Source organism: Lichenostomus cassidix, chromosome 1 (assembly GCF_008360975.1).
Source record: "Lichenostomus cassidix isolate B80296 chromosome 1, HeHo_3.0, whole genome shotgun sequence".
NCBI lineage: Eukaryota > Metazoa > Chordata > Aves > Passeriformes > Meliphagidae > Lichenostomus > Lichenostomus cassidix.
The window spans coordinates 4,838,354-4,909,710 of NC_139479.1; the positions used below are offsets into that span (position 1 = coordinate 4,838,354).

Consider the following 71,357-nt stretch of genomic DNA (forward strand, 5'->3'; position numbering starts at 1 on the left):
TTTCTCAAGGAATTACATGCTTTTCTTCATGCTCTCTGCTCGTTTGACATCCTCGAGCTGGGAATAATGAGAGGTCAGCAAACATCTTTGATTCAGTCCCATCTTTCTCTCCCATCTTAGCTCCCTGGCTGTTCCCTCCTGTGATGAGCCAAAGTCCTTGTCATTCCAGCCATTTTTTCTGAGTCAGATGGGACTGCACTCACTCTCTCTGCCATCTGAGGTCTCACAGGGTGAGCAGTAGCCACTCAATTCACCAGGCACAGCACCAGGTGCCCTCAATTGCTCTGCCAGGCAGCAGCCTCTGCCCCAGGGCCAAGCCCTTCCTTCATCCAGCTGGTGCCCAGCTCCTAGTCTTTGAATAAGGTCTCCTTTTGACTCTTCAGCCTCTGCTTAGCCTTGTCTCCTCCAGGAGAGAAGCCAACCTTTCTGTGATCACTGGGCCCTGCCACCCTTGTGCCATTGAATGTCCTACAACACCAGTATAGATAATTTCTTCCTTGGGTAACCTCCCTACTCTGCAGTCTTGGTGCTCACCCATCCTCAGGCTTTTCTCTCAAAATCTTGAGGAAAACCTCAGCTCTCTCCCTTCCTACACATCCCTTTCTCCATCCTTTCTCAGAGTCACACCAGCCTTTCTGCCTCTCTTTCATGAGCTATCCTCCTAATCCCTGTATTCTTTTCTCCCCTGCTCATGTTTCTAATCCTCCCTAAGTCTCCCAGGCCTCACTCTGCTCTCTTTATAAATCTCACTTACCATCTTCTTGTCCAGTTTCCTCTGTTCAGCCTTCTGGCCATCTCTTTACAACAGAAGGTTCACAATTTGAGTGGGTTTTCCACAAAAGGAGGGAGAACCACACCCCATAACCCAGATATCTACTCATTCATGAAGTTACATACCACCCAGGCAGTGATGTGATGTGCTGACAGTGTCTTTGAAATTATTCACATATTTCTGAAACACTGGACACACATACAAGATCAGGCAGCAAAACTCACCCAAACTGTACACAAAGGGAGTGCTTTTCCCTTTACTCAGATGTTTTTTCAGCTTAGGAAGGAAATACCATGTCTGAATGATCACAGGACAGGCTGCAGGTAGGTGTTCTGTGGTTTTTGTTGTTCACAGGAGCACATAGATTTGCATTAAGGGCAGACACAAAGGTAGACTGAGTAGACAGATTAGGTACAATCACATCAGGTGATGTAGCAATGCCCCCTTTTTTACCCAGTTCATTATCCATTTAAATTAAGATTTGACTAAAAAAACAGAAAACCACCAGCAGTTCTCCTTTGCCTCAGCAGTGTGAGGCCAGAATACAACCAGCCCCTACCCTCTCTAAAACAAGGGTGCCCAGAGGTGAATGACAGAAAAGCTGAAGAAATTTCTTGGCTGATCTTTATCAATCAGCCCAGCATCTGAATTGGCATAGCTAATTCCACCCACCACAGGTTTGTTTTGAAAGCAAGATGATGCCATTCCTTGTTGTGGATGCAATGTTTAGGCATGTTACAGGATTGCCTAAGCCCAGCAGGAAAGGGAATAACATTGCTAAGGGCAGGTGATATCATTCCTGACTGAGAGCAAGGACATGCCTTTCCCAGCACCCATGGGGAGTAGAAACATTGACAGTCATAAGCAGGGAGGGAAAGAGGAATTGCATGGTGGTCCTGATTCAAGAGTTTCCAACACACACTGAGTCTCCTAAAAGACCTTGATTAAGGTTTAGATCAAGTGTAGCCACCTTGGTTTAGGGCCAGCACCAAATCATGGCCATAATAATGGGCAAATACAAGGTGGAAACTGTCCTAAAGCTCACCAGGCTGCCAAACAAGGATGCAGTTGTCTGCCACAGAGATGGGGATGGGAAGGAGCAACTGACTGCCAAACTGTCACAATTTATTTTTGTACAGTGCTCTGATTAGTAACAGAATGCAATTAGGTATTCAGTGTGTCAAAGACACAAAATCCTTTAAGGCAAACAAGACTTTTTTCCCCAGCTGAAACACAATTATTGTATCAAGGGTGCATCACCCAGTTCCTCAAAGAATGTGACCAAATGGCAACCAGTCACCTGGATTTAGGGTTTCCATAGCACACCAGGAAGGGGAAGAAGGTAGAGTTGATCCCATAAGTTTCACAGGCTGAAATCCAACAGGTGACCCAGAGGTTTTCCAACCAACAGTAGATGAGAAGTCATTTTGAAAAAAAGGGAAAGGAAAGAGAAAGAGAGAGAGAGAGAAGAAAAATCCTATTTCCTTTGAAAGCATCTGTATTTGGGAACAAATAGGACGCAAACACCTAAATCGGGCATTTACACCTGAGTTGGCTGCTTCTGGAAAGAGGGGAGAAGTGGGCATTTCTGGGACACTGTTTGTCTCATCCTCATGTAGAGGTCTGAAAGAGACTGGATGACTCACACCATGGAAAATCCTGCTGCTCCTCACTGACGATAACTGGAGCCCAGAGTGATTGGAGCAAACCCCACCTGCAGTGTCCCCAAATGCCTGGGTAAGCCACTCCCCATAAGAAGCTGAATCACATTGGTTTGATTAAAAAGAAATCATACAGGCTGAGGGAATTGTCTTCAGGGTCACCTTTTACTGCATCCAGGCTTTCCCTGGAAAACATTTGCTGCTGGCAGATCTGTGTCTCCTTGGTTTGGGAGGAGGCTGGGCAGAGTCACAGGTTCTGCTGGGAAAGGATGAAGACTCTGACCTTGGTGACAGTAACACAAGTCCCCCCCTTCACAAAGGAGTGGAAAAAACCCCTTCATGCTTCAGAAGTTTCTAATTGAGACTTGTAGCAGTCATTTAAGGAAATCCCTCAGTGCTGCTGAATAACCTTTCAGGAGGAAAGCAGTGGCTGGCTGAGCTTTCTGACGTGCCCTGCTACGTCACTGGGAGAGCAGCCGGATTCACTGATTCTCCAGAACCCTGGAGGTTCAGGAACTCCTTTCACTGCTTCCTCTCCCAGAGCTGGGGCAGGGCAGGACAAAGCCCATGCAAAGGAAACAGCCCATAAGGGAGGAGAGGGAGCCTTCATTTCTTAGTGCTTTTGAACACAACCATCTGGGCTCTCCCTCCCCTGTCATAATCCCTAGGGACTTCAGTCTCTGGATGGAAATGCAGGCCAGCTGCAAGAGGGCAGGAAGGAGAGCACAGCAGATGAAACTGTGCTGCTCAAAAGGAAGTGTGATGGTGTGCTTCAGACAGCAACTGTCCTGCCATTTCCCTCACTTAGTGGTGCTGGCTCCTTAGGAGGGTGGGTGGGTGGATGTGGGGCTGGCTCCTTAGGAGGGTGGGTGGGTGGATGTGGGGCTGGGCTCCAGCTGAGGGCCTTGGGAAGCAGCTTTTGGGTACTCTTGGGAGAATACAAAGGAGGAAGGTCTTGTTTAACTGCTCAGCCAGGTGTTGGTTGGTACCACAGAGAGGCTTTCAAATGTCTGGACTCAACAGTTCCCAGAACCTGTTTTAGCCAGGACTTTCCCCACTATAATCTACTCTATCCTGGTCTTCATTCATTTGATAATATTATTTGAGCACCTTGACTGAACACCTCTGGTGAACAGAGTTCTCACTGGCTAGGCAAGCATTGTATCATTCAACCTTGGCAATTTCCAGCCTGGGAAGGAGCTGCCCAGGGAGGTTTGCAGTCCCTGGCCTTGGAGGTGTCCAAGGAATGACTGAATGTGACACTCATGGTGACCAAGCACAGGTTGGACTTGATGATCTCAGAGGTCCTTTCCAACCTTAAGGATTCTGTGATCTGTGGCAAAGATGGCTTTTAAAAGAAAGATAACCTTTCTGGTTTATCTGGAGCTTGAATTCATGTGTTGCTGTTGTTCTTGTTGCCATAACAAAAGAGAGTTTATGGTTTTCTAATGTGCTGTTCTCGGTGAGCCTTTTGCCAGAATAATCCTGTGAGGTGTGAATCCCACAAACCTCAAACCTTTTTATTTATTTTAATAGCAAGGTGTTTACCACAATGAGTTGTCCGTGTTTCTGTCTCCTTTATTATGTTGCTGTGCCTTCCCTTTCATGGGAGCAACCCTTGCAAATTCTTTTCTTGTATGAAAGAATCATCATCAAGCATTCTGAAAGCAGCAAATTGTATCACCTCTAGGCAGCCTGGAACCCTCACACCTGTGAGATTTCTTTTTTTTTATAGGCCTGTGTGACACACAGTGCAACCTTGAGCCCAGTACCTCTGCTTCATGACGCCAGTCTCAATCACAGGCCTGAATTATCAGGTGTTTGGCACCAAGTATTCAATGCATAATCTTGAAAAATTAGTTTAAGTTTGCACAACTTAACTAATACAAACAGTTTTTAATCAAGACTGTAGGGAAAATGCGAATAACGAAAGCAAAATGTTTCACCTATTCTTTGACAGTTTTCAGAATTTCTAAAGGATTGTTTATTCAGTACTTAGAGCATAAGAATTCCTATTTACCTTTTAAATGTGTGAATAAAATTTTTCAAAGGTTCATTCCCCTGTGTGAATGAAGATTTTTCTCCATCAGAAACCCCTTGGTTTCTGATGACCAAGCAAAAAAAGTAGGGGAAAGTGTTCAGACCACATTGTGTTTTCAATTGTCCTGCAACACACTAAACCAGAATTGCTGGATGCTGTACATCAATATCCCATTTGTCCCAAATAAAACATTTTTCTTTGGGGGCAAAAAGGAAGTGAAGAACTCATTTCCTGGGATGCTTGAGAAGCAGATGTGCTCTCTTATCTAGTGGCTCAGCAGTCACATCATTTATCTGGGGTGCAGGAGATCTGATATTTTCCCTTTCTCCATGCAAAAGAGTTTGACCCTGCACCTTGTGGCCTTTAGATGACTGTCCTGAGCATATGAGATGACAGTCAGGAGCAAAGGGAGCAACTAGGGCACAGCTCAGTTTCTCCTGCTGACGTTTCACTTTGCATGACAACTTAAAACCTCCACTTAATCAAAGATGAGGGTTCCCATCCCGTCTGCCATGGGGTACTTCTGTCACGAGGGTAGGATTTCATCCCTGCCCTTCTGAGCATGGAATTCAGCCCCAATTCAAGATTGCTCTCCACCCCACTCAGCTTTCAGGCTTTTAGCTGCAAAAATATTTGGGTTTTTACTCAAACTGCATGAGCACAACTCAGACCTGAGTCACGCAGTTGGGCTTCAATTTGAGGGTGTAAATGCCTGGTTTAGTACTGGAGATTTGCCCTAATATTCACTTTGTGTTGACACAGCTACACCTTTTACCAGCCTGGAGTTCCCCCAGAGACTTCCCACACAGCACTACAATATAGAATCATAAAATGATAGAATTGTTTGGGTTGGAAAAGACCTTTAAGATCATTGAATTCAACCTTTAACCCAGCACTGCCAAGGCCAGAACTTAACCAGGTCCCTAAGCACCACATCTACCCATCTTTTAAATACCTTCAGAGATGGTGACTCCACCACTACCCTGGGCAGCCCCTTCCAATGCCTGTAAACCCTTTTCATGACCAAATTTTTCACAATATCCAATCTAAGCTTGGGATACTCAGAAGAACAAACGCAGAATCTGAATTTTTGAAGCTTTCTGTACACATCCAGTAAGAGCTAGCAATGTAGCTCGTGCTGTTGGATGATGCATCAGTTGTTCTTGACTTTCAGTCCAGTTCCACTAAATGTTTGTATTTTTACTGTAAGTTTTACATATCCATATCGCTGGCAACAACAGATAGTTTGAAAAGCAGCAGGTTAGCTGGGCTTGTTGGGAAAGTTTTCCAAATGTTTCAAGGCTTCATGGAGTCCGAAGAGGCAGAATCTCTGTGTTTTGGGGTCAGATTAGTCTGCTGGTTGCTAGCAAGCTACCAAATTGCCCAGAATAGGCTTTGTGTGCTACAGTACTATACCTGCTGTCTCACAATCACTGTGATTTACAAAAGGTCCTAAGACCCAAGAAAAAAGCCACTGGTGAGCCAAAGCCAAGAGCCTCACTGCGCCATCTGCTCTGGGAACTGACATTTTTACCTGGCTTGAGAAAAACCCACCAAGGAGGAGATGGAAAACACTGCCAGCAGTACAACCTGAAATAAAACAAACCCTGCAAACTCTCAGTGAAAATGCAGTGGGAGCTGCTCTGATCCCTTTGCACCTTCTGTAGGACTGTGTTGGAGCTGGAGAGCTTTATCTGAGCATCTGAGCTGTGGCTGGGAGAACACAGCCTGCCGAGGAGCTGAGTAAGCCCTGGGTTCAGTAAAAAGGAATGACGTGAGCCTTTCTGTGCCAAAGCTACAACAAACACAGGGTCAGAAGCTGGTGAAGAAGCTGTCAGGGCCATTTAAAGTGGTCTGCTGATACACACCTTAAGCATAATACATAGCTGAAAATTTTTGCCCACTTAAGAATTTCGAGTGACCACACCCAGGAATGTGTTAATACTGTTGTAATTAGGGGTGGGACAACTGGTTCAGATAAAATAAAAAACAACCTGAAACTACACCCAAAACTTTAATGATCCTCTCTCATCCTGCCCTGTGTTGTTTCACCTTTAATCTCTTTTTTTCTCCTCCACACACCTTTCCAGCTTGGAACAAAGAGGAAGCAGAAATACTGACAATAGCAGAGCAAGCTCCTCTCACTTCAGTAACCAAAACCAGCAAGTATTGCAAATCTCCTAAGAAGTCAAGACCTAAATTTCCAGCCTGTTTTACACAAATTATCTGTGCTTTATAAAATCTCTCCTGGACACAATTTTTTTTAGCTTCCCTCCAGGTTTCAACCAAAGAAAGGTAATTACCATTCTCTGGTTTTATTTATGAGCACCTGATGTTTGCAGTTAAATGATCTCATGTTTCTGATGACGGGGTGCAACAGCCTGGAAAACACCTTGCTTCCCAAGACCCTTCCCTGCCCCACTTCCTCACGTGGGGGAATACAGATCAAGACAGGATGTGGGGCTGGAAGACCTGAATATTTCCATTTTTTTCTTCTCTTGGTTCTGTACTTAAGGTTAAGCTGGTTATTGGGTGTAGAATAAGGAAAGAAAGCCCTCCTGCCACCCTGCAGTCAGACTGGAGAGAGGAGAGGGCTCTTTCCTTTTCCTGTAGCATGGAGCATCATCCACCTTCCAGGATTCCCCCTGGGACTGAAGACTTGCTGTCTTTTTCCTGCATTTCTGGAAGCTCAGAGCATTTTTGGTCCCTGAGCTGAGGTGTTTTCATCTGCCAGAGCATGGGTTTGTGGAGGAGAGATGTGAGGAGGGAAGGGCTGTCTGGGGACTTTTTAATGGTCCCCATGGCCAATAACTTCTTATGCATTTGTGTACAAATCATGTCTGATCTTTCCAGGCAACTCTGTGAAACCTAGCCATGAAAAGAAAAAGAAATGGTGGCAGAAAAATTAAGATGGTGTTGAGATTTGACTAAAGGAATCCTATTTTAATGATTTATAATGTAGCCCTGAAATGTTTATTTTTTCCCCATTTGTTTCTTAAACCATTTGTTTGCTTTACCTTGACATTATTAGGAATGGTCCAGGTTCCTCTTTACATTTTGTTAATGGTCAGCCTGCAAAAAAACCTGCAAGGAAGCTTGAGACAACTCCCAAGGGCTTCAACAGCAGCAACAAAGGAGTTGAATTCTTTCCACTTGGGCCAGGTTAGTTTGTCCTTTTGCCCCAGCTGTTTCTGCTACTTGAGTTACATTTGGCTGTGTTAATTAAAGAATAGTAAACTTTAACCTGACTGAAAACGACTTCCCTTTCAGTTAGGTGGCATTTCTTTAACAGCGAAGTGTCCTCAGCTTCCTATGTTTTTTTCATGGTCTGTACTCTTTAAACAAATAAATTCAGTGCAGCAAAGCCCATGCAGGAAGCAAGCCATTTACTAACAAGGAAACTACTGTGAAATCATGAGCACATTTTGAGTTAAAGGAAACTTTCTGGATTTGGTCAGGAACTAGTGAAAAAGTAGAGTTAGAAAAGTAAATCTTTGACGAAAATTTCCTCCCTTGTTTCCCATCTCAACCATAGATACAAATCTCAGTAAGAATCACCTTCCAGATTCCAATAGAATATCTATTAAGAAAACAGATTTATATTTGAAAAAAAAAATGTAGAAAAACTCCATATACAGTTGACAAGTTTCAGACACTAAAAATATGAACTCCTGTGTCATGGGGTGTCACATGTGAGGGCTGTAAATGGGGTGGGGGCAATAGCACAGTCACTGACCCCAGCTCTTCACCCCCACCTGAGTTGGTTCTGTTGGGGTTGATCCCCATATAGGCCACTTACTTAAGAGCTGCACTCAATGATCCTTGTGAGTCCCTTCCAACTCAGAATATTCTGTGATTCTGTGATCTGATACCCCAATTTTGAATGCAAAGAGCAGCCAGGAAACACAAGTGGAACCCAACCCATGGCCACACTGCCTACATTCCTGGCTCTTCCCCACACCGCCCTGAAAGCCTCCATCCTCTGAGGTCTGAGAGCACCTGGCTTTTGGCAGGGAGGGCTCCCAGAGTGAGAGGGCTCCTGAGTTCCCCAGGCACCGAGTCAGCTCCTCCAGCAGGCACCGTGCTGCACACAGTTACCAGGACTCTTAAATTCCCACCTCTCACTGCACATTCTCTCCCCTTTTATTTTTCCTCCCTCTCTCACACGCCGTGACCTTGGTGGCAAAATGAGCACGCTTAATCAAAAAGGGAAGGAAAAACAAGTGCAGCCTTGTGCCACCACCTGTAAGCTGCCCTGAATTCATTACCTGCACGGTGCCAGACAGTGACGTTCCCAGCCACCGTGAGCGAAGTACAAACACTACCTCACACCAAAGGCATGTGCGTAGGAACAAAAAAACAACAACAGGATTCCTGTACACATTACTTCAGTCCTGTAGACTTTTTTTTTTTTAAGTTTTTTTGCCTCAACATGGGCATTAGAGGCACACTTGGTTTATTTCATTATTTCCTCACATATGTGTGAAGTTTGTCGGCAGGTTCAGGCTCTTTCTAATGCTCTTTGCACACTTTAAAACAGCTGGACAGATCTGCAAAATCGTAAGCAAGGCTCCTTGGTTTAAAAGCTAGGAAATATTAGAAGATGGCAAACACCAGATCATCTCCTTGCCTTCCAGCTTCTGAGCTCAAGAGGTGCATGCTCTCAAATTGCTAAACTTCCCAGTCATGGTCACAAGGGCTGCAAACTTGAGTAGCTTTTGTTTTAATCCTGCAGTTCCCTCCTCCTGGGTGGCAGAGCTGCAGGTGGCTCTTGCTCTGTGAAGAAATTGCATAGAAGTTTTAAACACAGGTAGCTTTTAAAACACCAACCAAGGCAGTGGTTGTAAAGTGTTTGGCCAGGTTTCAGGAAGATTATTTTCTCAGCTTATCTAATGGAATGTGTGCATGAAGGCAGCTACTGCTTTTCCAGAGGCAGAGGCATTTAGCAGCAGAATGGCATTGAGGAACAGCCACTTTCCAGCGCCCCTGTCCTCATTTGCCCTTTGCATGGAGTTTCAGCTTTCTGTTGTTTAAAAAGCCAGAGGTGCAGGTTTTCTGGATGTATATTTTCTGGACTGCATTTAAGCTGTTCATACTGGGGTATCTGGTGACAATCCCCATTGCAAAACAGGCCACCAACAACAACTCAGAAGCAGAAAAGTTTGTGTTGTGCTCAAGTTTGGACAGTCCTTTGTGCAGATGGGCCACATCTGAGTGACCCAGGCAGCTCATCTGCTCCATTCTCAGCATCCTCAAGGGCTGCCTGGGAGGTAGCCAATAATATCCCACCTATGAAGAGCTCAGATTTATAGCCTGGACTAAATCAGCCTGGGATGAGGGATTTGGTATCACATTTCCATTCCTGGGGCACCCAGGCACTGTGCTTGCTACTGTTTAGTTTTTGGTGGTTTCAGGTTCAGAGCAGTAATAAATTTAAAGGAAAAAGGTCACAGTTTAATTATAAAAATACCCCTTTTTTTGCTGCACAGTTCTCGCTTTTTTTCTCTTCCCAACATATCAGTCATTCAGCGATCGTATTTTACCACGTCTCTCTGCTATTTCCCAAGCCAAGGTTTGGTCAATGAAACATTAGATCATAATGAAACAGCAGCAGTTATGTGCTCAGAAATGCAAGAAGCCCTTTTTTACTATGGTTTTGCTCTTATCCGATTTCAAAGGTTCACTGGAAGGCTTGTGAAACTAACCCACTCAAAGTGTGAATCAAACGCTTGCTCTGTGCTCATAAGCTGTGCTGGAGAAGGAAATCTGTCTGTCCTCTGTGCTGAGTCAAGCTATTAACCCACCCAAAACATATGTACAGGGAATTTACAGAGCACCCACTTCTTACCACGTCTGGCCTTGCTCCTGCCAGTCTGACACAGATCCTGCCTTCCACCCCCTCTCGTCTGCACCTCCCATTTGGCTTTTTCCAGCTTCCCTTTGCACTCTTGCTCTGGTGGGGTGGGAAATTCTGCAGGTCAATGCCCACAAACTTCCAAAGTTTAAGTGCTGGCCTCCTGCACCTTCTCAAATCTCAGAGGTTTTTCAGTCTCTCTACAAAACTCATGATTCGAGTCACTGCAATCAACCCACCTTTTTCCCAGTGTCTGGCAAAGGTGAGCCCACCACTCAAATATTCTCTCAGCCTGAGACACTCTGATCTGCCTATAACAGAGTCAGAATCTTCCTCTGGGACTTCAACTTTACAGCTGTTTTCCAAGGCCATAGGTTGGGAGCAATAATAGGATTTGTGGCCTGCAAAGCACTCATCTGGTTGCTGTTGCCTTGATAGAAATTAGAAAAAAACCCCCAAACCTAATAATTATAAGTGGTCATCAAACCTCCACACTTTCTACACATGTATATTTAAAAAACAAAAAACCAAACCAAAACCAGCAACACTTGTTTTGTCCCAAATTATCAGTTGTGCAAAAAGTGCTTTGTTATTACCAGTGCTTTCCTGAAAGGTCAGCATTCAGGGTATGATTTTCTATGTTTGATTGAAAATCCCCAAAGCATACAAAATATTATTTTCAAGAGTTTTTCACAGGGAAAAAAATAAAACCCTAACATTATTTTTTCTTTTTTTTTTTTTTTTAGCATCAGATGAGTTCTACACACTGTCACATCACAGTAATAAAGTTGGGTCTTGGGGTGAAATTCTTTGCTGTAGGGAAAGCACGGCCACATCTCCTGTTTGTTTCCTACAAAGGGACACTCTGTACTGGGAGTAGACCACCACATCTGTGGTTCCAGCTACGTATGAAACTTGAGCAACGAGCAGTCAGAGCTGAACAAAATGTTTTTTGAACATGATAAATAATAAAAGGGGAGATGGGAGAGATAAGTATCATTTACATGTTTAAATACTTACAAACTTGACTCTGGTTGACAAATTATGTTTAAAAAATGAGGGAGGAAAAAACATTTGGGAAAAGCATCTGTATTTTAAAAGTTAGGCAGTGTGTTAAGTTTAGAATAGAGCTGTTTCATACTGTGTACATGTGAAATAGGAAAGATTTAGGGAAAAACTTTGTCCTGAAGAGGAAGCACAGTCTTTGGTCTGAGCTTGCCTTTTGCTGACTCAGAAAAAAGTAGTGTTGTGTGGAGGGTTCACACTGGAGGAAAATAAAAACAGCCCCTGAAACATTTCACACCAGAGTTTTGCTCTTGTTTCTTTTTTCTTTATTGCAGTTCAGCTACCAGATGAAGGAAGCATTACTTACATGTTATTTATACTTTTGTAATTAATGGGTATGAGCATTATTAGTGACCTCTTGCATCATCATCATCACCACCACATGCTTTCATATTCAAAGTGTATCCGAGGGCCCAAGCAGGCAAAGGGAACAAGTTGTTTGTTGTAGCAACAGCTCTTTCATTTTTGCCGGGAAAACTCCTTGTGGCCTCCAGACACTTTATAAACGGGAGGAACCGCTTTGGACAAGGGGAAGATGCTGATTCAGTTTCCTCCCCCCAGAGAATGAGAGGGTGAAAATATCCCGTGGTCATATGAGGAAAAAGCACTAAATTAAACATATTAAATATTCGTTCAATTAGGCTTGAAGGAAGGTAGCTTAGTATTCGAGGATAATGAGAGTTATTTACAAGGGATTGTCAGTTATATAAATATTCCCAGGCTGTTATCTGACCATTCCCCATTAATCACTCGGCACTTTAACTGTTGCAGCTACCCCACTCTAGGGCTGTAGCCCTGAACACACACTCAGCTCCTGGCTGCTTAATCCCTGTGTTCATGCCAGCCTCAGCGTTTCCTTAGTACTTTTTCCTGCTGCTCCCATTGCCTCAGCGCTCCACACCCTCTCTCTCAGATTTGGCGACGACTGTCTGCTCCTGCTGCTGCCCGGCTATTCTCCCTCTTCTTGTCCTTATGGGGAGAATCCAGCCCCGACTGAAACACACACGAAAGCCCCAGACAACGATGGTAATTTGTTTAAACCTCTTCATTACTTAATGCAAAACATAAAGCAGATCATCTGATGCTAAGAGGTTCCAGCTTCCCCTCCTTCCGACACCAGCTTGGGACTTGATGGGAAAGGAGGGAGCTCATGCTAGAGATTACTGTCAGAGATTGTGGCTTTGCCCAAAAAAAGGAGAAGGAGAAGGTTTGAAAACCTCCCCTTCTCACCCCTACATTTATATTTTTTACAGAAGAGCAGGTCTGGGAAGGTGAGGGGGTGGCACACAGCACTTTCCCAATTGTCAGACAGTGCGAAAATGCAGCCAAACTCCTCATCCAGCAGTGACCCATTTACCTTCAGGCAGAGACGGAGATCTCATTAGATACTGTGAAGCATCCCAAAACTTTTTAATTTTTTTTTTCCTTCTCTCACAGCCTGGGTGTTCATAAGGCTTAACTTGTGAAAGCTCTATACTCACCTGCTCCTCTGGCTGCTCTGGGTTTGCACCTTGCAGTGCTTCTTTCTACCAGAAAAATCAGTAGTTTTGAGGAAATCTGTCACACCAAAGTGGGCTGACAGGCCATTGAGATGTTGGAAGGTGCTTGTTAAAGCTTTAAAGAGCATACAGTTGTTTCCAACAAATCTAACAACAGCAACAACAACAACAAAAAAAGCCCCAGGCTTCTAGACCACTGAGGCTGGCGAAAAATAGATTTTTGTGAGGCCCTTTTTGTTAATATAATTTACCTTCCCTTCTTTAAAACTCTATTTGTTTGTTCTTTTGTTTTCTTGAAAAATGATTTTTGCTGCTAACAGATAATTTACTTTTAAGTGCACAAACATGCTGAGAGAACTGTGGCAGTGGGGTCTGAAACGACAGCAAAGCTCTGCTTGGGGAAAAAAGGAGGGAGTATCCGATCCAGGGAAAACAAGGTAATACACCCATAGTTGGGAGATGAATCATGAAAACAAGAGACAATTAACCCTTGAGGCTTATTTTAGCTACAAAATAAAGCTTTTCTGTGGGAGAAAAACAGACAAATCAGGGGTTGGGCTGCAGGATGGGCAAGCTGGAAGAGAGAGCTTGGCCATCCCCAGGGTCTGGGTGGCAGCTCTGTCCTGTTTGGGAGCTGCTTTCTGTAATCCTGGATCCTAAGGCTGTTTTCCCAAACATTCCCTGCTCTCTTGACAGCACAGCTGGATTCACCAAGCAATGAACCTGAAATTTAAAAGGAGAAAAGAGTTAAAGGCAGTGCTGATCTGCCCAGTTCATGTCTTTGTTTGGAAGAATGTGCTGCTCTATGGGTGTTAGCATGCTCACAGTTTTTAATTCCTGTTCCTTTATAACATGAAAAATAAAGGATCTCTTTCACAGAAGACTGTTGCAGCCAACTCAGACCAAGGATATCCATCCAACTCCAACCGAGTTCCTGAGCTGAGAAATGTTGTTCTCCAGCTATACAACAATTCATCTGATACCAATAAAGTGCTGCTATATAGTTTGGGATTTAGCAACCATGAATTCCTCATGCTAATGTACAAGTGTGTGTGTAAGGAGAGTATTCTTTCATTTTTTCTTTTCAAAGGAAGTCTGCGAGCATCAGAAATTGTCTTCTGAGACAATTTAGGTTGAACAACGTAGACACAGATCCAGGTAACAGACTGGTGGCCACTGAGAAGTTAAAAAAGTTAAAAGTTTCAGGGTTTTCAATGGAAATACAAAAAGTTTCAGGGGAAAAAAAAAAAAAGTGCAGGTTATTGTACCTGGAAGCTTTATCCACCTACCTCAACTATTCCAATTATAAGCAAACTTCAGAGAGGGGCTAACCTTGGCAGAGCAGCTGTTATTTTGAATTCTGATACAGCTGCTCTCTCCCAGTCACGCAGACCTGCAAAGATGCTGGCTGATCTCCTCCCATGAGAATTAATGCTGTCAGCTGACTGTGATCATAAAAATGCAATGAAAAGCAAAGCTTTGGGTATTTCTTTTTTGTTTCCCATGCAGAGGGAAAGTACCCCAGAGACAGCAGGCTAAAATTTCTTCTTTGGCTTATATCCCAGCAGAACTACCTACTGAAATCCTCCACAGCTACCCTGCCCTAGCAGAGTCTGTGCTGGTGACAGTGGCTTCTTCAGGTGTCACCAGAAGCCTGATTTATCCAGCAGTACCTTGGTTCTCACCACTGGCTAGGTGGCCAAAGGAAGTAAGGTTCTAATTTTAGTCTGAGACAGAAAAACAATGACGGAAATACACCCGTTTTCACTTGTCACCCAAATGGTCTCTATAGAATCTTAATTTTCATATCAAAAGCCCCTTTTTAGAAAAGAACCGTGGAGAATCACAGCATGTTTTCCAGTCATGGAGGCTGGAGAATATTCATTCACTTGGGAGTACATTCACAAAACATTTAGCTGCATTTTTATGGGCTTTTTCTCCAGTCCTGAGATTTTCAGGAATATTTCTCCCTAACTCCTCATGAGCTTGAGAGCCAAGGCCAGGTCCACCTTCTGCCTGACCCAGGACTAGTGGCACAGCAAAAAGCAAGAGTATGGATCTTATGGAAACAATGAAAGTAAAGCAATAAACTTCCCATAATCCAGGTTCTTTTCAGAAACATACAGACATTCATTTTTTATGGGTATTACAGCTTCATCACAGGTCCCTGCAAAGCCCTGAGAGGATCCTCTGCCATGTGGAGTTTGAGGATGATTCTAGAGATCCCCCTCCAAGAAGTTCCAGATGTTCCCCTTGTGGGACAACTGCTCCAGAGCATCAGTCCTACCCACAGCATTGCCCACCACACCTAAGGCAGGTCTGACATATTGGAGAAAAGACAATTTTGCTTCTTTTAAACTGAATTTGGTTTCACCACCCTTCTCCAGACTTGAAGTGTCAAAATAATTTTCTCCACTTTTCTAATTTCATTGCCATGTTTGTGCTGAAGGACAAAGAGGACTGAAAAAAAAAACCAGCTGGATTTTATTCTGGGCCTTTTATTCAGAGTAAGTTTTTCAACACAAAACAAACAAAAAAGGCCTGCTTGAGTCTTGCTCTGTGTATTATGTACAACAACTCCCACTCCTTCTCCCTCTGGACATTAAGTGCTTTGAGGCAAAGGCTGGTTTGTTCTCCGTGTTGGAGCAGCACGTGGCTTATCTAAAACTTACAATTTTAAACATACAAATCCACAGCACCTGAGGCAAGCAAACTGCAATCCATGCCCACATGAGCGCGGGCAACTGGCAACTCCGTAGTAAAACCAGCCAGGCTGATTGGAAACTGGCCAGATGGCAGCTACTGCAAGCTAAAAGGATTAATTATTTGAGGATCATGCCTGGAGAGCAGGCGTGATGAATGCAATATATAATTCCTTGTCACGACTGTATGTCAGCACTGGGAAATAAGGAACAGCCTGTACCCTGGGATACAGTCACAGTCATCTTTACTCTCTCTGAGGGTATGAGACCCAGAAGATGAAGAGGGTCTCACTTTTTAGCCTGAAACTGTACGTTTGAATAGCTATGGTCTATCAACCTGCAATGTCAAACATTGATATCAAACATCCTTATTTATTTTATCTATTTCACAACTGTAGCATTAATTTACCATTTTATTGGGACTGTGTATTTAACCATGTCATGACTCAAATTTCTCCAAGGCTGCTCTGTTTTTCCCCCCTTATAGCTTAGCACCTAAGACCCTGTAGCTGCTTTTTCTGCCTGGGTATTTCACAAGATAGGCCCCACTGCTGCTGGCCAAAGAAAACTGCCAGCCAACCTCTGAGAGTTCCTAAAATTGTCCGGCCTAATTAAGTGCAGTTTGTGTAAGTGGAAAAATCCACCGAGGAGTTTGCTGCCAAATATCCCCCGCAGGGCTCATCTGGGGTTACCTCTCGGCTGTGGTTCACAGTGGGGTCTCGGCCGCCCTCTCCCACCTCCGGCCCGCAGGAGCTTGGAGGGCCGCGATCCTCCCGGCCTGCCAAGTGGGGAAATTCCTCTGCACGCAGCAAAAACACCTCCCTGGCTTTTCATCTCCGCATCCTCCTCGGTGTGGAGACAAAGGCAGAGCTCGGCCGCGGCCTGTTCCTCCCGCCGGGCAGTGCGGCCCTGGCTGCGCTCCCGTCCGAGCGGCACCGGCGACAGCCTGTTTTTGACAGCTCTGCATAAGCACAGTTATTTCTAGCACAGTTTCCCTGAGCTGTGCCAACAGACTTTTTTCTTTTTTTTTAACAAATATATTTTCAGACCCCATCTAGCCCAAGAGTGCTATATTCTCCACCTAGACAAGGGTGTAGTGTTACAGGCCCTGGATGAGGCTGTGGGGAGGAGGAAGGATGACCTGAGTTCTCGTAAAGCACTTTTACCATAATCTCTGGGGCTTTACCCTCTGACCTGGGCTTAACCACACATGGTGAGAACACAGAGAGGGTTCCAGCCACTTTTGCCCTGCTGCCTGCAGCTCTCCCCATGCAGAGCACCACTTTGCTGCTCAGGTGCCATGATGGGAGCACAAGCTGTGTCTGAGGGAGATGTTTGCTGAGCAGGACTGTGCACAAATGCTTGTCGAGCCTGTCCCCCTTTCATCAAACTGCCACAACTCACAGCAGTGCCCTGGCAAGGCTGGATGGAGCTCAAAAGAAAGAAATGAAGCTCTCCTACCAGCTGATTGTGCTTGCCTTTCCCAGTTGCCATCCCTTTCCCAAACTCCTTGGCTGCCATTGTTCTGGATTCCAGGTCTGATGCTCTTCTTGTGGGCTTGGTAAGGACCTCCACCCACACTCACATAAACACTCTTTGGGGGTCTTTCTCAAGTACATCCCTGAGTGGAATAAAATGTGCTTCTTCAGTAAAACCTTCTCCTTTAGGCTGGACTTCAATGATCCTTGTGGGTCCCTTCAAACTCAGTATATTTTGTGATCTCACAATTTTTTTGATTCTTCTTTTGGTGACAAGGGACACATGAATGGAACTCTATCATTGTATCAGTTGTAGGAATTCCACAGAAAAAATGGGATCTAGCTTTGTCTGCTGGATTGAAGGGGTTTATGACTGGTTTTTTTGGGATCTGAGTGTGGGAGAAAGGAGCCCAGATCTCCAGGATGCTTTTGCATTGCAGGGAGCTTTCCCACAGCTCTTCCCTCAGCTGTTCCAGCCCCCTCTTCATTTATTTGTGTGACTTCTTTAGCTTTAATCTGCCACTTTGCTCTTGTGGAGCTGGAGCTCACACATAAATAAGGCAAATGAAACAGGAAAAGTCCTCTAATGCCTCTCTTCACTGTTTCTCCTCAGAGGCAAACTATTTTAGAAGCTTGTCTGTGCCCATTGCTGTTTTCTCACCTGAAACCATAATCTTCTCTTTGTGCTTTTGTGCTTTCCGTCACTTCCATAGCAACCAGTTGTGATGGCTCCGAGGATTATCGCTTCAGGAAGGAAATAAGCAGTGATGGAAGAAAGAAAGGACTTTTTTTTCTGCTCTGATCCTGCTTTTATGATGAGTGCAGATAAAATAGTTTTCTTAGCTGATCTCCAGACAGTCCACAAGCTGAAAGGGTAGCCACAAAGTTGGGTTGGTTTCCTCCTTTTCTGTGATTCATTTTGTTTGGGGCTTCTGGCTAAGCCAAAACATTATGAGAAACACGTTCACCAAGAGCCTGCTCACCTTGCTTGGCTGACCTGTCCAGCTCAATCAGTTCATGCAATCAAGTTGACTTTCCTCAGAAAGGATCACTAGGCTGGCAATAATGCAGCACAAAATATTTGTGCAAATTCCTCAGTAATAAAAACATTCTGAGGAAAGGACCTGGATAATACACGCTCACTGGTCACACAGTGGAGGCTGGGAAAACAAACAGAAAAGTTTCCTGAGCTTTTGGCTGGGCCTAACTGATAGAAGAGTCATTTAGGTAACAGTATTAACTTGGGAGAGAGACTTTTAGAGATCACGAGGAACATCTTATTTCTCTCCAGTTTCTCAGTCGGATCAAGCAACCCAAATATCTGGAGCCATAAGAAACAACATCGAGGGTACTGCAGGGAAAAAGGGGTAGTGTGAGCCCATCAGGCAAAATCTGCCAGGAGGGTACAGAGCAGTACAACTCCCTCAAAGTGCTGCAGGAGGATTTGGGGCAGCTGAAACACAGTTAATGGTGTGAGTGATCAGGTCCTGGGGAAACAACACTGGGGAGAGAGAGAAACCCTTCCCTGGAGGAGAAGGATGGGAAAGGGGGCAGAGCAATGGAAATCTGCAAGTCACCGGTGAGCTGTGTTACTCTCTGAGCTTGTAGGGGTAATGTTACCAGATCCAGAGTCAAACAGGGACAAAACCTCCTGTCTCTCAACTGCTCTCCCTTTGCCACAGGCATGGCTCTTCAGGGTCTGCCACACCTGGGTCTTCACAGTCATTTGTGCCCTGCCTTTGCAATGCCAGGCATCAATACCCAGCAGGAGACCAGCACAGAGGGTTTCTGTCCTGAAAGGCCCCTGTAATTTGCATGATTGTTTTCCCAGAAGTGACAGTGTGTTCTGGAGAAATGCGCGTTATTTGAGGTGCTCAACGCGGTGATTCTTTGTCATCACAGGTGCACCAACAAACGAAATGGAAAACAAGCTCATTCCTTCAACAGGGTACTGTTACTGCTAAGTCTGACTAATCACCCCCTGACAGCAGCAGGAATCTGCTGGGGAAGGAGCTCCGAGGTGGGAATGGCAGAGCCCAGATCCTCTCCTCAGGAAACCCTTGGGGAGCCATGCTCTGCCTGCTCCAGGGGGACCATGCCAGGCCCTCCAAGCCTGCTGCCCAATCCCAAAGAATCCAGCTCCTGTGTATTTCATCCCATCAATAAATACTTCGTGAAGGGCAGAAAATAGCCACGCACTGGATCTGTATTCTGGTTGAGGGCTAAGGAGGAAGCTTAATTTTTTTTGTCTGTTCTTGGGTGGAGGTGGTTTGTTGTGAGAACTTCCTTCTGGTGCCAGGCAATGGCATGCCCAGGGAGAGCATTAAGGCTGTCTCCCTCTCCCCCAGCACCCTGTTTTCCTGGGGAAAGCCCCTGTCTGCCTATTGTGGAGCACCTGTACCCTGCTGCATTCCCTGGGAACCCTGAGGAGCTGGGGACATGCTGGCACCTGGCTCTGGGCTGCCCAGAAGTCTTATCCCGCTGTTCTCCTGTGTCCACCCACGAGCAAAAGCAGTGGGAAGGAGTCACAGGTACACTGCTCCATCACAGCCATGAGCTGACAGCCCTAAGCCAAGTGGCTGAAAGACAAAGACTGCTGTGGTGGGGAGCGAGAGGAGTGGAGCATGGTGGGTTGATGCCTGCAGCACCACTCGCAATTCCATTGTGACTCCTGGGATTGGCCGGAAGGTTCCAGCACCAGTGCATTCAGCAGAGATTATGAGGTGCCACCATCCCAGTAGGTATCTGTGGGTTTGGGGCAGAGCTGCTAAGTTGGGTCCAGCCACAGGTATGGCTCCAGACAGGCAATGTCACACCATCCCCATCTCCTAAAATACTGCCACACCAAGCTGACAGCACCAGACTGGAAAAGGTAAGGTGAAGGTTTGTGCAGGTGACCTTGAAAAGCTGGAGAGAAAGCTATTTGCATTTGTACTTTAGGAAATCTCTCCAAGGAGCCTAATGAAAGCTCTAATCACAAACCACCTTCAAGTGTGCAGGAATGACAAAGGGGAGCTCAGAACCACGAGCAGGGTAATGCACTGAACTAATGCATATTCACCACCTCTCACGTGGAGGTTGCATCAATCAGACCCACTTCATTCTTCAGAGTCTGATCCAAGACAGGCCATGCATAATCTTTTTTCCTTTTCATTCACGTCTGTGCTGGAGAAAGGTGGTTCCAGTTGTGTTTACAGGCTGTACTGCTAAGATTGTTTAGCCGATGACTTGATGTGGTGTGTTAGAAAGGATTAGTTTCTGTGTGGGCATGTGAATAGGTGTGCGGAAAATGAAATTTTTTCTTGCTGAAAACTTCTGGGGCAAAACTAGTCTAGGATATAGTTAGCAAAAAACCCCAAAGGGACATTTTTCAGAATGTTACTCTTAAGCCTCTACACATCAGGGACATAACTGTCCTCTACATGATGGCCTTTTCCACCATTTTGACAATGTAAAATGTCCTCCAGGGAATAAGCAACATTTTGTTTCCTTTTTGCTAAACATTTCCTTTTCTCTTAGATGAAAAGAAAAGGAAGAAAGACAAAGTGAGAGAGTAAGATTTAAAAAAAAAAGAGACAACAAAAATTTTCTAGGATTTGTAAGGAGGACAACATGCAAACCCAGGACTGCAGGGTTATATAAAAGTGAGGCTGGAATAGAGATAGGTCACATGGTCCCATAAAGCAGGACCAGATGGACAGAAACCTGCAGGTCTGAAACAGTCCAAATCTGTGCTGAAAACTCCCCCAAGCCTTCCCTCCCCATAAAAGCTTGCATTTCCCATTCACCTTTCCCTGTTCCTTTGGCTACAAGATGGCAGAGACCTACAGAGCACAGGTGGAGGAACACAGAAAGCTTGTGGTGCATGCAGACAAAAGAAGCAAAAGAAAACACAAAAAAGGGCTGGTGATGTATGAAGGCAATAACTAAAGCCTTTCACATAAGCTTCTTCCTTAATTACTGCATTTAGCACCACTGCTGTAATCAAGAACACCAAGCTGTGACTGTTCAGTCAGTTGTGACAGACTCAGAGCAGGATAACCTCATCCCCACTCCTCACTGCCTTCCCTGAAGCCTTTCCAAGAGCATCCTTCATCCTCCAACCCTGCAGCCTAGAAAATAAGTCAAGGGTGGATACTGAGCTGTACCGGGATGCTCTGCATGCTGAAATGACTACTGTCAATATGCCACATTATATCAAATACCTACAAGCCACAAAAATCCCCCAAAGCTAAAACTGACCTGGCAACATCAACTCTGGCTTTATTTCCGTGTTACAATTCTTTGGGAAGCAGTTTTGCATAAAAGGTACCCTCCTGCTCTCCTCTCTGCTGTTGTACATGCAGCTACCTCTACCCAGCTGTGACATCTCTGTGCTTGCCTCTCTCTGATCTAAGATAACTTTGAAAAATTACCTGATTAAAAAAAAAGTATTTGTGGTTTATTTTTGGGAGGGTTTCTTTGTAAGCTAAGATAATTTAGAGGGGTTTTTTCCCTACATGCTGACCAAAAGCATTGGGCTGGTGTCCCATAGGGCTCTGGGAGTTACTTTTTGGAAGCAGGAGTGGTGGTGAACTGCTGGCAAAGAGAGGGCATGGGCTGCACAGGAGGGATGAGAGTGTGAATTCATATTCTGTCCCTTAGTGAAGTGAAACATTGACCCATCAGGGGCATGGCTGTCCTCTTCATGGAGGCCTTTTCCACCACTTTGACAATGTCAAATGTCCTCCAGGGAGCAAGTAACATTCCCATTCCCTTTAAATTGAGTGCCTTGTCTGCAGAGGTATCTCATCCTGCAAGAACATGGATCAGATAGTAGCTCTTGTTATAACATGAAGTTCTTGGGCTGTGGAACAGCTCCAAGTTCATGTCATTTGGGAAACCCCATTATTATTATTATTATTACACTCCTTTTTAATTTCCTGACTTCCTCATGGCTCCTCTTCCAGCCTGAACTTTGCATCCTTTTTTCTCTTTCCCATCGCTTAGTCGTAACTAACGAAAGGGAGAGAAGGTAAATGTTAAAGTTAATTTCAATAGAGCATCAAAATTCCTTACCAACAGTTGTCATTTTATGACTTCCACTCAAATTTAACAGTGTCACCCTCAAATATCATCGCAGATGCACCACATTCATGCCAAGGCTTAAGGGATTTGTTCAGAATGAAAATGAGGTGGGGAAATTGCATCTGTGCAGGTAATGGCTCCATTCTGCCCCCTCCAAAGTCCACAGGCACCTTCCCACCCATCCCAGTTGAAGCTGGAGCACTCCTGGGAGAGCAGCGTGAGGTGATAAACACCAGGAACAACAGGACTGGCAGGGCCATCAAAAATAGGATAACAGGAATTAGCTGAATAAGTAAGACACAAATGTCCTCTTCCTACAGCCCTGTTCCTCATCACTGCTCTGCAGAAAGGGTAACTAAATTAGGCAGAAGAACCTTTAGGAGGAATATGACAGGAAGCAAAATCCTGACAGCAAGGTCTGTTAGGCTCCCAAATGTCCCTCAAGGGAAGCAGCGGACGCTTGAGTCATTTGAACAATAGACTGGACCAAGTGCTGGAAAACAGGCAGGAGGGAATAAATCTGCATTATAGCAGAGGGACGTCTCAGATGACCTCATAGGTTGTTTCCACCCATAAATCTGGGATTCTGTGACAAGACCTGAGCCAGAAGAGGGCTGGGGTAACATCACAAATGGATACACCCATATCGTGTACATGGGAGCTTTGGGTCACCACGCTGACCTATGTGCTACATGAATGACAACTCATATTCTTGGAGCATTTTAGAGTGGAAACTGATTTCCATCACCCATGGATTTGGGATCTGACTTGTGTGTGCACTCACCACCCAGCTCATGTCCTATTTACAGGGTGAGGGAAGAAACTTGGGACATCTATGTCACTTAGTTGCTCTTCATAGCTAAAATACTTCATCTAGACCAGACTCAGTGGCTTCTGGGCCATTCCAGATTCCCTTTTTTCTTCTTCCATTGTTTGACTTTTGGGGGCCTCCATCTGGGAATTTTTGTGGGAAGGAAGGGCCCACAAGTCTATTGATCTCAATCCAGTATCAACAAAATGCAGGCCTTTCTCCCAGCACCACAAATTTAAAAAATCACAGTACTGAAGTAAAGAAACAAGCAACAAAGATTAAATGGTTTAGAAAACTGGGATCGTCTTGTTTTATAACAATGCACACAATCCACCTGCTAGATTTTAATACTCTTCGTATTAACTTCATCCGTTCAAGGATTTTAATTCTCAAGGAAACCCTCCTCTTCTCACATGAGTAAAACATCAGCATGAGGAAGCAGGGATGTGTTTCCCAGGACGTGGGAGAGTTAGCATGAGACATCCTCTTCCTTATTGCCTGAAAAATGAAGCTGTCATTCATACCCATGCATGTACATGCCTGCACACCACTTCTGGAGGCTCAGCCAAAACTCAGGGTTCAAACCCACCAACAACTTCTCTAACAACAGCTCCCATTCCCACCCTCCTTCAGCTCTCCAAGGAAAAGGGATGGAGTGCTCCATTTCAAGCCTTTCTGTGCTCTGTGTCACCACAATTCAGCACCCCTCCTACCCTCCATCCATCTGAAAGCATCAGGATCCCCTGGGTACCAACAGCTGCCCATCACACTCCAGCAAAGGACATCCATCCATCCTGCCAGTGGTTTCCCCTCCCATCACTCTCCCCTGCAGAGAGCACTGGAGTCCACCAAGAAAAGTTCCCCTTGTTGTTAGTGACTCTTGCAAAGCCATATTAGCCCCTCATTACCAGACAGGACTGACAATAAGCAATAATCAACGAGTCATCTAGGTAAAGAAAGAGCTCCTGAAAGTGCCATTATTAATTCTGGGAATATAATTTCGTGTGGTACCAAGAAATAGCACTGATTCAGGCTCTGAGCACAACCCAGGGAGTTCAAAGCACACCATGTATTGGGGCACACAGGCAGGGTGTACCTGAGCATTCCTGCTCCTGGTGATGCCTATCAGCCAGGGGAAAGGAGGTGAGTTAACCTGGACTGCTCTGGTTGGACTGGACATGTCTACAGCCAGAGTCACACCTGATCCCTCGCCTTGCCCTGCCAGACGCCAGCCCTGAGCAGCATCCTGCAGTGGCAGCTCTCCTACTCCCCTGCCACAGCCACCTTCTGCCACCAAAACACAAACATCTCTTTGCTCAGGCATCAAAAACTCAGCCCTCCCCTTCACTGGGCCTGAGGGGACAGCAAAGTTTCCTGCGAGTGTTTAAAAAGCAGAGGGGGACATTTAGCAAATTCAGGAGCCCTTTGAAATTGCACTCCTCACCTGCCAGAGTTAACCCAGTCCAAAATTCCCACCTGTCTGCAACTTTAAGAGCTCCAATCCTTTCAGAAGGTGGTCTGTCCTAGACCAGGCATCTGCTTGGCCTCAGGGGTGAGATTTAGGAAGGTGAGTTTGGGGAGCTCTCCATAGCTCCTGCTCCAGCACAGCCCCTGCTGCTGGCACATGAGGATGTCAGGAGGAACACAGCTCATCTCTGCAAAGAGAGGGAAGGCTTCTCTTTAACACTCCAGCCAAGTCCTGTTTTGATGATGCAACTGGGTTTGAGCAGGCAAGGGAGTGACTGGGATGGTCTGGACATGCAAGGTCTTCTGCAGATTACAATTAGGAGCTGCTGTGATTTCCTCATCAGCTTTGGTAATGGCTTGCGTGACAGGGGAAAAAACTGGTAACACGGGAAGCTTTTATCCTTTTAGTGAGATTTCATTCCTGCAGCAAACAACATGCACCTGAAAGTATGATCTCAGAGATCACAAACTCAGGTGAAAGCGAGCTCAGTTCACAGGCAAGGCTTGGTGGTGGTGGTAGAAGCCACGTGCTGCCTCATCACCCTTGCTGCAATCAGCTCCAAAGCAGCCTAAGTCCTGGACAAAAGTGCAGGAAAAACCCAAATACTAACACACAGCAGGTGAAAAATAAAACAACCCATGGTCTGCCCATGTGACATGGGCTGTGACATGCAGGGCAGGTATTCATGGCAGCTGGAATCCAGCAGCCAGCAAAACCAGTGGGAGAGGTACCGCTGGGGTGCCTGGCTCTTGCTCTGCTATGTGGAGAAGCAGGGTGTAAGGGCACATCCTGCCCTGAGGAACTGGTAAATCCCGCTGGCTCGAGGGCTGAGTGCAGCCAGTGACTTGATTGCATTTACAGCCTTAAGGCAGTTATTGAATCCAATTAGTGGGGTCCTGCATGCAGAGAAGTGGATCCACCTGGAGACCAGGAGGGTGGTTATGGGCTTGTGAAACAACTTGTCATGAAGAACAACCAGGCATTGCTGCTCCCCACAACCCTTGTGTCTGCTACCTGACAGGGGGTTGGAGCTGGGGGAAAGTGGATTTCAGAGTGTGTGACTAACCCCAGAACATGCCAAGGTGGGCCTCTGTGCAGCAACATGACTCACTTCCTTTGGAGGGTAAACAGTAAGGCTGTGATGAAAGCCCAGTAGTCCCAGGCAATTTCCCCTCATTTCCACAGGTCCAGCAGCTTGAACAACCTTGTAGCCCAGTTACACCAACACCTCCATCACAGGACTCCCCTCCTGCTGCTGGGGGCATCCCAGCATCTCCCACCTCTTGTGCCACTGACTGCAGGCAGCTGGGGATAGAAGAGACATTGCTATTAAATGCACCAAAGCTGCCCAGAAAGCCTCTTTCCACAAACAAGAGGCACAAGGGGGGAATCAGAATTCCTGTTTCCCTCCTGCAGCTCTGATGTTCATCTTCCCAGGATGAAACACAACATCTCCTCCCTTTTCTCTGGAGAGCACCTCTCCCACCAGACATGGACTCTGCTGAACAGATCTCCTTCCCAGCAGCAGGCGGAGTTCAAGGTGGGCTGAGTGGCCTGAAGTCATTAGTCCTGTCAGACCTCCTGTTCCCCTCTGCTCCTCTCCCCTCCTGAGGGGACACAACCCACGGGGCCACATCCTCTGGATGCCTGCGACTCATCATGTCTGACTTGGGAGATTTGCAACAGAGATCTGAGTAATTAAGAACCAAAGCTCCATTTCTGTGTCAAAGTCATTATGAAGACACCACTGTAGCCTTTTAAAACCATCTTACCTCAACTAATCCACAGGGAAGCCTTTCCTGCTTCCATGACAGAGGGACACCCTTTCATTCCCAAAATTCAAAGTGCACAGAGAGTTTTTAACTTCCGTAGCCCAAAATTAAGACAAATACCCCAGATTTTCTCAGACATAGCAATAAAGGGAAAGCAGCAATGGTAATATAAATAACTGATCTGTCCAGCATTGCATTCAGTTTGGTGGCTCTGTGTCTTTGTTCTTGTTGTGCTCACTTTTCATGAGCAGAGAGCAGAAATGTTCATGGAAAAGGGATTTCCAAAGCATGTGCATAGCTGTTCCTGGAAATCTAATTTTACATGTTCAATAAAATCATCTGCTACCATACAAGAGTTGAACAGGAAAAACCCACAAAGACACTTAGCCGACCACTGCACAATTACCTTCACTGGGTCCAAAGAGCAGAAAGTGTGAATGTATCCCAGCAAATGTACCAGTAATATTGTTAGGCAACCAGGAAAAAGCAGCTAAAATCAAATGATTAATGACTTGTCTCTCCCTCTCTCTCTCTCTCTCTCTCTCTTTTTTTTTTTTTTTTTTTTAATGTGGTATGAACAGGAAGGTTTGAGGCTCAGTTTTTGCAAGATGTGTCTTGCAGGAGCAGATCTGTTTGGAAATCCAGCAGATGCCTGGAGATAATGGCTGTGAGAAGCCCTAAATACCCATCTACCTACCGAATGTGTAGACAAGCTCACCAAATGGTAACATCGTGTTACCTTACCAGGAAATGGGGAAGAAATTATCAGCAAGATTAGGCAAAAAAACATACTTAGCTAGAATTTCTGAAATCCCTTCCAGCTCTTGACTAAGATATTTTTCTTGTCACAGAATAAACCAAGGACTGTTAAAAAAACACAGTTGCCCAGGGTAGCGGAAAGGGATGTAAGACAGAAGAACTAAAAAAGCACCCTGGCATGATACAGGAAAAGCTCCATCAAAAATAATGAATCTAAATTCACTGCCTCAGTGGCCGAAGAAACAAAGGATGAGATTGTCTGGCTCTGGACATTGGAGCCTTAATGTGCTGCTAATAATGTTTATATCATAAAGCAGCGTCGCTGCATTAGCTTTGATTTAGCAACGCCAGTTTACATCAGCTGAGGAAGCCGTCTGTAAATTCAGCTCCACAAATGTAAATACAGTGAAGGAAGAAAGGCTTGGTCATCCCTGGAGATATAAGAAAGGGGCTCCTGGGTTGAGCTGGGCCCTCCCCAGCACCCACCCTGCTGTCACAGCTTTGTCACCTGCCTATGAGGTGCCAAAGGGACATGTGGGCTGCGTGGCTCAGCCTCTGGCTGTGCAGAGCCATCCATCCAGTCCCAGCAGTTCTGCTTGACTTCACTCCAGCTGTGCCCCACTCCAGCTGCACAGGGGATGAGCCTCAGAAACTCTCCAAAACTCCAAGTGTCAGTAGGAGAGATTTTAGGATAAAACTACAGAAGTGATATTAACAGATTGCTGGGACCAGACGGTTTCACTCAAGAGCTCTGAGGGAACTCAGACTTGAAATTGCTGACCTATTCAGTACAATACCACAGCAGCTGTTGAAATGGCGAGGCACCGCAGGAATGGAAGGTGGCAAATGTTACTCTCAGTCTTAAAAAGGGCTTTTAGAGGTCATCCAGAAACCTGTGGGCCGGGAAGCTGGGCAAGGCAAATTGACAGAAAGCATAACAAAAAGCAGAATAGCTAAAAGTGTGATAGAATGGGAAAGAGTAATGTGGCTAGCACAGGTTTTTCCCATGAGAAATTTTCTTGTGTTTTATAAATAAAGATAAAGTTTGGATGTTGTTGGAACAGTGTCCCAGAACTTGGACAGTGCAGGCCTGGCCAATCAGGCCTGGGGGAAGGCTTCTGACTGACCAATCTGGGTGACTTTTGAGAACTCTATATATGTGATGAAATCAAAACAATAAAGGTCATTCCTTCTTGCCACTGAGGACTGGTGCCTTCATTACTCTGCTAGCTGCTCAACAGCAACAGAGCAGTTTGTTGAGTGAGAGCTCAGGCACTGCAAATCCATTCGTGTCAAGACCTGGGCAACTTGATGTATTCATAAAAGATCCAGTTGCAACCAGGTGGAGAGCAATCTCAGAAAACCAAGTGGAAGTTGATAAAATAACCTATGAAACTCGCCGGCAGTAAGTAAAAAGTGAGGACTGTGAGAAACACCAACCCATCCATACAAAGACCATCAGGGGCACTAAATGAACATCAGGCAGGAAGGAAACCTCAGTGGAGCTGAAAACTCCAGCTCACTGCTCAACAGGTGTCAACTATGCAAAAAAAGAGCTTTAGAATTGAGTACAGAATTAAAAGAGAATGAGAATGTCTCCTTCTAGGGTACCCTGCCTCAAACACAGCATGTCCACCAAGGAGCACGTAGAAGAATCCATGAAGACACAGAAGAGATGACATAGAAACTACATCAGAGTCCTTTTTCTTGGTCACCTTAGCTGAGAAGGGATGTGAGAGAGATCTTGGCAATTCATGAGCAGCATAGAACTGTGACCAGGAGGTCATTATTTGTGTCTGCTGTCACAAAGGAAAAGGCAGCACAACCCAGTCTATTGAGCTGGAGGTCTAATACGAAGAAAAGGAAGTGCTTCTTTCACAACAATGCAAAATTGAATTATGACACTTGTCACAGGATGCTGTGAAGACCAGAATTATAAAAGAATTCCAAAAGGGGTTAGCCAAATTCTTGGAGGCTCGACCCATCTGCAGCTGTTAAACACAATGACACAAATGCCAGTCAAAAATTCCCTTAACCACAGTCTGCTCTCTACTGAGCTGGTAATATCACAGAGGAATTGTGCTATGCTTGCCCTGTCCTTACTCCCCTTACTTCAGAGTCTGCTGCTGGAATGAGCTGCCCAATTAGCTGGACCTTTGCCCTGAGCCACTATCCCTGTGTGAGACACATTACACATGACATAAGATGTTTATCAGAAATTGGAATTTATTGCAGGTGATGCTCAAGTTTGTTCACCTCATATGAAAGTTTTGTCTCTGGCAGGCATTAATATCTGATGCCCTGGGAGAAAGGCATTTCTGTCCTAAAAATCTATCATGCCCCTGGCAGTCCAAACCAAAGACCAGCTCCCTCCTGATCTCCCACAGCTGCTCTGCTAAATCCATAAACCATGACAGTGGATTACCTTTATCATTGATTTAACTGTCACCACTAAAAGTAGTTAGCAGTCATGAAATAAGCCAGCAAGCGCATTTGAAGCAATGTCCTCCCGAGGCACATATTTCCTTTTATCATTCTTAAATTAATTCTCCTTCATTGTGTGACGTGTGCCTTATTCTCACTTTGCAGGAAGAGTAAAAAGGAAGCACTGATCACTTTCCATCTCCTGCACCATAATTCCGTTCGCTGAACTGCTCTCCCTTCTGCCTCTTCCCCCTTCCAGCTGACACAGCCAGGATTACACAACCACGGCTTTTGCCATGAGGGATTCCTTTCCTCGCTGAGGTGTGGCTGCTGTGCTGGGCACAGAGAAGGAGAAGGTTGTGGGTCTGGGAATGACTTATGGATCAGCTGCAAGAGGAGAGGGGCAGGTGAGAATCCCTCTGCCCTGGCTGGACCACACTGGCACCAGAGAGATCAGCTGGGTGGCTGTGCTCAGCTTGCTCAGTGCAAAAACAGCCTGTGTTTTTCACTGCTACCAGTCTGGCATCTCCTGCCAGCTCCAGGCATTTCCTTTCTGAAAAAAATAAAATAACCAAGGTTTGATCATTCACTTCTGGGGCTGTGCTGAACTTGCCAGCATCTGTTCCATCTGAACGGAGGGGAAAAACACCAACCCTGGACTAGGAAAGAAAGGGAAGGAGTTAGGTACCAAGTTGTAATGTGAGAAATGAAGGCAAGGAAAACAGCATCTTGAGAGATGTTAAAGACAAAAACAAACGCTGTGAACAGGAGCAGAGACAGATTTCAGAGGAAAGGAAGGAAGACAGTGACTAAAGCACCAAGAGTGAAAACAGTGTACACATGGAAACTGAGTTCAGACTCCCAGGGTTTCTTTGTACTTGTTTTTCTTACCATTTCACAGAAATCAGTGCTGGCGGGATCCCTCTATACCCAAGGGTCAGTGATGTCAATGAAAGTTGGTGGAGCTGCACTGATTTGTATCCATTAAGAAGCAACTTTCTCAAATTTCCCAGAATTACTGGAGTCTAAAATAATGCCCTGAGAACCCAGCTGAAAACAACAGTTGGGATTATCCTTAAGCCAGGTCATACTAAAACCTAATTAAAGATGATTTAGAATGCGTCCATTATTTTTTAAAAGTTGCAAAATTCCTAACTTTGGATGGTCACATTGAAAACAGAACCCTGGAAAAACATGTGCATGACACTCTTCTAGCAGTTCAGGAGTCACAGCAAATGTACAAAGGGCTCTACAAATTCCAGCTCAGCAAACAACTACTTTAAAAAGCAATATTATTATCTGTGTTCCTCCTTCTGTTTAACTTTTTGGATTTACCTTTATGTCACTCTCCCTTTCCTTCAAACTGTGATAGGTGGATTTTAAAATAAAAATTTCAGAGTAAAAAGAAAAAAAAATTGATCTGTAATTTCTGTTTTAAAAAAACACAATTGTTTGTTGTTTGGTTTGGGGAGTTTTTTTGGGTTTTGTGTTTTTGGTTTTTTTTTTTCCACTCAGGCCAAACTAAAGCTTGTCAATATTTAGGGGCCTCTTTGCAGACAAAACCCCTCCTTGCTCTCATTGTGACTGTGCAAGCTGAACACAAAGCCTTTTCAGTATTTTTTTAATTCTCAGGTTGTATTTTATGAGAGAAAATCCACTCTCCCCCCTGAATCCCTCCCTCCCCCTCCCTCCCTTTGCTCTCTTCCAGTAAGTGCCCTGCTCTGGCTGGGCTGTGGCAGCTGAAGGTGACACAGAGGGGGTGCCCATCTGGTACCTCTCAGCCATCCTCACTGCCCAGACCTCTGGTACTGCTGGGTTTTATAACCCGATTACCACCGACTTGGGTTAAATTCAGACAGATTGCCTACCAGCAAAAGGCTCAATATCCCATTATCAGATTTGTGAGCCCGCCATCCCTCTTCATTTAGGATGTAATAGAAAGTGTCAGTGATGTCCTACGGACTTTGGCTTTAAAATGAGTCTTGACTATGCAAGTCCTAAGTGCATTGGGTGAAGATACTCCACAGAATCACACGCAGGACAGCAATTTTAAAACATTTTTTATTTAAATATTAAATAAAACACATCAACTAATCATTTTGGTGTACACCTCTCATTTTAACATAAGAAATAAAATGATTGTTCAGTCATGATAAAAAATAAACTATACATCTCAATTAAACCAATCACGTAGTGTCTTTAAATACCCTATTGCATTGCAGTCTGCAGAACAGCACTGTCAAGATATCTACAAAAAAAAAAAAAACCAAAAAACCTAGACTTTTAAAATGACCTCTTCTGCTCCAGCAATAATTCCAAAGAGGTTCTACAGCAATTGGAAAAGAAAAAAAAAAAATACTATGAAAGTAAAGTGCTTGTCATTGCTCAGGACAGGAAACAAAAGAATCTGTGGCCTTTAGATCCATGGCATGAAACAAAACACATACTGAAGAGGAAATTCTGTGGTTTAAGTACGTGTGCCACCCCTTACAAAACTGAAGGCCAAGTTGCTGCTTTGTGACAAGCTGGCTTCTTCTTGCCCTCCTCTCCAGCCATCTCCATGCAATCTGGTTTTTGGGTTGGGCTTTTTTAGGGGGGTTTGCTTGTTTATTTGTTTTCTTTTAAACCCACACTACAAATGAGCATGAGACTTTGGTGTTTTTCTCTGCTGCAAGGCACCACTCTTTAACAGGAGTTCAACTCGAGCAATTCTGTGTCACTTTTTGAAGCTTCCAGACCATGGAGCAGCAGTGGCAAGCTGGAGATGCACCAATACAGACACACAGATACAACACACAGATAAAGAGGTCGTTTATGGAGAGCCACAGACAGAGCCACATGACATCTTCAACCCTTTCTACTCCTACCAATTAACCTGGTCAATCTTTGGCTTTTTTCTTTTTTTTTTCTTTTTTTTCTTTAAAAAAAAACCCAACTAAACAAACCAAACAAAAAAGAAAACCCAAAAAATAAACCAAAACAGGTCTCTGTATTATTTGCAAATGTGTAATACTGCAGGTTGCATGAAGCCAAGGTAACTTGAAGGCACCCTGTGTCACACTAGAGAGATGGGTCCTTTAAGCATTTAGACAGAATGCAGCTATGCTCTGACACTCAGATGGCAGCTCCTAGCCAAGCTGTCTCACTGTCTGCTCACCTGCAAAATTCCAAAATTTGCATGCACTCCCCAACTTGTATTTGTAGGAGCACAGCCTGTTCTCCCCTTTATACCTCAGCATAACCCCTATTGACACCAACAGAAGTCATGGTCTGCCTCAGCAGGGGAGTTGGGGTTTATACCAGAAACACAACAGAAGCATATTACAAAATATAAAAAATAACTAGTGTTATATAGTTTTCTGCTTCCTATTTATATACATATACAGCATTAAAAACCATACGAAAAACCACCTATCTAATCCAAAACCTTGTTTTACTAATATGCCAAAAAACAAACCAACCAAAAACAAACACCCAAAGATTGTGCTGTTTTACTCACTTTTAATACAGTTTTGTTCAGAATAAGCTGTACTCCATTAGAGTAGAATTCTGTTCTAGCCTATTCCTTTTGTCTTTGTCAGTATATAATTATAACCTCAATATTGCACATTTCCCCAAGAGTCAGTTCTGTTTGGACCCTGATAATGAAATGCATAAAAACATAATTAGCAGCGGAAATAACAATGTGCAGCACTAAGAAATACCCCTCAGGCAACTTTGTAGGCAACCTCCAGGAGGCCTTTTTAAAAAGAAAACCCTTCCCATCACCCCACAGGTGTTGCTGCTTCCCTCCTCAGTGCCTCGGCAAGAATATGAACAAACTCAGAGTTTATAAAAATATTCCTAAAGATTACCCAGACCAACAAAACATAGGCATGTGTGCACCTGTGTGTGTGTACACACACACACCACCCCCAAACAGACATCCCTACAAAAGACCAGGCATTATGCAATTTGGATCCTGATTATCAAGGGATACATTTTCAATAGTTACTGCTTCTGTACTAATTAGAAGGGCATGCTAAGCTTTTCCAGCTGATGTATCGAGCAAGAAGTTCACAGTTTTCATTTAAAGTATGTGGATCTGGGAGGTGTGGAATGGGGATGTTGGTTCCTTTAAATAAAATGAGTGTTAACAGGAGGGAAAAGGAAAAACAACAAATGGCAATGCTTCCATTTTTGTCTCCTATGAATGCATAATGCTGCATGCCACTGGTTTTCTGTTTATTTTCTTTAAAAGAGGTAATCATCTTCACAAACCCATAAGTGAATATTGTGAAAAAGAGAGGCTCTGGTCCCTTCTTTGAAAAGCCTCTCCCTGCTGTGTCACCACTACTGACAGCTGCTAATCTTGCATAACAGCAGAGCTGTATTGGTCTGACTTGAGTACAGTACCGAAGAGTTCTTCCCCAACCACATCCCTCCCTGCCCCCACAAATGCCCCACCCATCTTCCCCATCATTATTTTTTTCCTTAAAAAAAAAAAAATCAGTTTCTATTCGTATTTGTTCAGTGCAAGAATAGTAGAAGCAAAAAGACATACATATTGCTTGTTTCAGTCCTATAAAGTTGCCAGCTTTCTGAGCCAGACAGCCTCTTCACATACTTCAAAATTTATTGCTTCTGAGAGTCACTCGTCCCCACGTCGCCAGCCAGCCACGGAACAGAGGTGAAAGTTCCCCGCAACGAGAGCAGCCTGAAGCTCTCACTTGACCAGGACAAACTTCCCCAGCTGGCTGGAAGTCAGGTCCTCCATCTCACAGTCCCCGTGCTGCAGAGTGACAGTGTCATAGCCTGGGGATGGCGCGGAGAAACTCTGCTGCTGCGAGAAGGTGGTGGCGAGCGGGGGAACATTGCTGCTGATGTACAGGTGAGTGTCCAAGAGGTGAGCGGCTGAGGACACTGGGGACACGCTCACTCCGAAGAAATGAGGTTGGAGCAGTTGGCTGCTGCCAGCAAAGGCTAGCTCAAAGGAGTTCTCTCTTTGCAGCTCTGACAGCAGAATGGAGTTGGAGGCTTTGCAGGTACCTGGCCCGTCGGAGGAGGGGATGCTGCTTGCTGCAGATGGCTGGGAAGTCTGGGGACAAGCTGTCTGGAGTAGTTGGTGATGCTGGAACTGGAGCATTCTGGACAAAATCCAAGGGGGAAGAGGTTAATTTTCACTGCTAGGATAATTCTGTGTTTTTCTTCTTCCTTTCTTGCCCCTAACCCTGACCATAACTTTCCCCTTTGTTTCCTTCTTTCTATCAAACCTCTCCTTACCCAGCCAGTACAATCAAAGCAAGCTGCCCATGCCAGGCTTTTCCTCATTCTGCAGAGGGCAACTATCACAACCAAGTTTATCTGGTCACCATTTGGCCACCTAATAATAGATGTTCTAGAGACAATGTGTGCAGATAAACTGGAAGCTCAATTTTCCATCTTGCTTCTATGGGAATGAAGAGGTGCCACCACACATGACATTTGAGGCCTCTGGAACTGTGCCTCCTTTGTGGGCTGTAACTTTTCCAAATTACAAGGTCCCACTTCCTTGCCATGGGAAAATTACAGGAGGAGGCAGAGGAGGAAAGAAATCATTCCCAAAACTAACAAAGAAAAACACAGCTTGCAGTAGGGAGAAGCAATGTTTTCCCCCACACTACCAAACTGCTTCTCAATTCAGCAGCCTCCAAATATTTGGACGCTGAGATTTTTGAGTGGAATTGCACACCCTGTGTTACGTGTGCCAGGGCAGGAAGCCACAAAGGAAGCCAAGCACTTTACCCACTGCCACACAGCAAAGATGGAGGACAGGAATCCTCCGTGACCAAACCCCCAACCTCTTCTGCTGTGTTTACCCCTCCTTGCTTACCCCTAAACCAAAGTAAACCCAATGAAAACACAGCAAAACTCCTCCCTCACCTCTGCTGCTGCAGCACCTCCTCCAGGAGGCTTCTCCCCTCTCTGCTGCTCCCGCTGCTGCTGTACATGCAGGTGTTGGGCTGCGTGTGTTGGAAAGGGCTCATGGCACTCCTTGCTGCCCGAGAGGAGGAGGACTGACACACCTGCCGAGCAAAGCCTTTGATTTTATTCAAGCCGAGGAAGCCCTTGGCTCGAGCGTTCTTCCGCAGCTGCTGCCTGAAAGCCTTCAAGCCTGTGGGACATGAGGAAAAGAAAAGCACTTTAATCCTCCTCAGCGTTTGCTTACGGTACAGATCAGCCTTTCTGGGCACTGCCTTCCTGGGTGGGAGAACTGTGCTAGAAGAGACTCCAGTTCACGTTCACCCTCTGCCTGGGGGTCAGAGCAGGATTTAGGGAATGGAACAGGGGCTGGGACAGCTGCACCCTTGTGCAGATGGACAGGCACAGCAAAGGAAAACCCTGAGAGGAACAATGACGTTGTGCACTCCGTATTTTAGGAGGAAGGTGGAGCCTGCCATCCCACTCATGGCAGCAGAAATATCTCCATGGGGAGGCTGAATCAGTGTCTGAGAACCTTCCCCCCAGGCACCTTCCTCAAGGCATCCCACCCTCCCTCAGGGACCACGAACACAAGAGACAGAACATCCAGGTGTCCAACCTCAGCGTAACACCAACATGGGCAGCAGGTCTCCCTGCACCCTACCCTTTCCCAGTGGCTGCTAGGAGGGTGCAATGCCTCAGCAACAAAGCCAGGAAGACATTACCTTGAGTTAATGAGGTATCAGATGCTCGCCTTCCTTCTTGGAAGCTGACAGGCAGGAGAGAAGCACCTCCCATGCAGCCCTGGGCTTGTAACACAGGAGCGTCAGACTGGGAAGCGAGGAAAGGCGACGTCATCCTCGCTGTGGCTGGGCTCCCCGTCATTACTTGACCTGCCAAACAGCTGCTCAGGGCCACTGAGCTGTCATTTGAAGATGAAGTAAGGCAGCTGTCTGAACTAGTTCCCTCTGTGGGGCTGGCAGAGGAGGAAATGACTATACCTATGGAGGGGAAGGAAGGAGAGAAAGAACATTCCCAAGATGAGTACAGGAAGGAACAAACATGACATCAGAGCCTTCTGTCCACCTACATGGCACTAATAAACAGCCTCGAGCTGGAGAGGTGTCCAGCAACTCGTGCTGTCCCAGGACTTGACTCCAGCAAGGGGTCATCAACAAATAACTCCAGTTTGGGCTGCTGTCCAGCTGGCAGGGCTGTCAGCAATGGCAGCATCACCAGGCTGTGCTGGATCAGGCACACAGCATTTCTCTAGCACAACCAGGTTTATTGTTTTGTGAACAGTTGTGTTTATTTGGTTGGCTCACAGGGTCTGGGTATGCACCAAAAATGACTAGCAGTAAGTTTTTTGTTAAACTCAAGCACTCTCTCCTCCCCCAGTACAACAGCAGAAGCAAGCAGACAAGGTTTGTGTCCTGCTTGTGAGAACATTCCCCTCTGAAGAGATCTAGATGAAATAAAACAGCACAGCTTCTCTTCCCTAAGGGCCCTGCTTATCTGTAGGAAGACAAAACTGGGGAGGACAGAACACAGACCTCTTTTCTAGCCTTTCCTACCCCAGTCAAGGTAAAATCAGCACATTCTCCCTTGGCATTTGGACTCTATGGCACTCCTTCTCTGCTCTTTTGCCCTACCTATGGACACCATTAATCTCTCCCAGACTTACTTACATGGAGGGACGTGCTGATAGAAGTGGGTGGTCACTTCAGCCAGCGTGTGCCTCCTGCTGGTGTTGCTAGGGATGCAGATGGGGTGGTCATATGCCTTAATTTCATCTTCCAGCTCCTTCTCTTGCCTCACTTCCTCACTAATGGTGGTCTCCAGCAGGCTGTTTGGGGAGATGGAGCGGTTCCGGAAAAGCCCGTTGAAGTTGGTATCCACAGGGAAGAACACAGGCTGGAAAACATGCCAGATTGCAGACTTCAGGGTCTTTTGCTTATTTCTGCACTGCCTTTTAATACTCTCCACAATCCTGTGGTAAGTCTTCAGTAGGAATATTGTTTGAGAGGCTATGGTGACACCATGCCCAAATGCCAAACAAAAGATTGAAGGGAGGGAACAACAGTCACAACCCCCATTGTTTGGGATTGGCAGAACAAAGGAAAAAAGAAGCAACACAGAGCCTAGCCGGGAACACCAACCTGTAATGGATTGCTTATGTCACAGTCCATTTCTGCCTGCAAGGATGGCTGAATCAGGCTCTGAGGTTGCTGGTAAAGCAGAGATGATCGCAGGGTTTCACTCGTGAGACTGTCCTGAGGCATCTGGAGAGAGAGCAATGCACAGAAGACATCACACACCCTGCACTTCATGTGACTTTTCACATACTGGAGGCTCAAATAATTTCAGAGCCACCTTCCCTGCAAGCTCTCTCCTCATGCTTTCTATGAAAATGAACAAAGCTGATCCATCAATGCCAACACAAACACAGAACTCCTCCTCCTCCTAAGTTAGGCAATTTAACTGGAAGTGCAATTTGCAAAGACACCCAGACCACACTTTAAAGGGGGTGGGGGCGAAGAAAATAATGTCAGAAAAACACATTAAGTGACTCATGGAGTATTTCTGAGGAACCTCCAGGATATGCAGCAAAGAAGCATAACCAAGCCATGCCTAAGAGGGCAGATTTCCAGGAGAAGTCTAATCTTGTGGCTCATTATTGGCCTGCACTGGAGGCAGACTATTCTTTGGACCATGAACCACAGTCACTTCCTAGGAAACAGGGCGTTAATATTCACTCATCCTCCTGCCAAAGAACAGCAGGCTGTGTCCTGTCAGAAGGCACCACTATCAGAACAGGTTTTCAGAAGCCTGGCAGTCACATTAAAAGGAGATCCAAAGGACTCTCCTCACCTCAGTGTTGGTGATCTCGGAGCTCCGGGGCCGCGGCTGCCGGCCGGCTGCTGGCCGAGTGGACACCTGGCTGCTCCGGTACTCCTTGAGGCGCTCCAGGAGCAGGTAATAAATGGCAGCAAAATGGTTGTAGCTGCTGTTCTGCAGAGACTGAAAGACATTGGAAGGACCTTTTGAGTTACAGATAATTCAGGATATAAGAAGCCAAAACTCATTGCTAAGGCCTCATGGCAGCACACTCAAAAAAAAAAAGCAAAATCCAGAAGGGCAGTGAAGATTTTATGCTGTGACACCAGGTCAAGGCCAGTCACTGAATGACACATGACTGCACCACTGGCATTCTGGTAGCCACTGAAGATGTATCTAAAGGGCTAGAACTCACCTCAACAGTCCTCTGCCTGTCAATGCCAAGGGTTTGCATGATCCCAAGGACCTGCTCATTGTAGTCACCCAGGTTGGAGTTGTAGTTTTGCATGGAGAAGGACAAGGACTGCTGCTGCTGAAGGGAGGGGTCAGCCTGCATCCACTTGTGCTGCTTTATTTGGGAGATGGTTATCCGCTTGGTTGGGTCCACAACCAGCATCCGTCGGATTAGTGTTTCACAGTCTGGGTGTCAAAGGCAAACTCATGAGCAAAGAGTAAAAATAACAGCCCAGCCCCAGGTCACTGCTAAGAACACTTCCCAGCAACAGTGCAAGATGCCTATGAAAACATGAATTAAAGGTTTGGGAGCAGCTGATGCCTGATCTGACCATCAGCTATTCCAGACAGCACAAGAGATGTTCACATACATGTCACAAAAGCAACATCTCACTACAGGAAATGAAGCTGTACTGGATAGCAGCACATTTCAGGTAGCCTTACACCTTGTACAAGAGCTAATTTTGAGAGGATGCATGTTTAATGGCATTATATCTGCATAAAACAGGTCAGAATATAGCACAGAACCTCATCACATACAACTTCCTGGTTCCATATATACTGCTTATTTACTTATAACCAGGAAATAAAGCTATTCGTGGTTGTAAATGATAAACTTCAGACTTCGGCAGATAATCTCCACGTGACTACAGAGGCACGTTCACTTGGCTTTGAATCCAAATCACAGAGAGGTGATAACACTCTTTAGTTCCTTTGTCTCATCAGACTGTTGGAGTTCTCAGCAACCAGTCCAAGGTCCCACTATTCCTGCTCTCCTTGGCAGCACAGCCACACTGGAATACACCCCTTCTGTATAGCTAAAATATCTTAGGAGAACTACACCCATCTCAGCTTTGCAGGCTAGTCTCATTAAAATCCTGTTTTCTCTCTTTTCTGAGTGATTATTTCTCCAGCTAGGGTGTCAAGTATTTTTGTAAATCCACAGGGATACTCTAAGAAAGGAAACCACAGCCTTTTAGCTGCACCATAAAGCAGATCCCAGAAAAGAAAATATATGCTTTGCCCTACAGAAACTACTGGATACATAAAGACAAAGTAACTGCCAGCTGCAAACAGGACAGATATTCCTTTATAGTACCTGTTCTAACATTAAGGATCTGAAAAAAAAAAATCACCTTCGGACATGAAGTATGGGATGCGGAATCTCCCCTCCAGCACTCTTTGCCTCAGAGTTGGTAAATTGGGTCCATCAAAAGGCAGAGAACCGCAGACAAGGACATAGAGAACCACCCCAAGGCTCTGCCAAGAGAAAACAGCACAGCATATGAGTGACTCCAGTGAAAACCATGATTCTGGCAGCCCACAGCCCCTCACAAAGTGTGAAATGCAGTTTCTGAGGAAGAGCAAGCTCACCCATATATCAAGGTGAGGTCCTTCATATTCTTTGCCTTCAAAAACTTCTGGAGCTGCATAGGGTGGGCTTCCACACCAAGTGGAGAGGGGCTCTCCCGACTTGTAGAAGTTTCCAAAGCCAAAGTCTGAAATAAAGATGAAAATCTGGGGTAAGACAACACTCAACCACATACTAATATTTCAGAAGTAGCAGAAAATGGAGAGAAAGGAACAGATGTGTTGCTTTGTTTTCTGCCCATTCATTTAAGCTATTCCCTTCTGTTCACAAATCTGTTCTGAGAAACAGCCGTAACTTTTGTTTTATTTTCAGTTACACAAATACAAATACATTTATAGCCTCATGCTAGGGAGACCCAATGTGACTACATCCCTAATGCTGTTTATAAAATAACCTCCCATTTCCTATTACCTGCTAATTTGATGTTCATGTTAGCATCTAGCAGGAGGTTCTCTGTCTTGAGATCCCTGTGCACGATGTGGTGGCTGTGACAATATTCCACAGCTGAGAGAATCTGCCAGAACTTCTTCCGTGCTTCACTCTCGCTCAAGTGCCCGTTGGAGGTCAGGTGATCTGAGAGACAAAATCAGAGAGGATTTAGAAACACCCCGAGGAAATTTTTCACAATCCTGCAGGTGCTGCGCTCGCTGTTTGACAGCTGACAACGCAAGCACTGGGTTTTTAATCAGAATATATCTGTTACTCAGGAATGAAAAAAAAAAAAGCCATGGTTTTTAAAAGTAAGAAACTGTGAGCTCCATCAGTGAGGACTTACCAAACATTTCTCCATTCTTTGCAAACTCAGTAACAATGTACAGCATATCCTTTGTCTCCATAACCTGTGAAGACATGAGAGGAAGTGATTAAAAAAAAAATGCAGAGCTCTATAGTTTCACTTATTTTCCTATGTGAATTCTCAAACATAGCAGTTCAATTTTATATTTGCTGCAGCAGCTGGCAGTAAAGGCATCTAATTTTGCACCACAGTGTTCTTTCCAAGCAAACTGGTAATGAAAAAGATAACAAATCAAGGCTTATGTGCCTACATTACACAATGGCTTCCCAGGCCATTGTTCTTCTCACCATTACCATGCTACCTAATCCCCATAATATAGTAGATGAGTGTTTAGATAACTTCATCCATTCCTCTTTTGTTAAAATATGCATATACAGTTTTACAATTAATTTGGTGTATTTTGAACATGCAAAGACACTTAAAAGTTTATCTAAGGTCGTCTTTGTTTCAAGGCCAGTAGGGGCTCAGATCAGCAGAGAAAGCTGCGACCTGGACAAAGCAAGAAGTGGTATCAAATGCCCTGCTCCTGTTTGGAGTTGGCTGGGACATGGGGAGCCTCCTGTGCAAGTGATAACAGGCTGCTGTTTGTGTAACAGCAGTGCTTGATGCACATCAACAACTGTCAATATATTGCCTATCAATCTAGTATCAACTTGCTTCGGTATTTCACAATTTTTTGCCTTCGGAGGAAAAAAAAAATAATTAAAATCCAAACAATGACTGAGAAATGCTGAGCATTTCCAAATTCATCTTCAGTTACCACAGCACACCTTTCAAATGCTGCATTTCATTTTTTCAGAATAACAACACTTCCCTGGAAACATTTCCCTGTCAAGGAGCAGATACTTTGTTTAGGAAGCAGGAGGCTCACAACAGGTTAACAATCCAAAAAGCGTCAATTCTACTTCAAAGGCTGCAACTTCCAGGCACCCAACACGTAACCTTTTTCAAAGACTCTTGTCCTCCCCTCACTACAAGTACACACAGACACGAAATGAAAATAAACAAACAGGGAGCAAAGGAAGAGAGGTTCCCAGTTTAAAAAACTGAAGGAAAGTGTTCTGGGAAAGTTGCCAGCTGGATGAAATTAAGACGCGGTGCTGAAACTAAAACAATGATGAAATAATACAAGAACACACACCCTACATTGGTATGTCATCTAATTCCATCCCTGCTTCTCAGCCTCCACCAAACAGGTAAAGCATCAGTTCCAACAACAAAGAAAAGAAAACTTCACTGAAAAGAAATTATGGTCCCCTACCAACGTCATTTGCTGCATCAAGTGAAGTGGTTCAACGAGATGGAATTTAACCTGCTTTTCTAAACGCTCCGAAACAGCCTTTTCACCCACATCATTCCACTGAAATGAACTCAACCGAACTGTTAGAATGTTTCTGTATGTCCTATACTGCCCCATGGGCAACCCTGACGTCAGCTGTTAACACAGAATCATTTTTGTTATGATGGGTAACGCTATAAATACAAGCACTTCATGTGTGTCAAGGTCCTTTAAAATAATGCCTTGCCTAAGCACCTGCCTTACTGGCTCTTCAGCCTTACATGTTAATTAAACTTTTTTTTCTTTTTTTTTTTTTTTAAGCTAACAAACCCAGCAGTAAGATCACAGCTGATAATCGTGTTTACTACTGCACAAGGACTTTCAGACCTGCTGCTTCATGCATCTCCACCTTTCTCCCCTCTGCCCTTTTAGACAGGTCCAGAGAGACTGATAGCTCTGCCCTGCTCACGGCAGGGGCTTGGACTAGATGACCTTTAAAGGTCCCTTCCAACCCAAACTGTTCTGTCATCTTCTTCTTAAATCCACATGGCATTATTTAAGATGATTAACAGGAACTTATACCAAAGGCTACTTAGATCTAACATTTAGAATTTGCAGAGCAGCCCTTGCTCACAAGACAAATGTGATCCTTCTTTCTGCACAGCACATTCATTTGTTCCTACGGTTAAAAACATCCATCAGTGCAGAAACCAAACACATCTAAACCAAAATTCATGTTGTGAAGCTCTTTGAAAGACACTTAAAATTCACTTTCAAAACTACACAAACTGGAACAGAACAACCAAACAGGTCATTTTTTTACATATTCTAAAATACCAACATTTACCACCTATTCCTTTTCCACTAATCTAATTCTTAAATTAAATTTTCACTCAGACTTTCTACTTAGATTAATTTGGTTTAGCTGTCGGTGATTCTAAATCCCTTCCGCTTAAGGCAAACTCAACTTTAGTGCTTCCTTCTCTACCACCCAATGTCAGTTTAAGTCTTCCTCTTATCTAAAGCACATAAGAGAAGTTCCAGTCCTCTAATCGGGGAAAGCAGAGGAGATAGGAAAGGCAAGTTAATCATAGAAGTTCAGATAACCTGTTCCTCAGTCTGAAACAAACATCAGCCTGGCTTTAATTGTAAATTTTACAGTGTGTTTGTCAAAAAGCTGTCTAATGCACCAGAATCTTGCTCAAAGAACGGAGAATGAGTTCTTTTCAAGGCATGCAGTTTATTTCAAATGTTTTTTCAAAAAGTATTTCAATATGCATTCTCTCTGCAAGTATTAGAGGTAAGAATCACGTGCAAGAGAAGAGCACAAGCGTATTTCATCTACGTGCTGCACTTCAAAGCTGAACTCTTACCTGATACAGCTTGATAATGTGGGGATGATTCAAAAGCTTCATTATCTGAACTTCTCTATAAATCTTCTCCAGATTGCTTGGGTCTAACCTTGTTTTGTCTATTATTTTTATTGCAACCTGCAAATTTAAATAATAACAAAACAACCCCAGGTATTACAAAACGGGTACTCTCACTGTTAAGATACCTTAAAAAAAAAAAGAAAAAAAAGACACACCCCCGCACAAACACACCACTCACAAAATCCAAGTAAAGTAGCTTTTAAAGTAGCTTTTAAAGTACAGACTTGACAAAGCTGATTCTGTTTTTCTGGACCGCACAGAATTCGCGGCACAGAACGTTTTCGTTTTTCTTTTCTACGTCAAAGGATTACACGTAAGGTAGCGAACAGAACTGCAGAAATTAGCACTGGACAGGATTCTGCAAATCTTTTAATCCGTCCCATGCCAGTGAAAAACAGATTCCTGTAACAGACTATCTCCTACTGTAGTGCCTGAGACAATCTTGACATGCACTACAAATATAAATACGGCTGCACGCCCATGAAGAAATTACTTCTGCAAACAACAGCCCAAGTTCTTTGTTCTTGAAGAACACCGAATGAAAAAAAAAAAAAACCAAAACCAACCCAAAACGTCTAAAGTCTTCACGAGATGCTTAATTCGCAGGGCGTTCATAGCAAACTAAGAGTAACTCAACGAAGCTCCAGCAGCACTCAGAACTGCAGGAGTCGGGATGGTTTTTTCGCATATATTCCTGCTCGGTTTTAATCTCACCCAGCGGGAAAAGCTGCGGCTCCCGCGGAGCGCGGCATCACCGCCAAGGCAGCATTGCCCGCGGAGCTCCGCGGAGCCGCCGCGCTCCCTCCCCGCGCCCCGCCGCCGCCAGCCGTCCCCTCCGCACCCACCTGCGTTTTGGTCACCCGGTGCCGCGCCAGCTTGACCACGGCGAAGTTGCCTTTCCCCAGGGTCCTCTCGATGTCGTAGAAGCCGACTCGCAGGGGCCGCTGCTGGCCGTGCGCGGCCGCGGGCGCCGAGGCGAACTCCGACATGATCACCATGGCTCAGGCGGGGGGCGGGCAGCGCCGGCCGCGCCTCAGGACGGGAGCATCCGCGCAGCACCTGCACGGACACGGCCCCGCGGCAGCGCCGTCAGACCCCGCTCTGCCCGGCCCGGCCCGCCCCGTCCCCCCGCTGCCGCGCAGAGCCCGGCGGAGCGGCCGTCGAGCCGCCTCGTACCTGGCGGGCGGAGCGCGGTGTGCGGAGCGCGGTGTGCGCGCAGGGCCGTGCGGGCGGGCGGGCGGCTGCGAGTGTGAGCGGCGGGGCGAGCGCGCACCGGGGGGCAGGCGGCACCACGCGGGATGTCCCGGCCCCCCGCCCTGCCCGCCCCTCGCCTCCATCCGCGCACCGCCCGCCTCTTCCCCCCGCCCACCGCCGAAAGCCGAGCCGGGCCCATTGACGTCACTTTGACGCCAGCGAGACGCGCGGCCGGGCGCGGGGCTGGAGGGGAGCGGAGACACCGCGGCGTTGCCAGGGAACGCGCGGCGCTGACGCGGGCGCTGATGGAGCCGTCGCCCGGGAGACCCGGGGGGGCCGTGACGTCAGGCGGAGGGAGGCAGGGATGAGGGGGGTGTCGGGGGGTCTCCTGCCCGCCCCCGGCCCGGCCCGGCCCGCCCTCCCGGCGGGGTCGCTCCCCGGAGTGCCGCCTGCTCCCGACGGGGCGTCCCCGCGGCGCGGGGATGTCGCGACTGCGGCGCCGCCCCGGCGACGGTACCTGGAGCCGGTGACCCGCCGGTGACCGCCGCTGCTGCCGGCGGGGGTGCCGAGCCGCGGTGTCCCCAGCCGCAGAGGCGGTGCGGTGCGATGGGGAAGTCCCACCGGCGGTAGGAAAAGTGCGGCTGCGGTCCTGCTGCGGAGCGCTTTTCCCTGATGCCGAGGCGCAGGGGGCTGTGCATGCCTGCCCGCCCTTTGCACTAGAGCCTGCAGCGGGACACCGACCCGCCTTCCCCTGCGCAAGGCTGGCTTCCCTGTCCCTGCTTTCCAGGGGATGGAGGGGAGCATCCCTTCAGAGGCTGGGGACACCCCGGTCTGGGGACAGCAGCACTTTGGGTCCACCAGCTGGGCACCAACAGCAACAGAAGGAATAAAAAAGAACATATATACATAAAATCACAGAATCACAGAATGGTTTTTGTTGCAAGGGACCATTAAAGATCACCCAGTTCCAGCCCCCTGCTATGGGAAGGGACACTTTCTTCTAGACCAGGTTGCTCAGAGCCTCATCCAACCTCCCCCTAACACTTCAGGGATGGGGCAGCCACAGCTTCTTGGGGCAAGCTGTGCCAGAGTCTCACTACACTCAGTAAGGAATTTCTTCCTAATACCTATCCCAGCCCTACTCTCTTTCAATTTGAAGCCATTCTCCCTTGTCCTATCACTCCAGGCCCTTGTAAATAGTCTCTCTCTCCATTTTTCTTGTCAGCTCCTTTCAGGTATTGAAAGGTTGCAATTAGGTCACCCTGAAGCTTCTCTTTTCCAGGCTGAACAATCCCAATTCCCTCAGCCTTTCCTCTTAGGAGAGCTGCTCTGATCATCTTGGTGGCCTCCTCTGGACTCTTTCCAATAGGTCCATGTCCCATATATTTATGCAGCCCTGTGATGCTATTGCAACTTAGTCCTACACTCAGAATATACCTGCAGTGCCATTATCTCTGGTTGGTCTGGAAGTGAGGCTTGGGAAGTTTCCCTTTGGCACACCAAGGCTTAAGGAGGTTGTTTAGGATTGAACCTCAGCCAAGAGACTCCTCTCAAGGTCAGATGTGAAACAGTAGATGCACAGGGTTTGTGAGGTCTTCAGCCTGCACACAGCAGGTGATCAAAATGTTTGTACATTTGGGGTCAAATTCCAATTTAGTCTCAAAAATAAGTCTTGCATGATGCCTGTCACATCTGTTTTTCAACTTTATCTTCTCTGTTGCAGTCAGTCTAGCCTGTTTTCAGACAGGTACTTCTTCAGCCAGCAGATGAGTTTCTGACTGGAAAACCCTGAGCCTTTTACCTGACCATCACAGCCCATGGTACATCCTCCTCCTCCATCCAGGGGCACTGTGCAAATTGGATTTGCCAGAGTGCTGGAAATAAGGTGGAAAAGTTACAGCTCTGCTTCACACGGAAAAGTTCAAAGCACTAGGTAACAATCTCTTCAAAGAGAAGATGGAGGGGGGATCTAATCAATACATACAAATATCTGCAAAGTGGGTGCCAGGAGCATGATGCCAGCCTCTGTTCAGGTGGTGCCCAGCATCAAGATGAGGAGCAATGGCCATAAAATGAAAGTATTGAGTATTCCATCTCAGCAGGGGGAAGAGTTTCTTTCCACTGAGGGTGGCAGAGCTCTGGAACAGCTGCCCAGGGAGGCTGTGGAGTCTCCCTCTGGAGACATTCCAGACCCACCTGGACATATCCCTGTGTTACTGCTCTGGGTGACCCTGCTGGGCAGGGGGTTGGACTGGCTGATCTCCAGAGGTCATTCCAACCCTGACAGTTCTGTAATTCTGAGATTTTCACCTGTTGTTGATGTTCTCCTTAAGGTCTTGAATGACTCCTAAAGGGTTCAAGAGGAACCTGCTAGGGGAGGCAAACAAGCTTTTTGTCCATTTTTGTACATTTAAAGATGGGATGAGGAAGGTGTATAAAGCTCTGTATAAATCAAATTACATGATCCATGAGCTGTGTATCATCAATGTGCTTGAGAGGGATCCACAGGATATTTTAGCAAAGTTTTAGTGTTTACACTGCAGCCTCTTTCTCTTAGAAACACGGAGAAATAACACCTGAAATGAACCCCCAACCTTTGTTTACACACAAAAACCATGCTGGAGCTGGGAGAGGGCAGAGCTGGTGGTCAGGAGCTGAAGTACAGGAGCTGCTTTCATGGTGTGACCCAAGTCACGGGACTGCTGTGGCATGTGCTGTAAAGAGGGAATAGCACAGAGCCAGCCCAGGCTATTGTAGCATTCAATTAGTGCTTACACAGTGCCTTGAATAACTCACATGAAAAGCTGACTTATTATTATTGTTATTATTGTTATTATTAAGCTAACAGTATATTCTCTGTGGAGCTCGTGAAGAGGAGGTGACGCACAAACAGCACATACAGTAGCAGCTGCATGTGAACAGTGCCCCAGGAGTTATTAAGAAAAAAATTACCTTAATAATGGTTCCTCTGCTGTGGTGGGATTTTCCTCCCTTTAATTATAGTTGCTGTTTTCATTTGAAATTGATTAAGTGTTTTAGGATGGCAAACAGAGCTGGTCTTTTTAGAAAGGACGCTCAAAGACATCCAGCCCCAGCTAGGAGGGGAACATTTTTATTCCTTTTTAAAGGGTTCAGAATTTCATTCTTCCAAAATGAGAAGGAGAGGATCTGGTGTTCTCCCCAGCATCTCACCATTTCCCCATCCCCATGGAGAGGTGGACACCTGTGCCATGGGACTTCCTGGAGAGTGTAAGACCTCGCCAGAGGAGGATCCACCACCCTGATTTTAATTACCTGCTTGGATGGAAGAGGGAAGAAGGACTGGCAGGTGCTGCTCCCTGTGGAAGGCACTTGCAGTGACCTCTGTTCCAGAGCAGCTGCAGTGAAGGAGGGAGCACCTCATTTCTGAAGTTACAACACCACTGTATCATTTGTTGGGATTTAAAGACCTCCTACATCTATTATTCACAGCAACCTTTTGGTATTTCCCTTCCATATTCATTCGTACAAAAACTTCCAGCAGCGCTTCTCAGAAGTAATGACTGCACGATTTTGGAAGAGTCATAATTACATCGTTTTTCTGCCACTTTCACCCTGGGTGCTGTGAAGGCATCACAGACCTCTTACGCAATCGTGTTTTATCAGCTCGGAGGTGCTGCTGCTGGGAAGGTTGAGGCTTTTGCAGTTTCTGCTTTAACACTTTTGCTGCCCTCTGGTGTTTTAGATATCCTGAGCGAGGAGTCACCTTGGATGATTCCATGATATCCGTGGTCAGGAGAGGTGTAATTACAGAGCTGGCTGGAGCCTGATCAGCGAAGAAAAGCGAGGAGAGTGGAGAGGTATTTTTCAAAGCACATCCACGGGGATGTTCCTTTGATTGCTCTAGGAAGAGGGAGAAACTGGGAGGACACAACTGCTAAGTTTTTCCATTGCAGCAGCTCTGTGCTCCCTCCCTGAGGGCAGAGTGATCTGTGCATGGGAATACACATGGAGACTGATGCCTTCCAGAACTCATCTTGCAGATATTTCCAGCAATTCAATCTTTAGTCATTTCACTCAGCGTTTTCTATCAGTTTCAAAACAAACTAACAACAATAGCAACTTTCTTCGCTTGGCAAAAAGAAAACAAACCAAGAAGTGGAGACATTCCTTTCTACCCATTTCACCCTCCACAGCTGAAGTTAAATCAGCCTGGCTTTCTGTGGCAGGTTTGCTGGGGCACTACTTGCAGTACAGATGTAGTTATTTAGTCTTTTCTTTTTTCTTTTCTTTTCTTTTCTTTTCTTTTCTTTTCTTTTCTTTTCTTTTCTTTTCTTTTCTTTTTTTCTTTTCTTTTCTTTTCTTTCTTTTCTTTTTTCTTTTCTTTTCTGGGGAGGGTGGTGTGGTTTCATGCTTTTTGTTTGTTTGTTGGGGTTTTTGTTTGATTGGGTATTTTTGCCCCCCCAGAAAATACCAGTGTGATTATTTTGACAGTAAGATTTGTTTGACTATTTTACACAGTTTAATTGAGTAAAACCTTGCTGAAGTCAATATTGTTGTTTCTGGTCACACCAAGTTAGACTCTGGCCTAAAAAGAAGTGAAATGGAAGGTGTCACATTACGAAAAGTACAGTGACATTTAAAGTACAAAAGATGAGATAACCAACTAAAATAATTGTAGGCTTATTTCAAAGACAAAAGCATTATCTTGAAAAAAAAATGGTGCATGACTGTTTCTAATATGACTTCAAAGTGTCTTTGAATTTGAAAAAATCCAGGCTGCCACTGCAATTTTGGCAAAAATACTTTAAAGCTAGCATGTCCGTGCTGAGGCACCACAATGGTATCCACAAATATATTTCAGACCACTGGAATGTCTTTGGTCATAACATTGCATCACGGTTACATAATTGAGATCACAACAACGATCTTTTGTCATTAAGGTTTATGACATTTCATAATTAATGAGGCGATGACATTTCACTGACATAATGCATTGAGCTTGTCTTGCAGAATAAAGGGACACAGACCTTCTCTTCATCGTTCCTCCTTATCTAGGGCTATGAAATAGCTTTTCAAGGGGTCACAACCAGGTATGTTTGGGTTCTTCACCCTCCTAAATATAATGTGGTACAAAACCTGGCGTTAATGCCAAGGCTCTGAGTGTCTTTGTTTGTATAAAGGGAAGTACAAACACAGAACAAACAAGGTGGTCTGTGCCCTTGAGAGCGTCTCTGTTTCATTGTAATCATTTCCCTTCCGTGTTTGTCACTCTTACAGTGCTCCACTGTGCCAGGACATGTGAGCCTGACTGACAACTGGCAACAAATATGTGAAAAAGCTATGTAGAAAAAGAGAAGTGGGACAGGTTATTTCCATTGCCTGGGATAAATAAATTGCAGGAGCTAAACAGCCAATATGGAACAATGGCATTTTGAATTAGGGGTTTTTCCAGTTGTTTAATGACCAGAGGTGGTGATGGTAGCAAAAGTTAACACACATCTGTAATCTGACTGTGCCCATTTAAATTTAGATGAAAGTCACTTTATTTACATCTCTTAAAAATTCAACTTCAAGGTACCCTGTGAGGTAAAGGAAGTATTCTACCAAAATTTGACTGAAGAAGACCAAAAGCCTCTGGGTCTGAGCATATCTGTGTTAAGCTGCTGCTGGCATCAGGATCAGCCAGTCAGGGACTTTGCTGGGGCAGAACCACCTGGACTTCAGATGCCTGCAGAACAACACTTGGAAATGGCACTTCCCCACCCAGACCATACAATCTTCACAGACAAAAGGCACAAAAGATCAGGAAAAGATGCCATTTTACCTGCTTTACTACTGGGAGGGCAAAAAGGCTATAGGATGAAGTATCTTGCCCATGGTGGTGATGGGACAAGTCTGTGGCAGAGCTGTGAAATACCTTTGTGTGCTGAGCTCAGGCAAAATGCTTTAACTGCAAGGCCATCCTTCACACTGAAATTAAGTGATTAATGTTACTCTTACAGCTGGTATAAATACAGTTAGGTACATACTGGGTTTAATACAGTTTATACAAGAGGCAGCTCTTGTACATGATTTTTTCTGTCATGCTGGACTTTCTGTAAGATTAGTACTTGTAGTTTAATGTTATCCTCCCACTCCCAGTTGAAATGTGGACAGAGCAGGTCAAACAGCATCAGCTGCTTTCTGCAGCTCCCAAGCTTTGCCACTCTTTGCCAGCAGTTTCTGTTGAAAGTGTGTTTTACTTCTCACTGCTCCCTGAAACATCCTACACACTGTAGTAGCTCATGTGTTGCTTTGTTGTTTGGGGTTTTTTTAGGCCACAACTTATCAGGGAAGTTTAGCAGTGTAAGATCAGTCAGAAGCTGCTAGCTCCCAAAGCAAAAAATAAATGCTAAGGAGACTTCAGATATGAGAGCAGAGGTGGGAGGGAGGAATGTCCGTGATCTGTTTGACAGGGGATTTCATTCCTGTGAAATTATCCTTCCCCTGCTCCTTGTCTGGGATCTTTTCTCTTTGGGATCTGTACGAGAGTTGGGGAAATTCTGCCAGCCTGATGGGAGTGGTGGGAAGCCAGCCCCCGTTCAACAAGTTTGGGAACCTTCCTGTGGGCACACCAGGAGACTGAAGGCTGCTGCACTTGTCCTTACGGCTGTTGGAGTTGCCATGAGGTGTTCCCACCTGGGAAAGACCTGAAGTTATCCTTCAGCCAGCGCAGGGACTGGATGTCTGCCCTGTGCTGGGCTGGAGGGGCAATCCGTGGGGGCAGGAAGGGAATCCAGCCTCTTGGACCGAGTGTCCCAAGTGTCCTATTGCGTTTTACAGAGTGCCATAGGATGCAGGGGTGCCCCGGCCGTGCAGCTGTGGGCGATGTGGACGCGTGCCCAACAGGAAGCATCCCCAGACAATGGAATTCACTGCACACGTATGTTCTTTGTCGGTGGCTGTGCTGGAAACAGTGACCTGAGCGAGGCAGCTCTGCTGTCCCCTCGCTGCAGCCTCCGCTCCCCTCCCCTCGCTTGCGAGTGATTCATGCAGAAATCATCCAAATCGTTCCCCAGGGACTAAATTAATAGAGGCCCCCTCACCTTTCCTCTATATTCACGCATTAGAGTCTGAGATCTGCGCTCTCGCTGCAGTTTGAAATGGAAAGGCAATCGCTTCCCCGGAGCCCCAGGTAATTGCTTCATCTGCTGGTGCCTGCCTGTGCCTCTGCCAGGCAAGGGGATGTGCACAGGCTCCTTTGAAGAAGGTTTTAATGGCATTTGTCTACTGCATACCAAAATATCAGGAGCTTCTCCCCTCCCCCTTCCCCTTCACTACTTTGCTCGCTCTGAAAGAAAACAGAAACAAAATAAAAGTTGCGTTTACAGCACGGTGCCGGTGGTACAGTTATTCCCCAGGGAAAACCTGATATATCCACCTATTGTCTGAGCCACTACTCAGAGCCCTCGGTCAATGAGCAAGTTACGAAAACAGGTATCCTTCCTTAGAGATTGATGCGATATTTGCGTCGGATATTTCCTGCCATGCAGCACAGATTGTTTGTGCCGGTGGACAAGTGAGAAGCAAAGCTTTCCAGAGGGGGGAAGGACTCTTGCAACACACCTTTATTGTCCTCCTCTGGAACAGCATATTCAATTCGTTTTCCATCCATCCATCCATCCATCCCTGCAAATACATTTCCTATAATTGCTGCCCTGTCAGATGCGCTGTAATCCGTCCCCTCCTACGTCAGCTGCATTGTTGTCACCCCCCTCGGATGTCAGGAAAACTGTAATCCTTCTCTTACGTTACTTGGGAGCTGCGTCTCTGGCATTTCCAATCGCGCTCGCCCGGAGTCAGGCAGAGCAGGGGCACAGAACAAAACACCACTTTCTGGACCATGAATGCAACGAGTCCTCTCGCTCTGGGTGGTGCACGTGGGTTGTTTGGGGCTGAATGCGTTTGACACACTGGGCAGTTGGCATTCTGCAGTCACACACCAGACAAAGGTTCCCACTGGTGCCGGGTGTGAGAAGCGCAGCGGAATTTTTGCGTGGCGTTGAATCATGCGTGATGAATTCTTCCACACGGGTTCTGCACGTGGGCTGTGATGGAGGGAAAGACAATAAATAGCATTTCAGAGAGCGAAGGGTTAGCAAAATTCCAGCTTTGTGCGTCCCAAGTGATGAAATGACTCCAAGGAAGCAGGAGTGGGGGAGGTGGGTGGGCTCACAGTTTGTGAGTGGGACACCAAGACAAGCTATTTTCAAACGTGCACACGTGTGTTGTGCTTCAGTCCCAGGGCTGAGCAAGAACCTATGAACAATAACACATGGGAAATTTCTTATGTGCAATTCTTGGCACCAGCCAACCCTGAGTTTCCGGGGAAGAAAAGTACAGTGCATATGGCATCTAAATATATGCAATCATGGATGACAAGAAACATGGAAGAACTTTTTGGATGGGGTTGTTTGTTGACATCCTGAAAATATCTTTCACAAGACAGATACTGACAAGACAACTCAAAACCAGATGGTTCTCCAGTGATGGTTTCACAAGAGCTTTAAGTTTGGGGTGAAGTAAGCAGTTTGTGCTACTGGAGCAGATTGATTGTGACTCCTCAAATAGGAAACCAGATGTTCATGCTTCAGCTAGTGCTACTCCCCTCATTACACAGCTGATACAACCAGAGAACACTCAGAATTGTCCTCACACTCAGCAGGACATGCTGTCTTCAAGAAGTCTTCCTGTTGCACGCTCTTGATAATTTTTTGAGTTGGCTCCAACAGTTTCCTTTCTGTCGATACTCGTCACCTCTCAGAAGATCAGTGACATAGATTCTCCTTCCCTGCTTGATTTGTGCTTTTCCATTGGGCAGATGGTTCCCCACTCTTGTTGGATGCACCAGGAGAAAACCCTTACAATTAAATCTGCCACTGCTCATCTTGGTGGTTAAGACAGTCAGGTGTCTTGGTCTACAGAGATGCCTTTTTACAAGGTGTTCTAATCATGTGAGTATAGCAAGATCATATTCTGTGGGTATTTATTTTAAAGAATAACACATCTAGATGCAGAAGATGTAGAGAGTCAGATTAGGAAGAGACCTAGTTATGCAGAAATTCTCACTGCAAGCAAGGGTGAGAAAGTCAGGAACTGAACTCATCCGAAAATTTTAGTTAGAAGCTTCCATAGGAGCTGAGATCTGTGACGTGAATTCCTCCAGTCAGCATGTTCCTACTTTGGTAAGTCATGTCACTCATGTCAGCAGGGCTTTTTGGGCTGACAGCCTCTAAATTCTGTAGCCTGTAATGGAAGAAGGAAGAGTGTGAAGAAGGAGAAAAAAATGGGTGTAGATTTACAGTGGGTTCCAGTGCAAAACCTCCTCTGGTGGGTCTGTGTGAGGACACCCTGTAGCTGCAGATGGCACATCCCACCAGGAGGAATGATCTGGGATTGAAGGAACTGGTGGTAATGAGATGTATAATCTACAAGGCATCCAGATACATATTTTGGCTTCACTGCTTGCCAATAAAAACTAATGTGATGGCCAAACCTTTCCATAGACTCATTTGTTAACGAGAGATACTAGATAAGAAAGTCAATATATTTTCTTGTTCCTTCCCTTGACAGCATGAAATTATTCTGGTGGTTTGTAATATCAAATGCAGCCTAACCTGGGATTTGAGGCTTTAACCTGCTAGTGATATTGATAAATATTTCCTCAGATAAAAAGTAAGTTTATCACCTTTGAAATCAAAGGAATAAGCCATAAAGGGATATGTGCCTTCTTTGCTAGCTCCAGAAGGTACTTTTGGGAAAAGTGGAATGCTTTTGGGAAAGTGGAACAAGCTGCCTTACAGAACATGCATTGAATTGGGTAAACACAAGCTTGCAGTGTGGCTGGGACAAAGTACAGGATGGAGCAACACTCATCACTAGTAATAGGATGGAGCTGAAGTGACAACATCTATTACTGCATCTTCAGAAGACAGAAAGGTATTCAGAAACTCCTCTTTTTTTTCTTTTTTTTTTTCCCTCTTTTTCATGAACAGGAGGCTTGTTAAACAACACAGCAGCCACATGAGCGTTCAGAGAGAATGTACTCATGCAGCAATCTTTATGGCAAGGAAATCCTGGTTTGGGACTCAGGGGTTAGAAAAAAATGCCAAGGCAAACCCAATGGGCAATGAATAGCAAAGGCACGATCAGAGTGCAGTTCAGTGGGTGATGCAGTGCCAGCCACTGAAGCCATTCACTGAGGAATTTCCAGTGGTAACAAACTCTCTCTGTACCCACCTTCATCAGCAGAGAGAAAGATGATTTCTCTCTGACACATTGCCGCATGAATGGCAAACTGTTTGCTTGGCATTAGAAGAGAGCAGAGTGGAGTTTATGTGCACCACTGTATCATCATATCCTGACACAGAGGGAGCAACATTCCTGCACTGCCCCAGCAAACATCATGGGGAAGGACAGGGAAACTTTGCAGAAGCACCACAGGCACAGGCTGCTTGTCTTTATAGTTTCATCAGTGAATTGTTCTGCATAAAATCCATTAGTGAAGACAATAAAAACACAGCGAGCTGTAAACCCCTCATCCTAATAAACTAAGCCAAAAAAGGCTGGGCTGTATCCTGGAGAAATGGCAGCAACTTTTCCTCAATGGAGTAGCATGAGAGAGCTGGAGACTGGTGCTGGATACACAGCATGTCTTGTTTGACAGGACAAGGCTGTGTGCACTGGCCATGAGTTTAACTCTAGACACTGCCCCAGGGCAGCCCTAGGGTGAGGGGGACACTGCACGGGTCACCTCCTGCATCTGTCCCACCCCTGCTGGCCCAGTGCTTGCAACTCTGCTCAAGGCATCCTTGAGAGAACATTTCACCACACTCCTGTCTGGCTCCAACAGGGCATTCCTGCCCACAGCATGGATGCTTTCTTGGAATGGCAGACCCCTCCCCACAAAAAAAAAAGACAGAAAAAAGGGGGGGAGGAACTTTAACAGCAAGAAAATCATCAATGACACCTGCTGGACACCAGCACAGGTATTCCTCTTGGGCTACCCACTTACTCAAGTGCCAGTGGAATATGTGCCTGGATGAAGCCCTTGGGAGAGGAATAGCAACAGTTCCAAAAAAAAAAAAAAAAAAAGAAAAAAAGGGGGAAGAAAGTTAAAATTGTAACATTTACCCTGTTTTTGTGTGTTTCAGAGCTCTATGGAATCTCACATTTTCCCCTCCACCTCAATTGTTACTTGCCCCTTGCAGCAAGCTTTTCCCCTTTGTCACCTTTTCCTACCTGCCTTCGTTTCCCCACGTGCAGGAACATCTCCATCCCCATCTCCTGGCAGGAACAGCGTGTCTGTGTGGCACAGGGAGAACCATGGACCCATGTAAAGCACCCCTGAATGCTGTTAGCACATCCCCTTGTCACAGAGGAGAGCTGAAAGGCTCTGTGGCTGCTCAGGTCTGCTCCATACAACAGTTCTGCAGTCAGGCTGTGACCAAACTGCCTTCTGCCATTGCCAGCAAGCACAGCCTGCCCAGCAGCAGAGCCCTGCTCCAGAGGAACCCTTTCCTGGCAGCCTTGACCCTTCCCTTACTGCCTGCTGTCTGTGGGCTCCATTAACTCCTGCCAAGGCCAAGCATGGGGAGCTCAATGTACCTTGCCAGCTCTTTCTCCCAGGAAAAGCCCTTGCCCTCATCTCCAGGATCTCCTCACTGTAGGAGTCTTTGCTGAGACATGCAGTTTGCTCAAAGGCATTTGCTTTCCTTCCCATTTTTTAAAGCCAGCTCTGGATGTCCAGGCAGAAGCAAGCCAACTGGCCATTCATCCCTTCCTTCATCCTTCCTGGCCCTGGGGGCAGTCTAAGGGGAAGTGTTCCTCCCAGAGTTCCCAAATGGCTCATCTTTGTCTCCCTGTGGCTCCCTGGCCAGTGCAGTTGATTATCCTTGAAAGCTCTTGCAGCTGTCCAGTCTTTCATTCACTCTGGAGCCAGGATAGTTGGTGTGCCCCAGATCCAAAATAGTTTAAGACAACTGTATCCTGTCCACCTAGAAGTGCCCAGCAGGTTCTCGTGGATGGCCCCCAGCAGCTGTTTCCATGTTTCCATGTGCTGGGCAACAGCTGGATTTCCAAAGGGGACAAGGGACTCCTGTAACCTGGACAGTTGTCTCAACGGCCTTGGACAACACACTCTCTGTCCTGGCTTGGCTGAAAATGCCCTCAGCCAGTGCTAACTGTGCCAAAACCATAATGACCTCATCTTCCTTGTTCTCCTGGAGTCACTGAGAGCTGTTTTTTTATAGGTGATAATAGCAGTGCAGCTGCTCCTGACGTCTCCATTGCCTGAATCCAGAGAAATCCCCTACCTGCTCTGTAATATGTGCTAACTGCTGGGCACACAGGCAGACTATTCTGCCTGATTTGAGGCCAGTGGGCTCCTGGCTCCTGGCTCCAGCATCATCTGATGTTCAGTGGTAATGGAAGAAGGTGGACATCACCACCAGAAAACAGATTGTGGTGGTGTGATGTTCAGTTTCCAAAACGGCAGCGCCTTTCTGCGTAAGCAGCCCCACGCAGTCAGCAGAGCGGTGTATCCTCATTATTCACCCTGCTAAAAAGATGAAGTGTCTGCAAAATCTGGCAGAGTGTGTGCTCAGGATTTGGACACGTTCTGGTAGTTCTCTGGGGATCCCCACAGAGGGGATGTGGTGAGCCTGGAGGGGGCTGCCTGCCCACCCACTGGGTTTGATGTTCTGCTTAGTGACCAGCAGTAGGTTTTGACTTCAATTAATCTATGCACAGAAAGAAAACAGACAGAACACCAATAAACAAAAGACTTTGCACCATGGGCGCTTTTTACCTCTCTAACTGCTGTGATCCAGCATTCTCCTCCCTTCTCTCCCAGCTCCTGGGAAAAGAGCCTTTCTGTCATGTCACCACAAAAATGTGTTTGCCAGGTCAGTAAAGAGCAGTGACACAGAAAGCTGCAAACAGGCTGAATTTCTGCTTTAACGGCTAGAGAGTTGGAACAAATACAGGTGAAGAACAGTATGAGCCCTCTGCTTCCACCAAAACCCCAACATCAAAGGCCCTGCAGGCTCAGGGGACTGACACAGATGTCTTAGGACAGAACATCCTTTTTTGCCCCTACTCCATGAAGGAGTAAGTCATGAAGGAGAACTGATTCATGCATCAGGCTTGCCTGACACACAGTCTTTGCAGAAGGTACAAGCCTCTCAGTCCTAGGTTGTGTGGAGGAGCCCAGTGCAGTAAATGAGCCCCAGGTGGTCACTGACAGGTTACCTGCATTAATAAGTGAAGAAGGGCATGCAGACCTGGCAATCCGTGCTGCTGGATCACACTGTGGGTCTGTTTTGGACTGCTCCAGCTGCACAGTGAAAAAATGAATGATCAAGTGCTCCACAAGATCAGTTTGTAGCTTTTGTCTTTTTCTTTTCCTTTTCTTTTCTTTTTTTTTTCATTCTTTTATTTTTTCTTTCTTTTTTTTTCCTGTCAGGATGCGAGTGCCACAGGGGCTCAGGGTGCTCTCACTGGCTGAAAGCAGTGGCCAACTACCCAGTTTTCAGGGTTTGGCCCTGGGGATGTGATGCACATCCCAGAGAACGTCCCTACTGACTCAGCAGACCCAGGGCTGACTGCTGACTTGTCCTCCCCTGCACACGAGGCGTATTTAATGTCTGCTTTGTGTTAAACAGTGAAAATTAACGCTTCCCTGATAATTGCTCTCAGGAAGGAGTAACATTATAGTCAAGGCATCCTGCAGGAACACCATGAGTCAAAGGAGAGGTAATTCCAAGACAATCTTGCTGTTAGCTGGGGTCCAAGCTGTGAAGATCTGGCGCAGCCCTGAGCAGACAGAACCCAGTAGGGCTGTAACTTTGAGTCTGTCATCCTTTATTTTCCCTTTTTTGTACAAAGTTGTGCCTGGTCTGAACCCCAGGCCAGGCTTATTGCTTTGCCTGTGTTCTCAGGGGTAGAAGTACCCTTTGGATACACAGCTTGCATCATTAGTCACAGACTTTGATCCTTCTGCTCCCATTTCCTCTGTGGCAAGAGCCCAATCTCTTTCTTTCTGACACCACTCTGCAGGGCTCAGTCCTTTCACCACCACGCTGCAGAGCACTGCAATGTTTTCAATAGCTCCTCAGGAACCCAGTGAACCAAGTGCAGATGGAGATGCCCAAAATATTCCTGTATGGATGTGGTAAATCCAACCTTTGCTGGGCAATAAAATGCAGCAGGGCTGGTGCAACACTCCTGGAGGACTGGCATGTGAAATGGGCAGATCTCTGTGCTGTGCAAAGTTCATTAATGGGCTGGATGTCTCAGGTAGGTGGGTTGGGTACAAAGCCTCGTGCATTTAATCTGCCTCCCAGATAAAAGACTTCCTGTGCCAGAGTTTGTGTCTCATAGGTGAAGAGGGAAGCTTGTCTTGGTTCTTTGCAAATACCACGTGAACAGCTGGGCATTTTCAGTAGCCAGAACTTCAAAAGCACAAGCCAAGGAGGTGGAATTCTTTGGACACTGGCAGGGGGACAGGGAGCATCATGGTGGGAGTACACAGGGACAGGAAGAGAGGGAGCAGAAATGGGTTGCAAGAGAGAAATTCTGATTGAGTCCTAGAAAATGCTCTCTCCCTGTGAGGGTGGCCACACTTTGGACCAGGCTGACCAGAGATGCTGTGTCATCTGCAGCCTTAGAGATACTCAGAGCTCAGCTGGGCAAGTCCTTGAGATGTTTGAACTATGTTGGCCATGCTTTGAGCAGGGGCTGGGACCAGATGTCATCCAAAGGCCTGCCAGACATGCTCAAGTCAATGGCTTTATGATGCTGTGGCCAATGCCAGCCAAGTCACGGTGACTCAGGAAAGCACCCTGAGGATGGAGATTGAGCTAAATTCTCCTCTGCTTTGTAACACTCAAATGAGTGAGTGCCAAACCCACTGCTCTGTTTTGCTGCCAGAAGAACAAACCAGTGGGTACCTCCAGAAGGAAAGAAATGGGGGCACAGCAATGCCTGACACGCCTTAAGCAGAGAGCAAACAAGAGGGAGGGAGGTGAGCAGGATTTATGGCTGTGACCTTGAGGCTTTCAGCATGTCTTGCTCTATACAGGGGTTGGTTTTCTTTGACAGTTGCAACACTGCAATGACCTCCTGCACTCAGTAACAGAGGGCGGGTTATGCCTGTGTGCTTTGAAATAAAAATCAAGCATTCAACTGGTAAGAATGATATATTTAAAAAAAAACAGTAGATGAAAAGCAGTAACATGAGAACACATTTTCACAGGAATTGCTTGCTCTTTCCCCTTGGGTCAGTGTATTTGCCCAGCACATAAACAACATTGCTCACACAACTCACGAGGAAATCTGACCAGCAGCAAAGGCTGCCTGGGTGGGGAGATATTTTTGTCCTAAGGCCTGTAAGAGGAACAAACAATATTGAGCAGAGAGCATAGGTGAAAGGCAGGCAAAAGGAAGGCACCTCTGGGGCAGTGTGGGGAAGATGGACCAATTACTCAGCAGGTGAAAGCAAGAGCAGGGGGAGAGGTGGGGAGTGGGAGGCAGGAGTGGGAGGCAGAGATGAAGAGAGTGGAAGGAGAGATGAGCCTGTGGTGCTACGATGAGGAGAGGAAGAGTAGGAGGAAAGCTGAGCTGAGATGGGAGTAGAGGCTGCTCAGCCCAGAGTTTTAAATGTCAGGATGAAGAGCTTGACCAAACGTGGAAGGGAAACAAGTGGGATAGCAGTGCTGGGAAAGGGCAGGCTGAAGGCAGGGAGGGCACTGGCACTGCTGGGTGTTCCAGGGGTCCTGCTGTGCCCAGCACAGGGTGAGGGCAGATGGAGAGGGAAGGGAGGTGGCAGTGCAGGACTCCCAGGGCAGTGGGAGACATCCTGACATCCTGAGAGGTGCTGGGATGGTGGGAACAAACAGCCCTTTCAGGGACCTCCACAGTAAACAGGAAGGAGAAGATAAAGCTGCAGCCAGAGAGGCCACTTGGTTTCAAGGGAGATTTCCTCTGTCTTGGAAAGACCAGGGTGTGCTTGCAGCTGAGCAGCCAGTCCTGAGGGAAGCACAGCTCATGGATGGAGGGGAGATCCTACTGGGATCCTGTGCCAGGGAGCAATGTATAGCGATGTGGAGGAGTGTGGGTGCAGCTCCCCACTCTCTCTGTCACACTGGCAACTTCTCCATGCTCAGGTCCTGCTGCCACAAGCCTCCCTGATCTCAGCCTCCCAGGAGGAAGACCCCCTTCAGCATTTTGAGACCAGCTTCACACATCCCAGAGGTGAAGGTTTCCCTGTGATGGGCTCTTCCAGGGAGCTACCATCCCAATGTGGTGGCAATGGCACTCACACCTTGGGATGGCTTCCTCTGCTTGCACAACTTCCATCCCATCCCATCCCATCCCATCCCATCCCATCCCATCCCATCCCATCCCATCCCATCCCATCCCACTCTCTGGATAGGAACAGCAGCAGTGAAGAGTTGGCTGTTCCCAAGCAGCAGCAATGCAAAGGGGATGCCAGAAAACACGAATTGAAGGAGCACCAGGAAAGTGTGAACAGATTGGGGTGCAAATTCCTGACCCCAGGAAGCACATCTGGGTCACATCTCCATCTCAGTGCCCCTGTGAATGGAGCCAGGTGAGGTGTGGTAAATGATGCCACGTGGAAATCACACTTTAAATGGTTTTGAGGAACAGTCACATAGGGATTTTCTTTGCATTCCCATCCGGATTTGCTCGGTGACGCTGGCAGTGAGGGCTGCCAGCCCGTCTGTCCTGGGCTGCACTGGCAGGGGAGGAGAGGCTGCGGTGCCTTCCTCACTCCGCAGTGTAACCCGAGCCGGTGTGGGCAGAAAAGTCCTTGTCTGCCTCACTGCTCTCACCCCCGCTGGCAGCAAGCAGAGATAGCGGAGGGGAAGTGTTGGTTTTCCAGCACGGATTATTTTCGTAAGGATTCCTATCCCTTCTGAGTCACTGGAGGTTTTTCCGCTGACTGCAAGGAGTGAAATCCATATCACTGAGATATTCAAAAAATGTGTGCAGTGGTCAGGAATGCTGCTTTATCAGCTTTTAGGGCACCAGTTGGTTATAAGACAGCTTTGATTGGAGTGAAGATACAGCTAATTGCAATTTAAAGGCCACGCCTTCAAGTGAAACACAACAGCTTTCTCTGTCTGAAAAATCTGTAGCATCCCAAAATGAAGTGCTAACTTGGTATATGTTTAGCCCTCTGGGATTCAATGAGATCCTTTGTCCAGGAGAAGCATTTGAAGCTGGGTTTCAGTGCTGGATGGCCATGATCCCACCGTGGGTTCTGGATATGGAGGAGCTTTGCCTCTTCCCAGAGAGATAACATCAACCACAGCTCCATGGGCAGCATGGTTTGGGAGGACAGAGTCCCTTCCTCCCAGCAGCAGAGCATTTCCATCCCACACTGCTAGAGTAGCAGGTCACGATATTCTCAAACAAATAGACACCAAGTCAAAGCAAAGTTCAGGGTTTTACAGAGCAGCAGTGTGCGTGCAGCTGGAGAAATTCTCTGGGTGGTTACTGCACAGCTTTAAAATAGCCAGTCTGGGGGAAAGGGCTGCATTTACCTACAAATATCCATTTTCCTGCAAAGAGAGTGCTTTCTCGGGGCTTTCTTGGAAAGAGCCCTCCAGCCAGCTTGTCCCACCCATGACATGGGAAGGATTTTTAAAACACACTAATGTGCAGTGAGATAGAGACACTAAGTGCTGGTTTAGACATTCCAGAGAAGGTTAACCCTGTTTAACTTCCATTAATGTCACTCCAGTCCCTTTTGATAGAACTGAGTAGCAAGGGGAAAAAGAGAAAGATAAAAACAATCTTAAAAGCTTTTCAGAAATATTACATCCCTAAAGAAGATGACATTTCCTTTAGAGTGGCTTTAAAGGGAAAGAAAGCTTGAAAGAACAAAGATTTCTTCACTGATTCCCAAATTATAGGCAGGGCCTGGGGACAAGTGAGATGTGATTCTGTGTTTGCTGGACACTGATACCAAGTGAGTGCCTTTAGCACTGCTGATGTGGGCAAAAGAGGTGGTCAGTGGGGAGTGGGAGATGTCCCCTGTCCCCCTGCACTCCAGAAGCAACACAGAGTAAGCAGACAGAAAATCAGGGTCTGTCCTGCACAGCAAAGCAAAATCTTGGAGACAAAGGCTGTAAGATTCTGTCCAGAAGGAAGAGCAGCCACGAGCTCAGAGAGACCACAACTGCTTTCTGCAATGCATAAATGTCACACGGTGCTTAAAATACTTGATCAGCCTCGTCCAGCCAGCCCGGCTCTGGCAATAAACACACTGTTCTGCTTTTTAGTGTGTTTCCCTCAAACGATGCTCTAGCAACCAACTGCGTTCAAAAAAGCCCAGCAGTTGCAGTTCAAGGTTTATTTTAACTTTTCAGAAAAACAAAACCTCAGAATGAAAACAAAAAAGAGCCAGAAGGGACTGTGGGAAACTTTTTCCTAGATAAACGTGAAGTTAGATTATTTTGCTCTTTCCACCCTGCCAGGGCTGTCGGGATGCCACCGGAGAGGATGGAGGATGTGTGGTCTAATGACTAACAGGGCCAGAGGAGTCTGAGCCCAGACATTACCAACACACAGAAGCACCTCAGGCAAATCGCTAATTGCCTGTGACTTATTCCCATTTATCCGGGGGGCAGCAGCTCACTCCCGGGAATGCGGCGAGCATTTAATCAATTAGGGCTTGATTGCTGCTTTGAAATCCTGGCTCCCAAAACATGCGGGTAATTGCAGAAAGTCCTTTATTATTCCCAGCAGCAGGGCCCACGCATGTTTGCACACATGGATCAGACCTTGATCCGTCCCAGACATGGATCAGACCCTCCCCAAGCCTGGCTGAGCCCCTCTGCCCATCTGGTAACCTGCTGAGGTGGTGGATCATGGCTGGGAGAGATTCCTATGCTGCCCATCACTGGCTGGAGCTGGCTTTGAACCCCTCCAGACAGAGCTGGGAGAGGTGGATCACAGGCAAACTGAGCACAGGCAGCCACAGGGAGCAGTTTGTACCTCCATCCCTGAGGGATGGCACTGGGAAGGAGCTGGGAGCATGGCTGTGCTCCTGGGATGAAGGAAGAGGAGCCTTGGAAACTGAGAGAGATGGAGATGATGGAGATGGAGATGGAGATTGGAGATGGAGATGGAGATGGAGATGGAGATGGAGATGATGGAGATGGAGAGAGATAGAGATAGAGATAGATGATAGAGATAGAGATAGATAGAGATAGAGATAGAGATAGAGATAGAGATAGAGATAGAGATATAGAGATTAGAGATAGAGTTTAGAGATAGATAGAGATAGAGATAGAGATAGAGATAGAGATAGAGATAGAGATAGAGATGATAGAGATAGAGATAGAGATAGAGATAGAGATAGAGGTAGAGATAGAGATAGAGGTAGAGATAGAGATAGAGATAGAGGTAGAGATAGAGATAGAGATAGAGGTAGAGATAGAGATAGAGATAGAGATAGAGATAGAGATAGAGAGAGATGATAGAGATAGGGATAGAGATAGATAGAGGTAGAGATAGAGATAGAGATAGATATAGAGATAGAGATGATAGAGATAGAGATGATAGAGATAGAGATGATAGAGATAGATAAAGATAGAGATGATAGAGATAGAGATAGATAGATGGAGATGGATGGAGATAGAAATTATGGAGATGGAGCAGGCTGACTATCACTGATGAAAATGTCAATGTCCTTTAACTAAAACCTGTCTGCACTGTGCACATCATTACTTCCAAAGCGCTCAGCCCCAAGAAGAGCTGGAGGCAGCAGCAAGCTCTGAGCTCTCCTGTGCCCCTGGCAGCACCCATGCCCTCAGCTCCCCTCTGGGGCAAGCAGGACCACCCTCAGGCACCCTGGCTGCTGTCCCAGGCCCCAGAGGGGTGACACCATGCCCCCTGCACCCGTGACAGGACACAGTGCAGCCAGCATGCAGCCACAGGGCTGGAATGGGGTCGTCCGTCAGCTGTGTGGAAGGAAGCCAAGGGAAATTTTTTTAGGCGTCTCAGACGAGAAGGAGGTTAACTTTCTTTACTAGATAAGGCATTTTTCCATGTAAGTAGGACATTTCAAAATGTCCCATTCCCAAACAAGCCTTTCTAAGAGGCCTGAGCAAAACAAAGTGTCAGAAGACATTGGTTTGAGCTCCTCCTGCCTCTGTTCTGAGCTCCCCCCAGCCTCGCTTCCCTCTTTGCTGTCTTTCAAGGAAGAAAGAAAAAATGTTGAAATTGGAAGGCTGCCAGCAGGACTGAGATGTCATTTTCCAGCAGCCTCTGTGGTCACACCAAACCCTGCAGGGCCCTGGTGCAGGAGAGGGTGTGACCTGTGGGGACAGTCCTGTGGCACCATGGGGTTGGTGGCTGCAGCCTCCACCAGGCTCTGCTGGTGACCAAGGAGGTCCTGGATGTGGCACTGATGCCTGATGATTTTTGTCATTTCTTTTTATACCCTTTTAATGCATTTTTATATCCTTTCCTTGCACCCTTCATAAACACTCTTTGTGCTTTAGCCCCACATGTTTATAACTCTTGTAAGTCTGATATTTAGCTTAGTTTGGGGGTTCTCTGGGGGGGAAGAAGAAACATTCATAACTATCTCAAAACTAGAGGCTCCAGCCTTGGACAGAGCCTCCTCTCTGGAACATGTTTGTGTAAACTAGGCTGTAGTCTCACTTGGGGGGAGGTTAATTAGAATAGGGAGACAATCACCTCATTTGTTAAGTTTCTTATTGGGGGGTTTTAGGTAGATATGCTAATTTGTGAGGTCCATAAAATTGTATAGGCGTTGTACTTGGTGTGTGCTCTCAGTGTGTTTCCACCTTTGACAAGTTGTGCACCTAAGATCCTATTAAAACCAAGGGAATACCCTTTTTCCCCTATACTGCTGTGTCTGCCTTTTATTTTTACCAGCTTTTAAGGCATCAGCTCCAAGTGGTGAAAACCACCTACAGAGCCAGGGGAGTCAGGGGGATTTGGAGCACTATGGGGGCTCCTCTTCCTCCTCTTCCACTGGGGGTTGCTCGCCCTTGAGGTGTTGGAAGAGAGCTCTGGAGGGGCTCAGTCCTTTTTTCTCTCTAGTTTTATGCTGTTTGCTGTTGAAATCAATGACCTTGGCTGTGCTTTCCCTGCTTCTGTGTGACTGTCACCCTTTGGAGCTGACACCCAGCTACCTGCTCTGCCTGGGGCAGCCTCATTTTGGAAAGTGCCCTTGGAGGAGGACCCCTCTACCTACTACAAGATGTCCTATGTGACATTTTGCCATGGCCCACCATGTCCAGAGGACATAGCCAGGTTCAGAGCCCTTGCTGGTGACTCAGCCACATAATCACCATGGCTGAAGCTCTTTCTGTGCTCTGCATTGAAACGAGGAGCTGGTGACAGAAATCTCCAGGCCTGCCAGCATCCACACTTCACCCCACATGGCTGGGGTGGGTGTAAATCACCCAGGAAGCTGTTGAGCCAGGAAAAGTTGTGCCTCCTGAGAGCAGGGATAAAGCCTCACTCCTTGCAGACAAGGCAAGGAGATGTGGTAGAGCTCTGGTGGAGCAAACACCCTGATCCTGCTGCTGGAAATTTTATGGCAGTGATGCCTCCTGGGCTGCCAGGAGGTGCCAAACTCTGTGTGTGCCTTTGGAACACCATAAATGCCATTCTCCACCTTTGCTGAGCAAGATGAATGAGCTCAACAACTTCCCCTCCTGCAGCACTGTGTTGGTGCCAAGCCTTGCTCCTGCTGACATCTGCCAAAAGCCTTGTGAGACAGTTTTGGGGCTCAACCATGGCAGGGCAAGTCCTTGGCGGCTCCATTGCCACAGCCCTCAGCCTGGGCAGGTGCAGGAGCCAGGAGAAGCTGGTTGAGGTCTCCAGAAGAGCTTCAGCAGCTCTCTGAGGAGCACAGAGCAGAGAAACACCACTGATCCATGTTTCCTAATGAATGGCATTGCCACATGACTGAAAAAAAGGGAAGTAGAACCCTGTCTCAATACCCTCTCCCCATCCTTCCTCTTCCCCCACTCACTCTGCTCATCCCAGGTTCTGCCTGTTGGGATTCATTTATTTCTTCCTCTTACCAGGCTGTGGCTACTACTGTTTCTCATGATGGAAGAGGTGTGTTTTAGGATGGATTTTACTCCCTGTTAGCTTTAGCAATGATTCTCCAAGGTTCAGAGGTACTTCTCCAGCATTACTCTTTACTCCAGCAGCCAAGCCAGGACTCCTTCACAGCCAGGATCAGCACCAGGACCTGTCAGAGGGAATCCCTGCTGTGAACATTTTGTGCCATTCCCTCTCCCTCCAGAGACCCATGTCTTGCCAGAGCCCATTATCCTGGCCTGGGAGTGCCTGGGGATGTCTGTGCTGCACTGCCCTGGGGAGAGGCACAGCTCCTGTCTGAGGGTGGAGGTATTTGGATTGCCTGGAAAAGAGCTGGGGAGAATCCACAGGAGCTGCCCCATACCTGTCCCCTCCACAGTCTGCACAGGCCACCATGTACATGGATGAAAACAGCTTTTTATCCATGCTTCTGCACTCTGAGATGTTCACCAGGCTACACTGAGAACTGAAACACCTTTAAAAGCCTTTAAGGGGTGTCACTTGACAGGAGAATGTCTGTGGGGTGAGGGAGCCCAGCTCCTGGCTTGTCATCCTCCCACATGGGGAGCAGACAACAGAGATTTGAAAAAGTGGTGATGAAAAGCCACCTGACAAACCCCAAGGCAGTGAATGATGTTATTTTCCATCAGGAAAAGTGCTGCCAGCCTTCTAACCAGGAGAGAGGGCATTTGCCACCCACAGCACCACCCATGGGGCTGTCACCCCATGCTGCAGGTGTCCTCTCCCAGCTGGCACCCAAAACCATGTCCTGCCCCCGTGGATAACCCATCTGGGATGGGCCAAGCTCCACTGTGATCCCACCAGGAGATCCTGCAGGGAGGAGCTCACTGCCTCGCTGGGGAGGGATTGTGTTCCCACAGTGCCCAAGGCACTCTCTAAAGCCACTCCTCAGGGAACATTAATAATTTAGGAATCCACTGGAGCCTCTATTGTGTTCTGAGGAGGCTGTTGTATTTACTTATCATGACAATGTCTGAGACCCTTCTGGCAATGCACTTGCCTGTCTGATGGGTGTTTGGCACGTTCTCTTGTCCCCAAAAAGAGGAGGGACAGCCTGCACAATTGCTTGGACATCAGGAGACACTTGCTTGGGTGCTAGACACTCATTTCAGATAACAAGATGGCCATAAAACAGGCCTTCAGAGTAAGATGTAAACCCAAGGTAGTCCTGAACAGCAGGCACTTGTGGCCTACTGAAAACTTAGAAACACAAAGTCTTGAAGACAGAAGGGCTGTCAATTGATTTGGAAACTCTCTCTGCAGAGTTTTGTTGAACCCACTGGGACCAATTTATCCTCTTCAGTTTTCCTCAGTGATTCTCGGAGCTGGTCTGGGATAGGTTTTTCTGGACAGGCCTGTGTGCCAGCATCCCTGTCCCAGAGTGCACATGCAACTCAATTAATCAGTTGTGGTTGAGGCACCCAGGAGCAGACACTGTGCTCTAAGTTCATCTGTCACTAACACCAGAGAGATTTTCTGTGAAGAATAACAGTGTGGTGAAAATGTTGATGGTCACCTCGTGTTGCAGGCAAAGGGGTGATAACACACAGCACAGCTCAGGAGCAAGACCTGAGCTGTGAACACATGAACAGACAGGGATTAAGAAGAAGAAGTCCTTACCTTCCTGTCAGCTAAACCAAGGGGCTGCAACTGCTACAGGAAGTGTTCAACAAGGAAGGAAAGAGTGATTGAAATCCAATTCAGCCTGCATTCCGCATCTTTCACGAAACCAGCACATTGAGAGATCCCTTCTGAGAAGCCCTGCAATGGGATGAGCCAGAGCTGGCTGGTTTACAGGAATACACAGTGTGTGGCACAGTCTCTCCATTAGCTGGATGGAGGGAACAGCTTAGTCACTGTTAGGGGAACCATTCACGGCGAGATGAAACCTTCACCTCCTGTTGCAACAGAGGAGTTGTTGTTTTTAACTTGCCCACCACTTATGTCACCACTTGTGCGTGGCAGGCAGCTCTCCCCCACTTCCCAGCAAACTCTCAGTGTCACTGAGTCACACCACTGATGTCCCTGCGGGGAGGTGCCCAAAAATTAGTATCTCACAGGGAGCGTTGCAAATGCCTTGGCTGAGCAGTCAAGGGAGGACACATTCATGGGGGATGATATCTGGGAGTGCTGCAGTCTTACTGAATCCCCAGCTCTTTATAAGGAGCAGGAAAGTCTTCCCAAGGCTGACTCAGTGGCCATGAGGCAAATGATTTTCATCAGAGGCCAGCTGAAAACTCTCCCATGATCAAAGAAGGGTCATGCTGATCCCAGTGGGTTTTTACTCAGGGGTTAGGGGTCTGGGGTTAGGTTTGCATAGGGATTAAGGTGTTCCTTCTGTGCAGGAGCTAAGGCTGGGGCCATCCTGCTGAAATCTTCCTGGCTGCAGCACCCTCGTGTCCAGGGTTTTGAGAATGAAAGGCTCTGAGTGAAGGGATTTAAAGCACCATTTCCTACCCTGTGTGACTGGACCATGGAACACTGTGGGTTGGAAGAGATGATCTCATTCCCTCCTGCTGGAGCTGTTCTGCTTGACATAGATAAATTAAGTATTGATGGAAGTATTGATTACTGTTGTGCTACGTATTGGAAAACTTAACCTCATCCTTTCGTGGACCTTTTTCCATCTCACTGTAATCAGGTGCCTGGGCAGATACTCTTCCCACTGAGGAGGCCAGGGTGGGTTTTCACTGTGTCCTGTGGGCAAGGCAGGAGGAGAAGGCCACATTGAGAGGTGAGGAGAGGGACAGCACTCCCAGGACAAGCTGTGGCTGGCAGTGACAGCAGTGCCACCAGCAGAGCCCATGCTTGAGGGCGGCAGGTGATGGATTCTGTTTAGGGGCTCTGTGAAGAAAGCAGTGAGGGCTGCAGGTGATGGATTCTGTTTAGGGGCTCTATTTGAAGAAAACATTGAGGGCTGCAGGTGATGGATTCTGTTTAGGGGCTCTGTGAAGAAAACATTGAGGGCTGCAGGTGATGGATTCTGTTTAGAGGCTCTGTTTGAAGAAAGCAGTGAGTGGCTGCAACTGGGAAGACCTCAAGAAGGATGTTTCTAAGGAGAAGATGTGGTCTGCAGGCATCTTTTGAAAATATCTTAATGCTTTCCCATTTTGGAAGCTGTTCATGTGCAGGATGCAAGCAAAGGAGAGCTAAAGGGTCCTACAAATACTAAACCTAAAAAACTGGATAAGAGCAAAACAGTTCTTCCCCACTCTGTGGTTTGATCCATGTCATTTTCAGATTTTGCTCTGAAGCACAAGGGTAATACAGGTCTTACAACAGGGAGATATTTTCAGCAGAAACAGAGTAGTTTCAGTTAAAGTGACATATAATGCTTTATTGCCTATGAGGCAAAATTAAAAATTAAAATATTTCCAGTAGAAGTAGCTGATGGATCTTGTGAGCAGCAGTAGATTTTCCAATGACACTGCTGTTAAGATACACCTTTTTTGGAGGTGAATCTGCCTGGGCCACTCCCAAAGCATAACGACAATCTGCCCTGTGCTGCTGACCTGGGGCCATTGATAATCTCTGGGCTTTTTGAGATAAGCCATGGGGCTGTGTCCCAATGCCAGTCACTGACATTGGGTGCATTGCTTCAGAAATAGGAAGGGACAAATAGGTCAGACAAGAACTGTCACATGTTATTCACAAACAGAGAAAGCAAAACTTAAATAGGACAGGTTTTTGTAACATCATGTAAACTGAAGCTCCACTCTCTGTCAATAAAGTAATCCCCGAGTAATTGCTGTCACCGAGGGAGCCAGCCCAAACATTTTACAGTTTATCAGCCTCTCTGTAGGGTGAATATTTGCACATGACAGAGCTTTTCTCTTCCCTTTTTTTTAACCTTTCCCGAAATCAACTGAGGAGTGCATGATTTCTCACTGAAAACGTCACCAGGTTCTGCAATCCTGCCAGAATCAATAGATTCCAGCAACGCCTTTGATGTGGAGATATGTTAGTGAAGCAAACTCACCGCAGTCTGTTCTTAATGCTTTCGGTGTGTGCTCTCTCACAGGAGAAGAGTGGAGAGAGGGAGGTGAAACAAGAACACAAAATACATTTTACATGACACCTTATCCCACCCAGAAGCAGAGAAGCACTTAAAGCTCACAGTTCCTCTCTGGATGGTGCTCCTGTCAACAGCTTAAAGCAACATTGCCTAAAGTGGCATTTGTCTTTGGGGCTTTCTATCAGATTCCTTTCTGATTTTGCTACCAGAGAGTTTCTCACTGTTTATGCCATACATGGTTAAAGGGAATCTTTGTTGCTCCTCCACAGGTTACAGCAAGGTCAGGACTGAGCACTCTACATCCTTTTGTGTCCTAAATATCAGACACTTAATCCCAAAGGCTCTGTCCTGGAGGTGGAAATGCACCTACAAGGATACCTACAAGGTTACCCCTGAGCACAAAACCCAGCAGGCACATGGGTTGTGAAGCAGAAATGAGCCTTTTTCCTGCTTTAGGTTTAGGTTCCAGGCTTGGTGAGAAGGGATTTATCCTTGTGCTGACC

At 46.4% G+C, this 71,357-nt stretch overlaps 1 protein-coding gene across 2 annotated transcripts; it reads right to left on the minus strand.

Moving 5' to 3' along the window:
• Nucleotides 1-31,417: 31,417 nt before the first annotated feature.
• SIK1 (salt inducible kinase 1) lies at nt 31,418-44,824 on the minus strand. 2 transcript variants are annotated; one of them, XM_085045609.1, is made up of 14 exons: nt 44,661-44,823; nt 44,330-44,543; nt 43,425-43,541; nt 40,752-40,815; nt 40,388-40,549; nt 39,979-40,103; nt 39,741-39,864; nt 38,567-38,790; nt 38,185-38,334; nt 37,473-37,595; nt 37,002-37,227; nt 36,039-36,314; nt 35,275-35,506; nt 31,418-34,499 (listed from the first exon to the last, which is right to left on the minus strand). In XM_085045609.1, the coding sequence occupies exons 2-14, from the start codon at nt 44,480-44,482 to the stop codon at nt 34,079-34,081; spliced, it is 2,397 nt and encodes a 798-aa protein (XP_084901735.1). In that variant the 5' UTR covers nt 44,483-44,543; nt 44,661-44,823; the 3' UTR covers nt 31,418-34,078. The 2 variants fall into 2 exon arrangements, with proteins under 2 accessions (XP_084901735.1, XP_084901798.1); XM_085045672.1 differs by lacking the exon at nt 43,425-43,541 and having other exon boundaries at nt 44,330-44,824.
• Nucleotides 44,825-71,357: the final 26,533 nt, after the last annotated feature.

What these genes read in the sequence shown, in the direction of transcription:
- SIK1 (XM_085045609.1), bottom strand. Translation starts at nt 44,482, where the DNA reads ATGGTGATCATGTCGGAGTTCGCCTCGGCGCCCGCGGCCGCGCACGGC. An exon ending in AAAGAATGGAGAAATGTTTG is followed by an intron (nt 40,550 to 40,751) that starts GTAAGTCCTCAC and finishes TTTGTCTCTCAG; the next exon opens with ATCACCTGACCTCCAACGGG. An exon ending in CTATCAGCACGTCCCTCCAT is followed by an intron (nt 36,315 to 37,001) that starts GTAAGTAAGTCT and finishes TCCCCTCCATAG; the next exon opens with GTATAGTCATTTCCTCCTCT.